The sequence below is a fragment of the Carassius auratus genome, chromosome 2 (genome assembly GCF_003368295.1).
Source record: "Carassius auratus strain Wakin chromosome 2, ASM336829v1, whole genome shotgun sequence".
Taxonomy (NCBI): Eukaryota; Metazoa; Chordata; class Actinopteri; order Cypriniformes; family Cyprinidae; genus Carassius; species Carassius auratus.
The window spans coordinates 4,963,143-5,035,231 of record NC_039244.1 but is presented as its reverse complement, the minus strand read 5'-3'; the positions used below and the strand labels follow the sequence as shown (position 1 = coordinate 5,035,231).

At 36.1% G+C, this 72,089-nt stretch overlaps 3 protein-coding genes and 1 pseudogene across 3 annotated transcripts; all 4 read right to left on the bottom strand.

The window, feature by feature from the left end:
• Positions 1 to 1,680: 1,680 nt before the first annotated feature.
• Positions 1,681 to 4,177, bottom strand: LOC113110462 (macrophage mannose receptor 1-like). The gene is made up of 7 exons (XM_026274646.1): positions 4,141 to 4,177; positions 3,691 to 4,053; positions 3,270 to 3,602; positions 2,679 to 3,029; positions 2,271 to 2,594; positions 2,042 to 2,142; positions 1,681 to 1,941 (listed from the first exon to the last, which is right to left on the bottom strand). Exons 1-7 carry the CDS (start codon positions 4,175 to 4,177, stop codon positions 1,834 to 1,836), a joined length of 1,617 nt encoding a protein of 538 aa, XP_026130431.1. The 3' UTR covers positions 1,681 to 1,833.
• A 5,349-nt stretch (positions 4,178 to 9,526) lies between these two features.
• Positions 9,527 to 10,651, bottom strand: LOC113040219 (C-type mannose receptor 2-like; annotated as a pseudogene).
• Positions 10,652 to 27,808: 17,157 nt separating this feature from the next.
• LOC113040209 (macrophage mannose receptor 1-like) lies at positions 27,809 to 30,010 on the bottom strand. Its single transcript, XM_026198534.1, has 6 exons — positions 29,704 to 30,010; positions 29,283 to 29,615; positions 28,685 to 29,035; positions 28,277 to 28,600; positions 28,069 to 28,169; positions 27,809 to 27,967 (listed from the first exon to the last, which is right to left on the bottom strand). The coding sequence occupies exons 1-6, from the start codon at positions 30,008 to 30,010 to the stop codon at positions 27,836 to 27,838; spliced, it is 1,548 nt and encodes a 515-aa protein (XP_026054319.1). The 3' UTR covers positions 27,809 to 27,835.
• Positions 30,011 to 54,912: 24,902 nt separating this feature from the next.
• Positions 54,913 to 58,426, bottom strand: LOC113040200 (macrophage mannose receptor 1-like). Its single transcript, XM_026198524.1, has 7 exons — positions 58,390 to 58,426; positions 57,940 to 58,302; positions 57,519 to 57,851; positions 56,928 to 57,278; positions 56,520 to 56,843; positions 56,311 to 56,411; positions 54,913 to 55,020 (listed from the first exon to the last, which is right to left on the bottom strand). Exons 1-7 carry the CDS (start codon positions 58,424 to 58,426, stop codon positions 54,913 to 54,915), a joined length of 1,617 nt encoding a protein of 538 aa, XP_026054309.1.
• Positions 58,427 to 72,089: the final 13,663 nt, after the last annotated feature.

Genomic DNA, 72,089 nt, shown 5'->3' with positions numbered 1-72,089 from the left:
TTGTACTTATCTGAGTTCTCTACGAACGTCTGCCTGAGTTCCCTTTTGATGACAGGCTGAGTTTATTTTATGTTTAATTACCTGTATTAATAAACTGCTGCAGATGGATCTAACTGACTCAGCCGTGTCATCACAATCATGTTTTTATTTTTATTTTGGGAATAACATACACAGTATGATTCTAATGAAATATCCATCAAATTTATTATGGAAAGAAATCGTCATACTTTATATTTCAATTTTACATTTTAATATGGTAAATAAAATGTGACCCTGGACCACAAAACCAGTCTTAAGTGTCAGTTTTCCAAAATCTTAAAGCTGAATACATAAGCTTTACATTGATGTATGGTTGATATATGATGTATTTATTAGAATCAGACAATGTGTCTGAGATACAACTATTTTAAAATCTGGATTCTGAGGGTGCAAAAAATTCCAAATAGAAAATTGCCTTTGAAGTTGTCCAAATAAATTCTTAGCAATGCATATTACCAATATTAATAAAAAATGGAACATGATCTTTACTACATATTCCAATGATTTTTGGCATAAACAAAATGTATAATGTTGATCAATAAAGTGTTTTTTTGGCTATTGCTAAAAAATATACCTCAGCGACTTAAGACTTAAGGTTTTGAAGGTCCAGGGTCACAAATGCAGTTATTGATGTAGAACTTCAAAATCAATTGTAATAAATATATTAAACAATGACCATTTATCCATTATTATTTTTTAAACAATGGATACTACTACTACTACAACTACTACTTCCAAGTTCCTCCGAAAAATATAGTTAAAGGGGTCATGATGCGATTTCAAGTTTTCCATTTTCTTAGTAGCGTTACAAGCTCTTGGTGCATAAAGAAGATCTGTAAAGTTGCAAAAACTTAAGTCTCAAACCCAAAGAGATATTTTTTATAAAAGTTAAGACTCATCCACTCCCTCCTAAAATGCCTAGTAAAAACACAACCCCACATGTCGACGTCACTTTGTGGGAAGATTTGCGTAATGGTAATTTGCCACCCAAATGTTTACACAAAGAAAGAAGGCATAACCTTTGATTCTCGCTGTTGGCTCTGGCACCATGTTGTGGAGAAACTGTTTTGTTGTGAAAGCGAAAATACTTTGTATGGTTTTCCAAAAGAGGACACAACTGGAAATCAGTGGTTAAGTTGCATTTACAACACTGTTCCAGAACAGTTCAACCCAAATATTCAGATGTGTGTAGCATTTTATGGAGGACTGTTTCCTGATCCTGGGAGAGAAGACGACAATGCTGGGTGTTATGACTCACAGTCTGTAAGTACGTTTACATATGTAAAGGATTTGCCATTGATGATTCACACGTGAGTTCGAGCACTGCAGAACAGCGGTTCGTAATTTCATATATCAATGAAGGCAGTTGGCTATGAAATAAACTAATAATTTGTATGAAAAAAAAATTTGTACATGTAAAAGTAAAAGCACACCAGTGTTCTGACCGGGACACGCATCATATTATGGTGAGGGCCATAAAAGTTTTGTAACACACTTGAGGCTCTTGGCCAATCACAACGCACTAGACAGCTGGCCAATCTGAGCACACCTTGCTTTTTAGAACGATGGACTTTGTAAAAAACACACTTTTAAATTAGCCAGTGCACAGAGGAGAAACAATAATGTATATTATATGGAAATTAATGTGTTTTTTGAACCTTAAACAGCATAAACACATTGTGTTATTTTTAACAACATCTTATGACCCCTTTAATATTTACATAATATTCTTTGAATCTGTTTCAAAAGTTAAAAGAAGTACATTGATGATTACTGCCTATTACAATGATTATTTTAATAGGCTGTATGTTTGCTCTCCAGACGAAACACCTCTTCATCTTTCCCCTGATTCCAGCTCATTTTGTTACTTTCCAGCCCCATGCTCTTCAACTTATCACTTATCTGGAAAACCAGCAAGAAAAAAAATCAAACAAAACTATGTCCTACTTATAGGCTATACACAAACATACATATATATTTATACACACATAGATGTACATACCCCATTTAGAAAGGCAGTCTGTAGTGAAGGATCATTCAATGTGCATCTTCCATTACAGGACAATTTCAACCGTACAACCTGTTTTCTAATTAATTTTCCATTAATTAGATTTTCAGATAACTTTTCAGAAATGGAGGCTAAAAGAAACATAGAAAATACATAAATTAATAAAAATCATATTATCACAGTTGTTTTTAATCTCTGTTTAAAAATGACCACCAAAACTTACCTCCATAGCAGATAAAAGGCTGCTTTAGATCACAGCTGTATTGAGACCATCTCCCAGAATTGGTTCTTGACATGCCAGCACAGTTAGTAGGCGCTAAACTCTGTAATGGTTGATCTGCTGCCCAGTATCTAAAACTGAGTTTCGTTTGATCTGACCACTGCCAAGAGTCCAGAAACAGACCGATCCAGAGCGATGATTCATTACTGATCAGATTCTGCTGCTCTGGGCTGCTGATACTCACCAAATCAATGTGTTGTTGTCTGCAGTAACTCTGAGCATCTCTCCATGTCATAGCAGTCTTATTAATAATAAAACCAGTGCTATCTGTTCAGAAACACAAGATGAGGACCAGCCCTCAGTAAAGAATCAGCTAAAGTGGAAAAACAAACTCCAACTAAGAGGACTCACCATTGAAACACACAAATGGGAGAGCAGTGCTGCAGCTCTCATCATACCAGCTTCCATTAAAACTCCTCACACACTCCCCATCACCACTCGGTTCTCCTGGATACCACATACTGTACTGGGAGATTGCACCTTCTCCCATAGACCAGACCCAGAGATCTTCTGTCCCAGCACTGAGACCTATCCATACTGAACCACTGTATCCAGGATCCACTGTATTTACTAGCTTGTTCACATTAGACATGTTGTCAGCAGTGGCCAGATCATAGAATCTCGCTCTGCAGTAACTCTGAGCATCTTGCCAGGTCATAATTTCATTCATATACTGGTATACGCGGTAAGGAGACTTGGGCCCTATAACAAATTGAAATGACAAACAGGAATGTAATAATCATAAATACTTTTATGGTGATACAATCATGATTAAATATTTTTTCTTCTCGATGAGTGTTTACATTTTACAGTAAAAAAAAACTTGTTGATTGGTATCAAAATATTATGTGCACATAAACACATTCATAGTTAAATAATGCAAAAAAATTACAGAACATGGAGAAACAACATCTCATCTTATTTGTTTAAAGAAATCCTCACATCCATGGCAGATAAAAGGACACTTTAGATCACAGCTGTGTTGAAACCATTTTCCAGAAACAGTTGTTGACATGCCAACACAGTCACCAGATCCTGAACTCTGGGATGGTTGACCCGCTGCCCAGTATCTGAAGAAGTTGCTCCATTTGTCAGACCATTCCCAAGAGTCCCGGAACAGACCAATCCAAACCCATGCTGACGATGGAACAATACTCTTGAGCTGATTCTGTTCCTGAGAGTTGTGGATGGTGGGCAGATCTGTGTAATTCTGTCTGCAGTAGCTCTGAGCTTCCGTCCAGTTCTTCCACATCTCTACCCAGATGTATCTAGTGCCTTTTATCAAAAGAGGAAAAATAACAATATGGTCACATCTCTTTTTCTCAGCTAAACTGAATATGAGTTACTGAATATAGTAACTTACCACTGTAGCACACAAAGTAATTTGGAAATGAGCACTGGTAAGTACGCCAAACTCCATCGGCAAGACAAGCGCATTCGCTTAAATTGTTCGGTTGTCCTGCCTCCCAGGCACTGTACTGTGCAAGTGTATCTTCTCCCTGAGACCACCCCCAGTGTTTCTGTGTCCCCCTCTTCAGTCCTATCCACACTGATCCACTGTATCCAGCATCCACTATATTTATCAGCTGGCTTGCATCACTCATGCGGTCTATAAAAGCCAGGTCAGTGTGCTTCGCTCTGCAGTAACTCTGAGCCTCTGGCCACGACATTCTGGCATTTATATAGTGGTACTGACGAGAAAGAGCAGAAGTGGTCTTCAAGAGACCTGTGAAAGTATTTATATGGCTGTTTGTTTCTATGAAGCATATGCATTCACATGTACATTAAAACCATTACAAATGACCATACCAACCTGACAGCAGAAGCAGCACAAACAGACTCCCGTCCATGACTGTGGATCCTCTCTGATGTTTTCTAAGAAGAGATAATCAAATATACTGTAGATTTTCTATCAGAAATAAGACTGAATACACATGGTGCACTCCAAATTTATGGCAACTTCACATATTTTGTCTTTTCCTTTTCTTAATATGTTACATTACACTGTGGCTGGATGTTGTTGATATCAAGAGTTAAGCTGTACACATTTTCTATAGTCTCGGCCTCAAACAGCACCACATGCTCACTGTCATATTACAAACAAAACTGCAACTTTCTTAGTCTGGTACGATTTAGAACAAAGCTAGATTACAAAGTGCAGGTGGGGCTTACTACTCCTGTATTTTACATGCACATTTTATTTATTCATTTGCCAGAAAATTAAAAAAAAGAAGCAATTTTTTTATTGTATTCAAGGTATAATATACATTTGATCTTTTCATGCTTTCACTCAAATCAGTGAAATCCATTTTGTTGACATGCTGTTTTTGCTTCAGGAACACAAATGTACTTTTACTAACACACACTTGAATGACACTTGATCAGATCTGCACCATATCATAATATATTATCTGAAAGCATGTCTTAAATGTTAAAATTCTTCCAACATAATAAAACCATATGCTTGTTTTTGTGATGAATCATTTCACATTCAAATACTGTATCTCATTGTCACTGAAGATGTTTTTCCACTGGTCACAACGTCATGCACCAAAAGGGACAATTACTGAAAAAAACTTTTAGAACATCTAAAACACATTTCCAATAATTTGGATATTCTATAGTGGACATGATATTTTCTCGAACTCATTTCTGAGACCGGACTCATTTTCAAATTTCTTGTCCTAAATGAAAATCTCAGAACAACTTTGGTGAGGTTTGAAAGCAGAATATGATTTTCCTTTGTGAGACTTGCATCGGTTTCATACATGTCCACTGTTGAGGACACCAGGACATAGTTCATGCTTATCAGGCATTTCAGTGAGACATAAGTATAGAGATAGAGAGAGAGAGAGAGTGAGAGAAAGAGAAAACATACATTCATATTTCATTTAATTCAAATTATAAAATATGAGATTTTATATGAAAATTTAATTATCATTATTATACTTCTTTTTTCATTATATGTTGCCCAAAGAACAAATGAGAGGCAATAAATAGGTACATTGATTATAATAGGAAAAGCCATTTTTGGGTTAAGTAAAACATTATATCAAATTATGTTGTAACATATTTCATACCGTAGTCGAGAATCTTTATACAAATCTTTGTGCAGAAGAAATCTTTGGTTCAAGTGGAAGTTTCCTGCAGATGTCAAAGTCCTGAAAACTCTTATTTCCATTAGACACCTATTGAATGCAGGTGCTAGTATGCATACAAAATGCAAAATAAAAATATTCTCTGAAAAAATATTCTCATATCTGCATTAAATAGAATGAGATAAGGACAAAAACAGACAGGCAAATTTGTACATTTGCCTGACTGTTTTTTTCCTTAGCTTGTTCTATTTATATATATATATATAAACATTGTTTTGGTATAGAATCTTGTTTTTATTTTCTTATTAACCGAAACCTGGTTTCCTCTACATAGGACATAGAAAAATAAAATAAAATAAAAAATTTGTTTCTAATGCTCTAAACAATGTAATGATGTAAAAAAGACTAAATTTACAAGTCAAATCCATACCAACTACTAACATTAACCAACTACATTGTTGCCAGATCTCATCAAATGTGTTTATAAATAAATTGGTGATATTCAAATAATTGGTGATAATCAAATTTACAGGCTAAAAATTAAAAAATTAAAAAACAACTATCATTACATTCTTAATCTTTGGATTCAGAATGAAATAAACATTTGAATTAAAACAAGTAGGAAACCAATCTAGGCTGACAACTCTATAAATATAAAAGATGGTGTTAACGTGGCAAATATAGTCTTATTCCATGCAATTTTTATAGGTCCAACAGAAGTTACAAAATATACATACACACACACACACACACACACACACACACACACACATATATATATATATATATATATATATATATATATATATATATATATATATATATATATATATATATATATATATATATATATAAAATATAGCTTGCTTGGATGTTAAATAAATTATATGTAAGAACCTGCTCTTTCAGATCTGTCATGTTAATATAAGTACATACAATAATGGACAGACATAAAAAAACATACCTTAATTTTTCCTGCAAATCCTCTGTATTTCTTACACAGAAACTTCTATAGTAGCTTATTCATAGTTGGCTAAAATGATAATGTTATAATTCACTCAATTTGAAACACCATATCCAATTCATTTAAAATAAACCCACCTCTAAACGGCAAGTAAAACCTGGTTGGTCACTACATACTGATAAGTCTAAGTGGGCGGTTCTTGACCAAAACAGAATAAGCTGCAATATATATATATATATATATATATATATATATATATATATATATATATATATATTTAGCAGATAATGTTATATAATATTTAGCAGATAATAGTAATACTTCATATTAGCCTGTAACTGAAAATGAACTATTATAAAGACCTCTGAGGTGAATGACATCAGGTCTGACTTAACTGAAAACCCTAATTTTCACTTCTATTAAAAATTTCAATTAAATTATATTAAGTTTTATTATGTGGTTCAGAATGAGATGGCGAGCTTCATACTGAACCATAACATGTTATATACTCTGAAAACAAATAACTAAAATGTTTACCTGTCACCCTACAGAACACTTAAGAATTTTGCATTTGCCCACTGACATGTAAAGCACAACACAAATATATGTAGATTTTTGTGAAGAAAAAACAAGAAATTTTCATATTCTGATAGCCCATTTTCATTGAAGACGCTTTTGGGCATTGGATTTTGCTTGTCTTTAAGATATCTTTACATCAGACTGAATCAAAACGGAAATGGAAAAATGTAAATAAATCTCAAGGTGTGGAGACAATGAGAATCAACTGCATGAAGAAGCTTCACCATGTTTGCTCAACAGAGCAGAGTCTTAAATATTCTACTCCGGAAAAAAATCTAAGATGATAAAAACACACCACCTCAATTGCGAAGATGAGCCAACAACACTTGCCTTTATTCAGACACCTGTCTGTCTGGTTTGGCTCTCTTCTAGAATCACAACAATTTTAATCCCAGCACCTTAACCTGCACTGTACATCTTTAAAGGGTTTTACTCGTATCCATGAATAAATGCAGGATAAAGATTTTTTGAGAACTATTTAAGCATACTGCAGCAAAGGATTATATCACATTTTAATGTGATGCCAAGCAGGGCATAATTTTCATAATCAAATTGCTCATTTCCATTTAGGATTTAGGATTTAGGATTAGGATTTTTTCACATTATATCACATTACTTCACAGTCACTGGTCACTTGAATAAAAAAAAATAATAATAATAATAAAAAAAGAAGAATTATAGTGCTACTGTATTATCACATTACATAAACATCTTGTCTTGATAATACACAGCATTTACTGTGAATCACTACAAATTCTACATCACTATTCTGAAATATGCTCTCTCTCTCTCTCTCTCTCTCTTTCTAAATATATATATATATATATATATATATATATATATATATATTATGCATTATATTATACTTGTGAATCCTAAATTCACTCACCTGTATAATAAGTGATACCTCTTTTAACATTTTTGAAAAACAAGGCTTAAAAGGTATACTCTACCCCAAAATGCAAATTGTGACATTAAACACATTAAACACTTAACCCCATGTTGTTCAAATACCGTAAAAGCTTTGTTCGTATTCAGAACACAATTTAAGATATTTTGGATGAAAACCAATGATGCGCTGCAAGGATGCACTGTTTTCTTTCAAATCAATGCTAAAATACATGTAGAAAATGTATCCTTGTGGCACGGCTGTCACAGAAGAGCGTAATCTGCCTGTGTTCAGCTCATCATCTCCAAAATGGTTCTACAGTGATGTGCAAAGACGAATTGTGGAAAAGGTATTCTCATCGCTTGATAACATTATGGTTGAACCTTTAATTTGTCTGATTCGGGTCAGATACGCCACAGATGGCTGTAATGTATTTTAGAGGTCCCCTTCTTCGTGATCCCATGTTTTAAACTTTAGTTAGTGTATAATGTTCTTGTTAGAGTATAAATAATATCTGTAAAATGCTAAAGCTAAAGATATGACTACATCCCTCTAGTTCCTGCAGTAATGACGTCACTAAAACAGTGTTTTGACTAACCTCTGCCCACATGAATTCACAAAAAGGGGGGTGTGGTCTTGTTGCGCTCTGTTTGGGCTTCCCAGGGACGCTGTACTTGGAGATTAATGGTTACAATTTATGTTTAACTCGGTTCCTGAAAATTATAATCCACATGTAAAAGTATGTGCAGCACATTTTGCTGAGGACAGCTTGCTGAGGACAACTTCCTCAATCTCAATCAGATTAATGCCGGATTCGCACAAAGATTATTCCTGAAAGATGGAGCAGTTCCCTCTTTGTCTGGAGAAGGCGTTGTTTATGGACCACAACTGGTAAGTGTATTTTATTATTTAAGTTGGTGCGTTTAACAGTTTCTGTAACTTATTACACAAAGGGCAATGCTGTTTAGTTTTGTTAACTAGATGTTAGGGCTGTGCAAAAAAATGAATGCGATTTTCATGAGCATCTCGTCAGTAAAAACGTTCCTGTGATTATAAATACATCTCCAGCACGTGTGTTCTAGCCCAATCGCGTTACCAGGAGGGCAGTGTGCACTCAGCTGCTGTCGAATCACAACACAGGAACCGCTGGCCCAATCAGAACTCATTATGTATTTCTGAAGGAGGGACTTTATAGAACAAGAAAGTCATCAGTTTGTTTTTATGACAGTGAAAACAGCAGTATACAGATAGGTGAATTGTGTGAAAAATACTGTTTTTTTTTACAAGCGAAACATGAACACGTTATATTGTAAACACAATCAAAGCTTCAAAAAAGCGCGAATAATGGGACCTTTAAGACATAGTAGAAAATAAAAGAGCAAAGACATTACCAAAGAGACAATGTATTTTATGACACAGTAGAAAAAGAGCAAAGACATTACCAAAGAGGAAAAGGTTGGAGGAATATTATTGGAACAGGAAAATCAGAGAAGAGCTAGAACCCACGATTATGAGGGATTTCTGCTCGACATGTGTGTAACATTGGTTTTATGTTTCACAGAACAATCTGTTACATGCGTTGCATGGTGTGTTCATGAATTTGTTGGTGGAGCAATAAAGGGAGGGATGTGTTTGTTTGGCTGTCTATTTCAAATATCAATATTGTATCTCAGAAATCCCTTACTACATCTTTAAGGCTGATACAAACCTCATTCAGCATGGCTGTCTGTAGTGAAGGATCATTCAGTGTGCATTCATTACAGGACAATTTCAGTCTGAAAATCTGCTTTCTGTTCAACGTTTCTATATATATACTCGAAGAAATTACACCTGTTTGTTATGGCTGTTTCCTAAGTTGTATTTATTTTAATAATTTTATTCTGTGAACTGGGGAAACTCACCTCCATAGCAGATAAAAGGCTGCTGTAGATCACAGCTGTATTGAGCCCATTTTCCAGAATCAGTTGTTGACATACCAACACAATCATCAGATCCTGAACTCTGTGATGGTGATCTGCTGCCCAATGTCTGAAGAAAAAACTCTGTTTGTCTGACCTTTCCCAAGAGTCCTGGAACAGACCAATCCAGACCCACGATCCTGATGGAATCACACTTGTTATCAGATTCCGTTCCTCAGAGTTGTGGATGGTGGCCAGGTCTGTGTGATGCTGTCTGCAGTAGCGCTGAGCATCTGTCCATTTCTTCCATGTCTTTACCCTGATGTATGCAGCATGTTCTACTGAGATATGGAAAACAAGAATCAGGCTTCGACCCAAGCTAAACTGAATATTAACACAAATCAACTTATAACACACCACTGTAGCACACAGAGTGTAAAAGTGATGAGCACAGAGAACTATACCAAACTCCAAAGGCAAAAGAGCCGCATTCTCCTTCATTGTTTGGATGTCCTGTATTCTATTCACTGTATTGTGCAAGTGCATCAACTCCATTAGACCAACCCCAGCGTTTCTGTGTCCCCCTCTTCAGTCCAATCCACACTGATCCACTGTATCCAGCATCCACTATATTTACCAGCCTGTTCACATCATCCATGCTGTCTACAGTAGCCAGATCAGTGAATCTCTCTCTGCAGTAACTCTGAGCCTCTGGCCACGACATTCTCACATTTATATAGTGATACTGACGAGAAAGAGCAGAACTGCTCCAGAAGAGCCCTGTTATAATCAACATGTTAAAACATTAATATGTGAACACATCATCATAAATACAGATTACAAATGACCACACCAACCTGACAGCAGAAGCAGCACAAACAGACTCCCATCCATGACTGCTCACATAGATCCTCTCTTTTGTACAGTATGTGTGCTACGGTTGTAAAACTAGGAAAATAAATTAAACTGAAAGAAGATTAAACAAATCACAAATAAGGGGGGTGATGAATACAAACAGAACACTGTACATGATGTTGATTACACATTTTCTTATTTAAACATCAGACAGTGTGAACTTTTTTTAAACTTGGAATTTGTAACTAGAAGGCTGCTGGTTTATTCTCCATAAGCTGCATGGCTAAAACAAAGTACAATTAGCGTACTGTAGCACAAGTAACGTGTAAATAAGGTTTAGTATGCCATTTTGACACCACTGTTAATGCACTAGAAAATATATTTAAATTCTATTGTTAGATTTACTAAAAGGAATTATAATCACATGAGCAAAACTTCTAGTTGAGTTTGTGTAAATGCTATTTGTCATGTACTGTCGTGTAATGTACTTTAAGACATAGGTTTTTTTTAACTGCTTCACCCTGCAGTACACACTCTGAAAACTGTTTTCAGTTCTCTTAAGATACAAAATTAAACTCTCTAATCCATAAGTATATATCGTTTTAAGATTTAGGTTATCCCCTACCATCTTTCAAAGTTCATTATTATACTTTTGACAAACACAAATAACATGCTCTACAGATTCACATAATCTTGTAGGATGTTTATTTATTATTTTCAAGGTTTTATTCAGCATAGTATGCCCAACCCTTAATCTTGTTAAAATATTTTCCTCTTTGGTGCTGGATTGAATTGTGGTTTTGCTCCGCTTTTCAGCTGTTTGCTCTCTGATGGGTTCATCGAGGACACCTACTGTTTTTTTCCCTGTCTTGCCACTCAAAAATGGTGCTTCTCAATATCCTTCCTCCTTTCCTCGATCCTCCGTCCTCCATCCTACAACCCGGAAACCGATCAAGCTCAGCCATCTTGAAGGACATCTCAATTCTCTAATTGCACCATGAGGAGGTGAGGATCGAGGAGTGAGGAGTACTCCTGAGGAGCTATGAGCGAGGATTCACATCTGTTGTAATAATTTTTCTTTATATTTTACCTTTTCACTTCAAATAAACCATGCATGTCATATATTTCAAACAAAGCATCTTGCTTTATTAATATTATGAATGTCTTAATTAACAAACTTTAACAACATAAGGGCAGATCCCTTTAATCACAGCTGATGACACTTTGAAGTAACGCTGAAGGGAGCGATGATAAATCATTTCACTTGATTCAAGTCCTCCATCCTCATGTCTTTTCCTTGCATTCTTCCCTTGCATCCTGAAGGTGTGGAGCTAAGACATGAGGAAAGGAAGGGAGGAAAGGAAATGAGGATGCAAAAATAAACACGAGAAGCACCCTATGACACCTGGCCAGGAGGGAGGTGCATTTTGGACTTGCCTTGATTGGGTTCTTTTTAAACCTTGTTTTATTTGATGCAGCCAACAGACATCAGACCACTCTGTCATGTCCCCCACTGTAGTCCTTTATTTTTTCTAATAAAAAAGAAGGAAGATAATTTGAACATTAGCTGTTTCATTATTTTTTTTATTGCATTTTATTAAATTATTTAAATGTAAATTCACAGTAGTTAAGGCAATCTAACATAAAGTGGGACCCTAAATTTATTTCCTTCCTCACTAAATTACATTCCTTAACTCCTATTATAATTTATTGAGCATATTTACATTAAAACATTTGTTTAACATGAAACATTTTTATGCATGTTATTTGTGAATTGAACTCATGACCTTGCTGTGGTTAGTGTCATACTAGACTCTACCAAATAATCTTTAGAAACTCTACATCTGCTATTTTGATTCTCTATTTTACAAGCTGAACTAATAACACTCTGTAGTTCAGTGTAACTAAATATGCAATTAAAAGGATATAGTTTTTTTTATACACTCTTGAAAGTGTTCTCGTATATACAATAGTGTACTTCTGCATTGTTTTCAGAGTTGTACGGTAGCAAAGGTCCAAAAAGTCATGATTTATAGTATGGCTTGATTGGATATTAAATGAAACAAGTAATGTATATTTCAGAAATACTTATAGTAAATATTCAAGTTTCAACCAGAAGTATTTAGTTATGGGTAATATTTTTAATAGGTAAATACCTTTTGCTATTATAGTTTTGTGATACACATACAGAATCATTTCCATGTAATAGTAGTAGTATGTAATATGTAATAGTAATAGTTTTGAAAAAAACATTTTTCATTTAGAAATGAAGTCTAAATGTAAAGAGAAAATGGATACTCCCATGCTAATGAACTCACAGAGGGAGGATTTCAACGTTTTATTTTTACAATTCAAATTGATTTGTCCTCAAATACTTCTGTGCTAAACCTTAATGTTATCATGACAAAATAAATAGACTTAATTAAATAATTAAAATAATTTAGAAATAGATCATAAATTATTTACTTACTAAAAGAAAATCTGGAATACACAATAGAGCAAAATTTTTGCTAGATTCATTTTAGTTATTTACAGAACGTAAAAAGAATATTTTCACAATTTATTTCTATTAAATAAATATATTATGCAGTATCACAATTCATGATCATCTTCAATGATGGTTATTATTACTACCTCCCAGTTCTTTCAAATAATATAGTAAGTAGTTATATTTGTTTACTTTAGAGAGATTACTGCTTATTACATTTGTTATTTGAACTGGCTGTGTGGTTTCTCTCCAGATGAAACACCTCTTCACCTTCTCTCTTTCTCCAGTTTATTTTGCTCTCACTTTCCAGCCCCATGATCTTCAGCTTTTCACTCATCTGGAAAACCAGCAAGAAATTATGAAATTATACTTTAAATATCATCACACTACTGTTGGCTACATATTATTTTTAACCCTAAAAACAACATTGATGACGATATGAGTGGTGCTGGTTGGTTATAGGCTATACTTGATATATTTGCCATTCTTGGCAAATTCTAGTGCAACAACACAATTTGAAAAATGAAACTAAAATGGTTGTTTAAAGCAGATGCAAACCTCATTCAGCATGGCCGTCTGCAGGGACAGATCATTCAATGTGCATTTTCCATAACAGGACAATTTCAGTCTGATGATCTGTTTTTTAATGAACTTGTCATCTAGAGAAATACAGAGCTGAGTCATAGATAAATAAATAAATTAAAACATTTAATAGTTTATAATAATAGTAATAGTAATGTTTGTAAATATTTGTTTCAAATCTTCTTGTTTGAATTATTTGATTCTGTGAACTGGGGAAACTCACCTCCATAGCAGATAAAAGGCTGCTGTAGATCACAGCTGTATTGAGCCCATTTTCCAGAATCAGTTGTTGACATACCAACACAGTCATCAGATCCTGAACTCTGGGATGGTTGACCTGCTGCCCAGTGTCTGAAGAAGAGACTCCATTTATAATGCCATTATCGATAAGTGAAAAGAGAATCTGAAAATAACACTTTACATAATTTTGCAATTAAAATTTTAAACCAAATGTAAAGGTTACATTTTTATCTGTTTTTATACTTCATTTCATTTACACTGTGTTACTTCTATGAAATATTTTTTACATTTTTGTTCTGTATATATTTTAAATTTCTACTGTATCAGTGTCTCATCTGTGCTGCGTTGTGTAGTAAACAGAGTCTCATTACACATAAATCCATTTGCAAATTAACTCACCAAACTAATATGGTTGCCAGATAAACACAGGAAATCCAAATATGGTCATGACGAGTTGAATCACAAAATACTTGTCCTAAATGCACACTTGCTGCCCTCTACAGGAACTACTTCTGCTGTCATCTGATCAGGGTCAATTACAGGGATTTTAAGTGTTTAAACTGACAGTGTTACATCCATTCTCAGCAGGCCTGGTTCTACAGGGATATACAAATCAGATATACAAATACCATCTTAATTTAATTTGACCCATAACAAAAGGATTTGCACACTTCTTACTCTCCTCTCTGCATAAAAAATGGTGATTTCACACACAAAAATATAATCTGCAAACTAGAGCATTAGTTACAAGCTATTGATTATGGTTGCAGTGCAGTGCAGTGCGGTTGCAATAATGTGCAGTGATGGGGCCTTCATAATGCTCTAAAGGATATAGTTCATGATTTTACTTCCATGTTTTGTCTATTTTAAAGTATTAATAGCGAAAGGAAGATTTTTGCATCACCGCTTTCCTCTGAACTGCATCTCAAAACGATTTGGCAATGACAAAACAAAAAAATGCAAATGAGAATTAAATGCACAATTAATAGTTGCATAATATGTGATCTCAACCACGCCACAGTCATTTGACTTACTGTATAGGCAAGGTTGATGTTCAGCTTCATATATGAATTACATAATGATGATAATGATAACAATAAATATATGGATGAATATTTCTGCATCTACAATTATTTTATTATTGTTTCAGATTACACAGGAAGTGAATCTTTCCATGAAAGAGTAACTTATTTTCAAAGAAACAAGCAACTTTTGCATTAAATGTAAATAGAAAGCTGAGTCTGTAGGCTGACTGAATCATCAACTAATGATTTAGAACACTAATCTGTGTTTATTAGCCAGCTCCTTTCAAAACAGTGCAGGGTCTGCAGGCTACTTTGTGGCCATCTGGTGGTCAAATGATGAATTTGTAGCACCTAACAAATAACAGATATGCTCTTTATGAACTCAACTTCAGACCCACTCCATGCTCCAGAGAAACTAAGCAGTATAGAATGTTTTGCTAAATGAAACAAGATAAGCAATGTACATTTGAGGAATACTTAAAGTAAATTTACAATTTAGCACCAAAAGAAATATATATGAGATGCTTTGTCTTGCATAAGATATAAACATATGCAATTGTTACCTCATTATCTACTTATCTAATAATTATTCTATTTTCAAAACACACACACAAAGAGAGGGAGAGAGACAGACATTTTATTTAAGAATTTAAAGGGCTGCTCCAATGATAATAAATATTTTTTTTGATGATCCGAAGTTCTGTTTTATAAAGCAACTTTTATTTTTAACCTATGGCATATTAAAGTTCCCATATTAAACCAGTCATCCATTTCAAAAGAAAAACACTAAAACTAATAAAAAAAATTACACATCTCTATCACCTGAAAATGCAGTGTAATAATATATTCAGTATGATTTCTGCCAATCAAATGTCAATTAATAATGAGAATGTCATCAACATACTTTAATTTAACATATAGCTCATATATATCTCTTCTTTTCCCAAAAAAATCTTTTTTATACTTTCAATGATTTCAATTTAAATATTTCCTTTCGAAACTATAGATATTAACTATAAATACTATAAACTATAAATATTTAGAACAGAAAACGTTAAAGAAAAATAATTTTACAATCAATTAAAAACATATTTTATCACTAATAATGATGTGTAAACAATGGATGATACTACAACTACTTCACAGTTCCTTAAAACAGTCTACTTTTACTATGAATATTTTAGGTTATTTGAACCTATCTGAAAATTGAAATAAATAGAATATTACTGCTTATTACATTCATTATTTGAACTTGCTCTAGGTTTTCTCTCCTGATGAAACACTTCTCCATCTTCCCCCTTTCTCCAGCTTAATTTTCTGTCACTTTCCAGCCCCATGCTCTTCAGCTTTTTGCTTATCTAGACCAGCAAGAAAGAATCAAAACCTAATAACTGCAACAATGTGAAATGAGAGAAAAATCAAAGCTATAGACCCTTTGCAAACACGCGACTACGACCACGTGATGACGCCATGACAGACGGCAGAATCACAGGAAGTTAAAGCTAAATAGTAGTGGACGAGCGGGAAGTTTCAATCAGTTTAAAATAAATAACACTAAACTTTATGGTTTATTCTAATGAACAAGCTGTCGTGCCGCTATCGGTTAAGGTAGGGCATCTAGTAGGTCCTCACAAAGAACAGTATTTGGAGAAGTTGGAGATCGCAGGATTGGATACCGATCCTTATCTTTTTCCACCAGTTTCACAGACCTCATTAAATAAAGTTACCTTTGTTCACTGGGTGTGCCAATGCAACTTTCTAATGCAGTTGATCTATAACTTTTTATACCAAGTACCACCTCAGAAAATATTTGGCTGTCCAAGTACCACCACAATGGCCAATATTAAAATTACAGTAGTGTAGTACGCCAAACTATTCAGCAACGTTACTGCTCTGCACAGTTAAAAATGACGCAGTTTTATTCCTAATAAGAATATTTATTGCTGTCAGCCACTTTAACATTGTAAATAAACAGTTGACACACAGTACACACTGCACTGTGCTTACAAAAAAAAAACACGAAAAAAACACGAACGAACACAAACAGCATGGCTTTTCTGCCGTCCGTCATGGCGTTCACAATTCGCGCAAGTAGAGGGTGACGTCACATGCAAAGGGTCTATAGGGTGTTGTGGATGGTTGCCAGAGAACATTTATTGATTTAGAATTTGACAATGAAACTGAACTGAAGTGTTTAAGGGGGATGCAAACCTCATTCAGAATGGTCGTCTGTAGTGAAGGATCATCTAGTGTGCATTTTCCATTACAGGACAGTTTCACTCTGACAACCTGTTTTTTAATTAACTTGTCATCTAGAGAAAAACAGAGTTAAAATCATCCTCAACACAGAATAAATGAAAACTTATCACAGTTGTTTTAATATCTGTTTCAAGAGTGGCCTGAAAATCTCTTGTTTGAATGGAAACTCACCTCCATAGCAGATAAAAGGCTGCTTTAGATCACAGCTATATTGAGCCCATTTCCTCTCCATAGTTGCTGACATGCCAGCACAGTTACTAGACACTAAACTCTGTAATGGTTGATCTGCTGCCCAGAATCTAAAGAAGTAGCCCCACTGATTCGACCACAGCCAAGAATCCAGAAACAGACCGATCCAGAGTGACGATTCAATAGGGAGCAGATTCTGCTGCTCTGGGCTGCTGATACTCACCAAATCAGTGTGTTGTTGTCTGCAGTAACTCTGAGCATCTCTCCATGTCATAGCTGTCTCAATAATAATAAAACCAGTGCTGCCTGTTCAGAAACACAAGATAAGGACCAGCACTCAGTCAAGAATCAGCTAAGGTGGAAAAACAAACTCAAACTAAGAGGACTCACCATTGAAACACACAAATGGGAGAGCAGTGCTGCAGCTCTCATCATACCAGCTTCCATTAAAACTCCTCACACACTCCCCATCACCACTCGGTTCTCCTGGATACCACATACTGTACTGGGAGATTGCACCATTTCCCATAGACCAGACCCAGCGTTTCACTCCCACAGCACGGAGACCTATCCATACTGAACCACTGTATCCAGGATCCACTGTAGACACCAGCCTTCTCACATCATTCATGTTCATAACAGTGGCCAGATCAGTGAATCTCGCTCTGCAGTAACTCTGAGCGTCAAGCCATGTCATACTTTGGTTCATAAACTGGTACATTGGTATTGAAGGCCTGGGCACTTTAGGAAGAAAATGAAAAGATTTTAAAGCTAATAGAAAGCATAAATATCTTAGAGATATATAGTCATGATTATAGCCTGATCAAAGTCACTATCAAGCCCATTGCATTGCATACTAGTGGCGACTTTGTATTCATGCTTTCATCTACAATATTCCTTCATACTTTTCATATTCTTCTGTGTAATAAATTGGTAAGGATTCATACAAAATCACCAACTCAGAAAATAGTTGCTTTTCTCACGGGATCAGATTGTTTAGAACTCAGTTAAAGCTTAGATGATTATAAAGGGAGCGTTCTTTGCTCACTTTCTCCAAGCTAATTTTTTAGCCTTTTCAGTATATTGTTGTGCTGGAAATCACTATCACTGTTATGAATACAGTGATGCACAAACTAAATGGCAGGACAGAACACTGGAGAAATAATAAGGCATTCTGTCTAACATGATAATTTGTTAGATGCTCACTTCCATGGCAGATAAAAGGACTCTGTAGATCACAGTTGTATTGAGCCCATCTGCCAGAATTGGATCTTGACATGCCAACACAGTCATCATCAGATCCTGAAGTCATGGATGGTTGACCTGCTGCCCAGTGTCTGAAGAAGAGGATCCATTTATCAGACCATTCCCAAGAGTCCAGGAACAAACCAATCCAGACGTGCCATCCAGAATAAAGCATATTAGATATGTAGTCATTTTCTGAAGAGTTGTGGATCGTGAGAAGGTCTGTGTAATACTGTCTGCAGTAGCTTTGAGCATCAGTCCAGTTTTTGTTCATTTTTATTAGATATGAAGTATTTCCTTTTGAGGAAAAAAATAAACAGTTTGAAGCACTTTATTTGCAGGGTAAACTGCACATTCAGCTTTTTACAAAAACTCACCTGTATAGCATGTAAAATAATATGAATAGCTACAAAGCGTATCATGCCAAACCCCGCCATAAGTAATGACACAATCTTCATTGACATTTGGCTGTCCTGAAGCCCAGTTATAGTACTGAGAAGTTGTGTTTTCTCCATTAGACCAACCCCAGCGTTTCTGTGTTCCCCTCTTCAGTCCAATCCACACTGATCCACTGTATCCAGCATCCACTATATTTACCAGCCTGTACACATCATTCATGCTGTCTACAGTAGCCAGATCAGTGTACTTCGATCTGCAGTAACTCTGAGCCTCTGGCCAAGACATTTTCACATTTATATAGTAATATGGACGAGAAAGAGCAGAACTGCTCCAGAAGAGCCCTGTTAAAATCAACATGTTAAACCATTAATATGTGAACACATCATCATAAATACAGATTATATATGACCACACCAACCTGACAGCAGAAGCAGCACAAACAGACTCCAGTCCATGACTGCTCTTACAGATCCTCTCTGCTGGATTCTAATAAAAGATGATCAAACATATGTTCTGCAGGAAGTTAATACATATGGTATACTGAAAATGTTTTGTGACTTCACACACCTCATATCACCTCGCTACAGTATACAGTGCAGTTTATGCATTCTCTGTATGTTTATACTATTAAGATTTTCAAACTTAAAATAAAACAAAGATTACTGGAGTAAATTTGAAAAGAAAATATTATTTTAATCTTTCTATTCAAAAATATAATGTTTATTCCAATGTGCTACATGTAATATTTTCTTTGTACTTTGTACTACAATTTCTTTGTAATTAATTGTGAAATTGCCACAGATTCCTTCATATTAGCCTGAAACTAAAAGTGAACTACTTTATAAACTCTGTGTAACGATGAGTCAGAGACATTCGGATCCATATGTAGAACTTTTATTAAGAATGGTCAGACAGGCAATAATCAGTAACGGCATCAGGTATGTCAGGGATAACCAGAATCAATAACAGAAACGAGCAGAATGTCAGGGCAGGCAGCAGAGAATCAGAGTCGGTAAAATAATCCAAAGGTCCGGTACGGAAGGAACAAACACATGGAAGACCACTCGGAAATGTCTGACAGGCTAAACAAGACTTCGCAATGTGGCTGCGTGTGAGTGCTGCTTATAAGTGTGTGTAAATGAGGTACAGGTGTGGCAAGGAGATTAGCTGATGAATAAGGTGCAGGTGTGGCAAGGTGATAGTGATGCAGTTGGGAGATGTGGTTTGGGTGTGGTGCAACAGATGAGAGGCGCTAGTGTCCAAGTGATAATATGGTGACATCTGGTGGTTGATGGGTGGAATGGTCCTGAGTGGAGTGCCCTCTACTGAAGTTCATGGGCGGTCCATCTAATGATCATGACACTCTGAGTCTGACCCACCAGAACACCCAAAATTATGCTTTTATTAACATTTAAACTTCAGAATGAGATGATAAGGTTCGGTTTGCACTACAATTTGGCTTTATGCCAGTGGAACAAACACACACTCACGCTGACTTTTGCAATTTGAAGATGTGAATAATAAGATATGAATAATTTTCCTATTCAAATAGCTCATATTCATGTCTGCATGTCTCATCTCATCAATGGACAAAACATTAAAAAAAGTAAAACATTAAAAAAAAATTAAAAGTTGTCTTGAAACTCCCTTGATACTTCAAAGACAAAATACTAACATACAAAATAACAGTTCTAACAATCATTTCATTCTCCGTGTCAGTCAATTCCTTGGCACCATTAAGAGAAAGAAATTGTTATCATTATAATTAATACTATTATTACATTATTAATAACTGCGTTGTTGTTTAGGGGAGACCAATAAGTTTAAATGTGGTTTGTTTTAAAAGTCTTTAACATAAATAGGAAACGTGAACATTTTTAATCTCATGAATTAATGTACTCTGGAGATCAAATTTACTTCGACACCCCCCCCACCCTTCTTTTTCTTTTTAAATATTTTAATTCACAATTGTAAACATTACATCTTATAACTGAGCAGCATATTAAAATGATTTTATGAAGGTTTATGTAACACTGAAGACTGGAGTAATGACTGATTTTAAAATGGATTTAAAAAAGGAAAACAATTATTTTAAATTGCACTAATATTTCACAATAGTACTGTTTTTATTGTACATAAACATAAAATCTTAACTATTCCAAACACTTGAATCAATTAAAGAAGACATCATGCTGATTCAGATGCTACCAGATCTGTCATTTAATATCTGTTCACATTCATTTAGTTATTATGGTCAGATATAAAACTCTAATTGCTTACCTCTGATTTTTTTCTTTGTAAATCCTTTATATTTTTACAGAGAGACTTTCAGCAGCTGCTGTCACCTAGGTTATAGACATCTACTTTGCAACTGTCTCTGGTTATTTCAGGTAACCCTGCCCCAAAACGGCAAGTAAAACAAAACAAAATATCTTTGGTCACTTTACATGTTCGTCTCAGCTCTTGGCTACAACAGAATAAGCTGCAATGTGGACCAGAACTTTAACCGTTTAGCCTAAAGAACCCCCAGCCCCTTGCCTATATGTGTACTAGATGTTTCTAGATGTCACACATTAAAACAAGACACATTAACACAATTCTGTTAACAATTGAACTTAAAGAACATTACTGCATTACCTAAAAAGAAAATACTTTTGCTCAAATGCAGATGTAGCAGAATAAGATCATTTGCTTAGTTTTTGACACGACATGAGTAATTTTCATATTCAAATAGCTTATTTTCTTTTTTGATGGCACATCACACTGGTCGAAACTGGCATAAAGCTCATTTTGAAGCTAACTTTTATTTCTTTACATGGAATCATAAGTTTAGGTGAAGTCTTTTTTGTTATTTGTAATTATAAAATAATGTAATGTCATGGTTGATCAAAAGTCAACAAATAAGTTGTGAAGCAAGTGGATTATATTGTAAAAAGATTTGAAAAAAAAAGTAAAACCTTCTTGATTTCGAAGAATAAACAAGGACAAAGGATTTCATTGACTGAGTTGTACTGGAAGTACTTAAGAGGATAAGAAAAAATATATGCAATATAAATATGCTTCCAATGAAGAGACTGTAAAGAAAGAACAAAGTTAGGTCGGATTACAGGTTCAGTTGGTGGAGTTGGAGGAGGGAGTTAACTGCAAGCAGCGATGCGATGGAGATACACTGAAGAATGGGAATTTAAATACCGCATGTGATAGGTGTCAAGACTGGATTGGTACAAGTCAGGAACAGCTGACTGTTGGCTGGAACTAAAGTGGCCTGACTGAACTAATGCAATGCTGAATATCCCTACAGGCAGAGAGCACCGTTGAATCACATTCAAACCGCTGACCTAAAATCACCTGATTTGAAGCAGATCAATCAAACGGGATTAGTTGTTATATTATGTGTAAGTAAATACATTTTTACTTCAGGTGTTATTTGCATTGTTTATGGTCTTTTGGGGCAGGATAGGCAATATATTTAAACCATCTAGGTGGACGACACAAGTAACGATCCAACACAAAATATAGAGTATTTCTTTATGAACATAATTATTCAGGAATTATTAAACATAAATGTATTAGTATCAGAAATGGATTTAAATATATTACAATGAATAATTCAATAGCCTCTGTTAATATTGCTCTATAATGAAATTAAAAGCTTAACTTACCATCTTAGAAATAAAGCTTTATGTCTTTAAATCTGTACTGTATAGTCAGCTTTTCTCTGAATAAATGATGATGTTTTTTTAATCTCCTGATTGAACAATATCTATTTCAGACTGTCCAAGATCACACAAATATGTTTACTAGCATATCTCGTGATCATTCACTAGCATTTCCAAGTTGTTTACTAAATTAATAGTTATTTTAACCGTCGTTTAAACCATTACATGCTTCAAAATTCTTGATTTTAATTAAATCATTGTTAGCTACTGTATGAATAAAAACACTAGAACTAAATTATATAAACAATGAATAACTGTACAAGGCAAATAAAGGTATACAAAGAATAAATCTTTCTGCAGATTTCAGAATGAGTATTTTGTTGTTTGTTATAAAAATGTTGAGGTTGTGACCGCCTGATGTCATGTTCATGATGTTCTCTATACTGTAATTAATTAATGTAGCTTTTTAATAAGTAGGGGTAATTCCCAACATTAAAAAAATTACTGTTTACATGCCTAGGGTGTTTGCATTGTAATAATCTACAGAGATACTTCAGATTTAAAAACTCTGACTTGTGATGTTTTCTCATTAAAATCATACAATTTTCTATTAATTCAATAGATGTTTTCACACACTAGTGATTACCAATATGGTGGCGTGGTGGCTTCACCTTCATGACGTCATGAGCAATCCAGTTCTATATTATATATCAGTGGTTTTTGCTTTAACCCTGACATGGTCTGGGCCAACACTGGAGCAAATTCTGGGGCCTGAGCCAACACTAGAGCGGAAAACTAAAACTTTTTAAACAACGTTACTGTTTCGGTCTGTTGTTCTGTCACATTAGTGGGGGTGAAGAGCAAGGAGACACTGGAAATTTCTTCAACATTGAATTTTAATTTAAAGACATGGAAAACACAGAAACTCACAGAAGACACAGGCACTCAAAACTGGAACACTATAGGCTATATACAGGACTTGAAGAGGACGAGTAACATATGGGACTAATGAAACAACATAGGAAACACCTGGGGCAAATTAACACAATGTGGGGGACAGAAACTGGGCCACAGAAAGAAAAACAAACACAGATCAAAGTCTGACAATATGCATAAAGTACATCTCAAAATCTTCTATGCATGTACTAGAACAGAATTACTATAAAAAATCACAGTGAATTTAAACTACAGTATTAAAACGAAAATTTAGTCAATGGAATTAAAGGAAAATAATTGAATTAAATTGGTAGAAAAATAGCCTATAATCTTTTAAGAATGCAAATATTTATATCTAAAGTTACAGATTCATTAATATTGTATTTTATCATTAATATTGTATTGTACTACTAATACTACTATTTTCCAGTTGGTAAAACAACATTCATTTTTTTTTACAACTGTTTAAGTTTTACAAATATGTCACAGATGCCTTTTACATTTATTATCTAAATTCACCACATGGTTATTTTCCTGACAAAACACCTCTCCACCTTCCCCCTTTCTCCAGCTTATTTTGCTCTCACTTTCCAACCTCATGTTCTTCAGCTTTTCACTTATCTGGAAGACCAGTAAGAAAGAATCAAATCTGAAAAATAACAATAAAACCAGCAATAATAATGATTATGATGATGAAATGATTGGTGCTTGTTGGGTTTAAGGTAATTTAATTTTGATTTAAGTTAATTTAATACATTCTTCTTCAGCCGTTTCACTGATGTGCATAAACTTGGCAAACTGTTGTTGCACCAGAATTTGATACTAAATACTGTTTAAGACAGATACAAACCTCATTCAGAATAGCCTTCTATAGTGAAGGATCACTCAACATGCATTTTCCATCACAGGTCACTTTCAGTCTCACAATTTGTTTTCTCTTGTCATCTAGAGAAATACATTAAGTCATGCTCAAAATGAAGGAAAACATATTTCAGATGTTTGTAATGTCTGTGATCTTCAAACCTCTTGTTTGAATCATTTAATTCTGTTAACTGGGGGAAACTCACCTCCATAGCAGACAAAAGGCTGCTGTAGATCACAGCTCTGTTGAAACCATTTCCCAGAATCGGTTGTTGACATGCCAACACAATTATCAAAACTCATGGATGGCTGGTTTGCTGCCCAGTGTTTGAATCTCAGATCCCACTGATCAGACCATTCCCAAGAGTCCAGGAACAGACCAATCCAGATGTACCATCCAGATAAAATAATCTTATTTATCTGGTTATTTTCCTTAGAGTTGTGGATTGTGGGCAGGTCTGTGTAATGCTGTCTGCAGTAGCTCCGAGCGTCTGTCCAGATTTTAGCAGTTGATATCAAAAAGTAGGAATCATTTTCTATTGAGGGACAAGGCATTAAGTCTCAGCTCTTATTTTTTTTTGTTAAACGGCACAGTTATACATTTAAAAGAACAGGGATCTCACCATAGCACACAAAATATCGCTTATAGCTACATAACATATCATGCCAAACACCAGAAACAGTAGCTACACAATCTCCACCATCTGGCTGTCCCGAAGCCCAGTTATAGTACTGAGAAGATGTGTTTTCTCCATTAGACCAACCCCAATGTTTCTGTGTCCCCCCTGTGTCCCCCTCTTCACAATCCTTATCCGTTTCTAAGGTGTGAAAATGTGTGTAGAGTTTTACAAATCACTGTGTGTAATGTTTAGCAAAAAGGGTGAAGCAGACATTGTGTGTAATGTTGTGCAAATCTTTGGAGGTGTTTTGCTCATTGGAGTAAAATTTTGCTAATTGTGTGGAAATTTTAATTTGACTGTGTAAACAATCGTAAAAAACTGTAAAGTGGCTAGTCATTGTACATATATATATATATATATATATATATATATATATATTAGGGGTGTAACGGTTCACAAAATTCACGGTTCGGTTCGATACGATACACTGATGTCACGGTTCGGTTCGGTTCGGTTCGGTACGTTTTAGATACAGCAAAATGTAAAAACATCTCAACTTTTCAGAATGCCGCAAGCGCACCGCGGGTCATGTGACAAGAACCAACCAATCAGCTTCATCCTTTCCCGTAACAACGTTGAGAGCTCAGCCAAGATGAAGGAACAGCTGATCGTAGTTGTATATGGATTGCAATTTTGAAATAAATTTAGTAGCAGAGCTACTGCAAGCGATTTTTAGAGCTGCAAATCCATTTATCCTTCGCTGAAATTTCCGCGTCTCATGGAGAGAGCACGTCATTGTTGCTTAGCAAAGACAGACGCCTCATGAGCGCTTCTGCCCGAGCGCTTTGGAAAGGAGGAGAACGACATACCGTTGTTTTTTTATCCACCACTCTCTTGCCATCACCATTATAGCTTAAAGGGAATCCAAAGTGCACCCAAACACCAGACCTGTTGGTTATTGGGGGATCTTCTCATTTCTAGTCTGTTAAACGCATTGGCTATTTTGCAACGAGCCTTCAGCGCGTACTGAGTGAGCGAGCGCCTGCTGAGTAGCCTAACATAAACATATAAGATGGTGTTTTTTCCTTCTTCGGGAGTGTCAGGGGCGTTGCCTGTTACGTTGTTTGGGTTATTGGGCTACCTTGTTGAACGCATATCATTATATTTCTATCTCTCTCTTTTTTTTTTTTTTTTCCAAATATAATTAATTACTCCAACGAACCGTTCGGTATACATAATGCGTACCGCGTACCGAACCGAAAGCGTCGTACCGAACGGTTCAATACGAATACGCGTATCGTTACACCCCTAATATATATATATATATATATATATATATATATATATATATATATATATATATGTTGAGTCTACATATTTACCAGTATGAACATTATGATCAATATATCCGATATATCAATGAAGGCAGCACAACAAATCAATGATGGTTCTACCTTTATGGTTATGAAATAAACTAATAATTTGTATGAAAAAAATATTACTACAAGCAAAAGTAAATGGAAGTAAGTTATTGTATTACAGTAGTCATTTCAAAATAAGATCACAATGTTTTATTTTTATTTTGGGAATAACATACACAGTATGACTAATTTATTATGAGAAAGAAATCATCATGGCAAATAAAATGTGACCCTGGACCTGGTCTTAAGTGTCAGTTTTGCAAAATTGAGATTTATACATCATCTGAAAGCTGAATACATAAGCTTTACATTGATATATGGTTGATGTATGATGTATTTATTAGAATCAGACAATATTTGTTAGAGATACAACTTTTTTGAAAATCTGGATTCTGAGAGTGAAAAAAATTCCAAATAGAAAATTGCCTTTGAAGCTGTCCAAATAAATTCTTAGCAATGCATATTACCAATAAATAAAAAAATAAGTTTTAATGTTTTTACAGTAGGAAATTTACAAAATATCTTCATGGAACATGATCTTTACTAAATGTTCTAATGATTTTTGGCATAAACAAAATGTATAATTTTTAACCATACAATATTTTTTTTGGCTATTGCTAAAAAATATACCTCAGTGACTTAAGACTGGTTTTTGAAGGTCCAGGGTCACAAATGTAGTTATTGATGTAGAACATCAAAATCAATTCTAATAAATATATTAAACAATGACCATTTATCCATTATAATTTTTCAAACAATGGGTACTACTACTACTACTACTACTACAACTACTACTTCCAAGTTCCTCCAAACAATATAGTTAAAGGGGTCATGATGTGATTTCAAGTTTTCCATTTTCCTAGTACTGTTACAAGCACTTGGTGCAAAAAGATGATCTGTAAAGTTACAAAAACTTAAGTCTCAAACCCAAAGAGATATTTTTTATAAAAGTTAAGACTCGTCTATGCCCTCCTAAAATGCCTAGTTAAAACACAACCCCACATGTCGACGTCACTTTGTGGAAAGATTTGCGTAATGCCACCCAATCTGAGCACACCTTGCTTTTTAGAACGATGGACTTTGTAAAAAATGACACTTTTCAATTAGCCAGTGCAATAATATATATATTATATATAATATATATAACAAAAATGTATATATTATGGAAATTAATGTGTTTTTTAACCTTAAACAGCATAAACACATTTCAATAAACCAAATACACACAATAGTGTTCTTTTCAGCAACATCACATGACCCCTTTAAATCTGTTTCAAAAGTTAAAATAAGTACATTGACGATTACTGCTTATTACAATGATCATTTGAATAGGCTTTATGTTTGCTCTCCAGATGAAACACCTCTTCATCTTTCCTCTGAATCCAGCTCATTTTGTTACTTTCCAGCCCCATGCTCTTCAACTTGTCACTTATCTGAAAAACCAGCAAGAAAAAAATCAAACAAAACTATGTCCTACTTATAGGCTACACAAATACATATACATATATATGTATACACACATAGATATACATACCACATTTAGAAAGGCAGTCTGTAGTGAAGGATCATTCAATGTGCATTTTCCATTACAGGACAATTTCAACCGTACAACCTGTTTTCTAATTAACTTGTCATCTAGAGAAACGCAGGGTTAAAGAAAACATAGAAAATTAATAAATTAATAAAATCATATAATCACAGTTGTTTTTAATCTCTGTTTAAAAATGACCACCAAAACTTACCCCCATAGCAGATAAAAGGCTGCTTTAGATCACAGCTGTATTGAGACCATCTCCCAGAATTGGTTCTTGACATGCCAGCACAGTTAGTAGGCGCTAAACTATGTAATGGTTGATCTGCTGCCCAGTATCTAAAACTGAGTTTCGTTTGATCAGACCACTGCCAAGAGTCCAGAAACAGACCGATCCAGAGCGATGATTCATTACTGATCAGATTCTGCTGCTCTGGGCTGCTGATACTCGCCAGATCAGTGTGTTGTTGTCTGCAGTAACTCTGAGCATCTCTCCATGTCATAGCAGTCTTATTAATAATAAAACCAGTGCTATCTGTTCAGAAACACAAGATAAGGACCAGCCCTCAGTCAAGAATCAGCTAAAGTGGAAAAACAAACTCAAACTAAGAGGACTCACCATTGAAACACACAAATGGGAGAGCAGTGCTGCAGCTCTCATCATACCAGCTTCCATTAAAACTCCTCACACACTCCCCATCACCACTCGGTTCTCCTGGATACCACATACTGTACTGGGAGATTGCACCTTCTCCCGTAGACCAGACCCAGAGATCTTCTGTCCCAGCACTGAGACCTATCCATACTGAACCACTGTATCCAGGATCCACTGTATTTACTAGCTTGTTCACATTAGTCATGTTGTCAGCAGTGGCCAGATCATAGAATCTCGCTCTGCAGTAACTCTGAGCATCTTGCCAAGTCATAATTTTATTCATATACTGGTATGCGCGGTAAGGAGACTTGGGCCCTATAACAAATTGAGATGACAAACAGGAATGTAAGAATCATAAATACTTTTATGGTGATACAATCATGATTAAATATTTTAGCTTTTTTGCTTTTCAATGAGTGTTTACATTTTACAGTAAAAAAAAAAAAAAAACTTGATTGGTATCAGAGTATAATGTGCACATAAACACATTCATAGTTAAAAGCACAAAAGACAGAAAATGGAGAAACAATATCTCATCTCTTTTGTTTAAAGAAATCCTCACATCCATGGCAGATAAAAGGACGCTTTAGATCACAGCTTGAACGAATCCATTTTCCAGAAACAGTTGTTGACATGCCAACACAGTCACCAGATCCTGAACTCTGGGATGGTTGACCCGCTGCCCAGTGTCTGAAGAAGTTGCTCCATTTGTCAGACCATTCCCAAGAGTCCTGGAACAGACCAATCCAAATCCATGCTGACGATGGAACAATACTTCTGAGCTGATTCTGTTCCTGAGAGTTGTGGATGGTGGCCAGATCTATGTAATGCTGTCTGCAGTAGCTCTGAGCGTCCATCCAGTTCTTCCACATCTCTACCAAGATGTAATTAGTGCCTTTTATCAAAAGAGAAAAAATAAGAATATGGTCACAACTCTTTGTCTCAGCTGAACTGAATATGAGTTACTGAATATAGTAACTTACCATTGTAGCACACAAAGTAAATCGGATATGAGCACTGGTAAGAACGCCAAATTCCATGGGCAAGAAAAGCGCATTCGTTTAGGTTGTTCGGTTGTCCTGCCTCCCAGGCACTGTACTGTGCAAGTGTATCTTCTCCCTGAGACCACCCCCAGCGTTTCTGTGTCCCCCTCTTCAGTCCTATCCACACTGATCCACTGTATCCAGCATCCACTATATTTATCAGCTGGCTTGCATCACTCATGCGGTCTATAAAAGCCAGGTCAGTGTGCTTCGCTCTGCAGTAACTCTGAGCCTCTGGCCACGACATTCTGGCATTTATATAGTAGTACATACGAGAAAGACCAGAAGTGGTCTTCAAGAGACCTGTGAAAGTATTTATATTGCTGTTTGTTTCTATGAAGCATATGCATTCACATGTACATTAAAACCATTACAAATGACCATACCAACCTGACAGCAGAAGCAGCACAAACAGACTCCCGTCCATGACTGTGGATCCTCTCTGATGTTTTCTAAGAAGAGATAATCAAATATACTGTAGATTTTCTATCAGTAATAAGAGTGAATACACATGGTGCACTCCAAATTTATTGCAACTTCACATATTTTTTCGGGTGGGGATAACTATTCCTGTACTTTACATGTACATTTTATTTATTCATTTCCCGGATACTTTTATCCAAAGCATTTTTATTGTATTCAAGGTATAATATACATTTTATCTTTTCACGCTGTCCCTCAAATCAGTGAAATTCATTTTGTTGTAAGTGACATGCTGTTTTTGCTTCAGGAACACAAATGTACTTTTACTAACACGCACTTGAGTATCAGATATAATGAGTATCAGAATGAGATTAGGAGATTCAGTCTGTGTCATAGCATACTGTAATATATTATCTGAAAGCATGTCTTAAATGTTTACTCTTTACCTTAAAAACTATTTTGCACTGAATGCTTTTGCCCTCAGGTCAAACATAATACAATCATACGCTTATTTTTATGTAAGTACATAGTAGTTAAGGCCACTTAATATAAAGTGGGTCCAAAAAAACTATACATATTGTATAACCATCTTCAGAACATCTAAAATACATTTTTTTGTAATTTGGATATTCTGTAGAGGACATTATATTTTTGTGAACTTCTCTGAGACCGGACTCATTTTCAAATTGCTTGTCCTAAATGAACATCTCAGAACAATTTTGGTGGGGTTTGAAACCAGAATATGATTTTCTGTTTCGAGAATTTCATCAGTTTCATACATGTCCACTGTTGAGGACACCAGGACATAGTTCATGCTTATCAGGCATTTCAGTGATTCATAAGTAAATTGAGAAATAAACCATGTATTCATATTTCTATAAAATATAATGAAAATGTAACTATCATTATTATAATTCTTTTTTCATTACATGTTGCCCAAGGAACAAATGAGAGACAATAAATAAATACATTGATTATAATAGGAAAACCCATTTTGGCCATTTATAAAAAACATATTGTGTAAAGTAAAACAGTAAATCAATCATGTTCTAATATCTTTAATACCATAGTTGAGAATATTTATACAAATCTTTGTGCAGAAGAGATCTTTGGTTCAAGTGGAAGTTTCCTGCAGATGTCAAAGTCCTGAAAACTCTTATTTCCATGAGATGCCTATTAAATGCAGGTGCTAGTATGCATACAAAATGCAAAATAAACATATTCTCTAAATTATTATTCGCAACATTATTCTCATATCTGTATTAAATACAATGTTCTAAGGACATAAACATTTAGGCAAATTTTTACATTTGCCTGACTATTTTTTCCTTAGCTTGTTCTATTTATATATATAAATATTGTTTTGGTATAGAATCTTGTTTTTATTTTCTTATTAACCGAAAGCTGTTGCCCTCTACATAGGACATAGAAAAAAAAAAAAAAAACATTTGTTTCTAACGCTCGAAACAATGTAATTATGTAAAAAAGACAAAATTTACCAGTCAAATCCATTCAAAAAATAGTAACAACTATCATTAAATGTTTAACCTTTGGATTCAGAATGAAATAAATTAATCATTTTAATTTACAAAACAAATATAATAGGAAACAAATATAAAAATATGCGAAAGGCTGGTGTTAACGTGGCAAATGTAGTCCTATTCCATGCAATTATTATAGGTCCAACAGGGGTTGCAATATATATATATATATATATATATATATATATATATATATATATATATATATATATATATATTTAGCTTGTTTGGATGTTAAATAAAGTATATGTAAGAACCTGCTCTTTCAGATCTGTCATGTTAATATAAGTACATACAATAATGGACAGACATAAAAATCCGTACCTTAATTTTTCCTGCAAGTCCTCAGTTTTTACACAGAAACTTCTACAGTAGCTTATTCATAGTTGGCTAGAATTATAATGTTATAATTCACTCAAGTTGAAACACTATATCCAATTCATTTATGATAAACCCACCTCTAAACGGCAAGTAAAACCTGGTTGGTCACTACATACTGATAAGTCTAAGTGGGCGGTTCTTGAGCAAAACAGAATAAGCTGCAACTTTGGACCAGGTCTTTAGCCATTTAATCAAACAAATCAATATATATACATTTAGCAGATAATAGTAATACTTCATATTAGCCTGGAACTGAAAATGAACTATTATAAAGACCTCTGAGGTGAATGACATGAGGTCTGACTTAACTGAAAACCCTAATTTTCCCCCTGAAACCCCTAATTTTCACTTCTATTAAAAATTTCAATTAAATTATATTCACTTTTATTATGTAGTTCAGAATGAGATGGCGAGCTTCATACTGAACCATAACATGTTATATACTCTGAAAACAAATAACTAAAATGTTTACCTGTCACCCTAAAGAACACTTACCAATTTTGCATTTGCCCACTGACATGTAAAGCACAACACAAATATATGTAGATTTTTGTGAAGAAAGAACAAGTAATTTTCATATTCAGATGGGCATTGTATTTTGCTTGTCTTTAAGATATGTTAACATCAGAATGAATCAAAACAGAAACGGAAAAATGGAAATAAATCACAAGGTCTGGGGACAATGAAAATCAACTTCATGAAGAAGCCTCACCATGTTTGCTCAACAGAGCAGGGTCTTACATATTCTACTCCGGAAAAAAAAATCTAAGATGATAAAAAAACACCACCTTAATTGCAAAGATGACCCAACAACACTTGCCTTCATTCAGACACCTGTCTGTCTGGTTTGGGTCTTTACTAGAATCACACAAATTTAAATCCCATCACCTTAACCTACACTGTACATCTTTAAAATGTTTTAATCGTATCCATGAATAAATGCAGGATAATAATCATAATTTAAACATACTGCAGCAAAGGATTATATCACATTTTAACGTGATGCCAAGCAGTGCATCATTTTCATAATCAAATTGCTCATTTCCACTTAGGATCTTTGCACGTTGTACCACATTACTTCACACGCACTGGTCACTTGAATAAAAAAAAAAATAATTCTAGTGCTATCATAACATTACATAAAACGTCTTGTCTTAATGATACACAGCATCTCTCTTATTATATATATATATATATATATATTATGCTGTAACTTATTAAATAACAATCCTAAAGTCACATTTAACAAGTGACACCTCTTTTAACCATTTTGAAAAACAAGGCTTAAAGGCATACTCTACCCCAAAATGAAAATTGTAACATTAAACACTTACCCCCATGTTGTTCGAAACCCGTAAAAGCTTTGTTCATCTTTGGAACACAATTTAAAATATTTTGGATGAAACCCAATGATGCGCTGCAAGGATGCACTGTTTTCTTTCAAAAGAAGTGTATTTTTGGTTGCCAGGGCAAGACAACCCTGCACAGATTACCAAAAAAAAAAAAAAAACAGCATTAAGGGACCAGTGGATGGAGTTTATTTTTACAGAGCATCAACGGAGTTGTGCAAGTGTTTTTGTTTGTTCCCTGCGAAGATGCTTGTTTTACAAACAAGGCCCAGTTTGACGCCGGATTTGTATATCATTTATTTCTTAAGGATAATGCAGTCCCAACAAAAAAGGGTCACGATTGTGTGTTGGAACCGCAGGCAGTGAGTAAAACTGCTTCAAATATCTCTGTGTTGTTAGCTTAGCTATCGGCGCGTAAGCACATCAAGTAAACAACATGCAATGTTGTCATCAAACTGCACTTTCCACATGTACAGCTTAAAAAAAAAAAAAAGACGACATAAAGTGGAACTTAGTCATTTTCCAAAACCGCTAAGCAAATATATACAGTTTCAATACATACCACATAGAGATGTCGTTGCTGATGCTGCTCTTGTTAAATTTCAGCCTCTGGATCTGATTCTGGATAATAAATATACGGCTGAATCTGACTGTTAGCCATGGTTTGTTTTGGATGATGTTTTTTTCCTCACGGTAATGTCACAGCTTCCAAACGCTCTTAACGCAAAAGCTTACTCGCGCTCGTGATTCTTTAGCTCCGCCCACACGTCATGCCTCCAGGCGCTCGTGTTTTTACGGGAAAAATCGGTACAGACTATCTTTCTCTTATAAATATAATAAAACTAAACTTGAAGTTATGAAGGATGCAGTACTACTCTATAGGTACTCAAGATTAACAGGATATTGAGTGAAAACGAGCATTTCACCCCCCCTTTAAGTAATATGTTTCATTATGATTAGGGTTTTGATATCCCCACCAAAGTTTGAGGCCTGTGAGAGGTCTGTGTAGCACAGTGTTACAGTAAGGGTGTATGCTTACATAAGAATAAAGCGCTCGAGGAGGATCTTGATCAAATGAGGAGTTTACTGAACATCGAAGCAGAATAACAGACAATATCTTAACTTACAATAACTTACAAATATCAGGTTATCAATCACGGATGAGGAAGAACAGAACAGACAGGGTATTTAAACACACAGGAGGTAATCAGGGAACTGGAGACAGGTGGGGAATAATCAATTAACAAAACAAGAACAGGAAGAAGACCAAATAAGGAAACAGAAAGTTCATAAACGTAACAGTTCGCCCCCTCCCGGAACGGTGGGTCCTTGCACCACAAGAGAAATACCAGTGGAGGGAGGGTGGGGGTTCTGGAGGCAGGCGTGGGGCAGGCAAGGGGCAGGCGAAGAGGGAACAAGGAGCAAGGAACCAGGGTGGAGTGGATGGAGGGAGGAGCCAGGGAGGAGCCCGGAGCAGGAGGAGCCAGATGGTCCTCCAGAGACCAGCCAGTATGGAGATCCACGGTGGAGTCGACGGTGGGAGGAGCCATGGTGGAGGAGGAGCCGATGTCACCAGGGGGACGACAGACGGAGACTGCATGTGGGTGAGGAGCCCAAGATGAATCAGCGCAGCCGCAGAGCCAGGGTGAAGCCGAGGATCTGGAGGGTCAAGGCGGAGCAGAAGTATCAGGCGACCAAGGCGGCCACGGTGGAGACAAGGGAGCTAAGAGCCAAGGCGGAGCCGCTGGGTTGAAGGACCGAGGAGGAGTCCAGGGCTCGGAGGCTGGAGGCGGAGACAGGCAATTCACATGCCAAGGTGGAGCTGGAGACTGGCAGTCCAGATGGCGCGGACTGAGGGTGAGCTGCGGGACTGACTGGCACCAGCAGAGATGAGGTCGAGGAACTGGCTGGTCTAGGAGGAGAAGAGAGAGGGAGGATGGGAGGAAACACAGGAGGAACAGGGCTGGACGGAACCAGCGGAAGTGGAGCAGAGGAACTGGCAGGTCTAGGAGGAGGTGGGAGAGGGAGGCTCAGAGGAAGACAATCGGTAAGACAATACGTCAATACGTCTTGTATTATTATTATTATTTTTATTTTTTCTAAAATCCTGTCAAATGTGCACAAACTACTAGCTACTACTAAATATTGTAGAAACATAATTTTCTGTAAAGTTGCTTTGTAATGATTTGTTTTGTAAAAAGCGCTATACAAATAAACTTGAATTAAAAAATTAATTTGAATTGAAATACAGGAAACACAGGAAATTCAAGGCTGGGCGGAACCAGCGGAGACATAGAAAATTCAGGGCTGGGTGGGACCAACGGAGACACAGAAAACTCAGGGCTGGGCGGAACCAGCTGAGAGACAGAAAATTCATGGCTGGGCGGAACCAGCGGAAATAGAGCAGAGGAACTGACTGGAGGAGGTGGGAGTGGAAGACTGAGAGGGTAAACAGGGGGATCAGGGCTGGACGGAACCAGAAGAGAAACAGGGGATTCAGGAATTACCTCCGCTCACTCAGGCCGGTGTAGAAGAAGTTTGAAAGCGAGCAGTCGGGGAAGTGGGTAAGGCATGCCAGATCTAGAAAGTCCCTGGTATGGTCCTCCAGCGAATGGTCCAGTTGCTCCAGGCATAGGAGTTGGACTGCTGGAATCACCATTCCGGTAGAGAAAGGGAAATAAAAAAATGAAAAGAAAGAAAAACGCCGCTAACTAAATTGTTTTGGTCTGTGATTCTGTTACAGTAAGGGTGTATGCTAACATAAGAATAAAGCGCTCGAGGAGGATCTTGATCAAATGAGGAGTTTACTTTAACATCGAAGGAGAATAACAGACAATATCTTAACTTACAATAACTTACAAATATCAGATTATCAATCACGGACGAGGAAGAACAGAACAGACAGGGTATTTAAACACACAGGAGGTAATCAGGGAACTGGAGACTGGTGGGGAATAATCAATTAACAAAACAAGAACACGAAGAAGACCAAATAAGGAAACAGAAAGTTAATAAACGTAACACACAGTGAATAGTGTCAGATAATATACTACTGCAAATCAATTTATGCTTTACATTGGACATGTTTAATGGAAGTAACAAGCACTTGGAAGGAGTCAAAAATAGAAATGGCCAAAGTTTACTGTTCAGGACTTATTTATAGTGTCATGGCAAAATTTAGTGTAAACAGTACCATCGATTATAATTAGTTTTATTGTCTTTTGACATGTGGTGTAACGCCGCACCACTCAAGTCTGATGTAGACACAGTATTACTGAACTGCAGTGATTGGCTGGGCCGCATGTTCTTAATGTCTTCCTTTGAATTGTAAATCTCAAGGTTCAACCAGGCATATTCCTGTGCCATTTACAACCATGCACTGGATCTCAGTTAATCTTGTACAGTGAAATCTCGGCTGTAGATGGCTGGAAATTAAAATACATGGCTTAGTTCGGATGTCAAAACCAAAATAACACATATTACGTAACAATGAGTTAACAGTCAGGTGCCTCAGCACGTGAAGTTATAACATAATTATGTCTTTGCAAAACATTAACTAATTAAAGTAAATATATATATGTGTGTGTGTGTGTGTGTTAACCTTTATTTAACCAGGATAATCTCTCTAAGATAAAATTCTCTTTCACAGGAGTTCTGGCCAAGTATAGGCAGCAATTACATTAAAATAAAAACAAATAAAAACATCTGCTCTTCTCCAAGTGACTGCATAATAGATTTCAAATGTTTAATTGACACCAAAGTTTGTCTTTAAAATTTTTTTTGGAGTAAATTTCAATCAAATGGAGCTGCGTACACAAAAGCCCTTTTCCCCAGTTCAGTTCTGGCAAATGGAACAGAACTGAGTTATGTGAGGGCTAAATTATAATGTATAATTAACAACAATGGCAAGATATTTATACTTTCTTTCTAACTCTCAATCGCATTTCCTTGATTTAATTTAATTAACAGCAGTTTGTATTTTACATGATCTATTAATCAGATAGACTCTTTATTAGTTGCTGATGTAGTAATCATTAATGAATGGTGTAGTTCTTTATGAGTCATGCATTAACTTATGATTAGCTCTGCATTAGTTAAGAATAAACTAATGCTTATAAGTGCACCGGTATTGTAAAGTGTTAGCCAAAAACTCATGTGAAACATGAGTCATTCTTTCCTGACAACAGAGCAGAGTTATCTAGCAATTTTGGGCATTTTAAGTTGCTGATGGTGTTGATGTGAAAACAAGGATGTGAAATCATCACTGTAAGTGACATTCTGAGACAACAAATGTTGCTTTGAAATTACTGAAATCTTCATGTGAACACTAGGTGGAAACACCATCTCTGCTACTCAAGCCAGGCAACATATTGCACAGTTTACAATTGTATTCGCCATTTCTTACCAGTAGACTTTTAAGAATTAAGGTTATTCATTGGCATCTTTGACTTCATGAGAAACCTTTAACATCCATGGTATATTTCCATTACACAAGAACTGTTCACTGAAACCTATTTAGGGAACCAAAACTGGTTCCTCTGGTATCCCTGTGAACCCCCCTTTTGGAACCTTATAGATTGAAATTACCTATGTTCAACTTTAAGTTTGTATAACTGTTCAGAATTTGGTCATTACTGTGTAACCTGACATCACATTTATATTACCAAAGTAATTCTGAACAAATTATGCATTCTTTGAAAACACTGACAGTGTTGATGTGTCTGAATGAGTTTGAAGCTACTCAATATGAGAAAAGTGCTAAAGGTGGCAAAAAAGAAGACCACAAAACAGGAAGTCATTCATCATACTTGCAGATAAAACACAGAGCTCTCAAGTGCAGATGTATTTTTTTTTAATATGCCAAAAGATTTTATTACAAAAAGACACCTTGACAACATACTATTTAAAATCATTAACACTGTATACAAATATTATATTATTTTTGAGAATTAAAAAGGATAAGAAAATGTGCTATGACTTTGATGTGTATGATTAAGCAATGGCAAATTTGAACATACAGAAAATGAGAACCATAGTGAAAAACAAAGGGTGCGACGTACATTCAAATACAATACACAGCACATTGAGAAAGCAAAACCTCGGGACTGCCCAAGTTCTCTTCTCAAAGGCTACAATTCAGTGTGAATGTTTGATGAATTAAATGGCCTGACTGGTTTACTTTTCCAGTAAACTGATGTTTATCTGGTAAATCTGTTTAATCCACTTTTTCCTCATGTGTACCACTTACTTCCGCATGCACTTTAACAGAAACATCAGAACTGACAAGCTCACATGCTTGTTTCTGTAAAATAATTTCTCTGAATGCCAACAAAACTTTGTTTAATTTTTTTTTTTTTTTTTTTACAATATTAACAAAATATCTAAGGTCCAAAACAAAAGCCTGAAGCAAATTACAATAAAATATTCAAAAGTTACCTGAAAATATATATAATTTTTTTTGTTATAATAATATTTTATGTATATGGCGATGGCGATGGCGGGCTCAAGCCACAAGAGCAAATGCCACCCCTTTTGCATCAGGAAAACTGTGTCCAACAGACACAGTTGCATGCCTTTACAGTAACCCTCTGGCAGTCAGGTTTTAAGGGATACGCCAATTAAAGGGTTAATCCGAATCATCAAGACTTTTAAATCACACACACAGAATAATGTCCCCCCTCACAATTCTAACTTTTTTTCCTGAAATTGTGAAAAGTATATATTTATATATATATATATATATATTAGGGATGCACGATAATATCGGCACAATATCGGTATCGGCCGATAAAAGCTTAAAATGACCATTATCGGTATCGGCCGATATGAATATTTCTGCCGATGAGCCAAACCGATATTCTCCAAGTGAAATAATTGACCTGTTTTTCAGATGTGAATGTCTGTCTACATTTGTAAAATAATAAATTTATGGTAGAATCATTACAGAAGAGATACATGGATTTCTCTTCAGTAAAATTAAAGTTGAAATATATCAGTATATATTTGTATATATATCGATATCGGTATCGGCATCGGCCAAAATTATTTTGAAAATATCGGCATATCGAATATCGGCCAAAATCCAATATCGTGCATCCCTAATATATATATATATATATATATATATATATATATATATGCAGGTGTTCTCCGTTGGTTTCCAGGGCGATGCTGATTCCTCTGAGAGTGCTCGTCACCCCCCAAGCGTCGTTCTGGTCCTGTGTAGACATGTAGAGAGTAGGGGTGAAATTAGGGGAGGGTGGGGAGTGACCCCTGACAGACCTGAATAAGCTGTCCAGATCCGGAAGAGGCCATCGTCGTTCACGTTGGCGGCCCCAGCTCGATGGCGGACTTCGAAGTGGAAGTCCTGGAGAGCTAGGAACCAGCGAGTCACCCTGGCGTTGGTGTCCTTGGCGTGGGCCATCCACTGTAGGGGCGTTTGGTCGGTTACCAGGATGAACTTGCGGCCCAGGAGGTAGTACCAGAGCTCCAGGACTGCCCACCGAAGCCGGGCCAATCCCTTCCAAGCAGTACGGCCACCGGCAGGTCCTTCACCAGGCCTACCTCCACCAGCCAGGTGCCTTGGGGGGACGAAATGACCATCTCATGGGCCGGTACTTGCCGAGTGTCTCCGTGCACACATGTAATCGGTAGGAAGTTTTTTCCGCGACTTGGATGAGGGTGACCGCACTGCCTGAGAACCGTCAGCCTGCTGACTGGTCACGCGGTGCCTTCGAGCGGGCGTCGCTCCTGGACCACCCTCCGGGGGAATGGCGGCAGCCGGTCCCCTGCCCCGCTGGGATGGACAGCATCCGCCAGCTCGATCGCCTCCACTAGTTCCCGGACGTCACGTGGGTTCCTAATGCTGACGGCCTGTCGGTGGGCGCGAGGTAGTGCGCGCAGGAGGCAATCGACCACCACTCTTTCCGCTACCTGTGTTGGTGTGGGGTTTCCTTCCAACAGCCAGTGCTGGGCGATGCGGCTGAGTTCGGCTGCCTGGGCACGGGCTGGCACCCGGGTTTTTTTTAAGGTGAAAGTGGGTGTCCAAACGTGCTCCAAAGTGGCTGGGCTGTCGGTCACTCGCTTCTTTCTGAAAAGTGAAGAGAGAGGGGTTAGATCAGCGTTGCATTCGGTTCAAGAACCTCGTTTGAGTGCAGCGTGTGCTGCTTAAAAGTGTGTGGGCTGATGGGGAGCAGCTGTTCTCCGTTGGTTCTCCGGTGTTCTCTGTTGGTCATGTGACAAGAACTAACCAATCAGCTTCATCCTTTCCCGTAACAAAGTTGAAAGCTCAGCCAAGATGAAGGAACAGCTGATCATAGTTGTATATGGATTGCAATTTTGAAATAAATTTAGTAGCAGAGCTAGCCTACTGCAAGCAATTTTTAGAGCTGCAAATCTATTTATCCTTTGCTGAAATTTCCGCGTCTTCATGGAGAAAGCAGGTCATTGTTGCTTAGCAAAGACAGACGCCTCAGGGGTGCTTCTGCATGAGCGCTTTGGAAAGGAGGAGAAAGACGCGCCTAGCGTTTTCCATGTGTTTTTAGGCGCGATATGTGAACGGCCCCTAAGGCGCTCGCTCACTCAGCACGCGCTGAAGGCTCGTTGCAAAATGTCTAATGGATTTAACAGACCAGAAATAGAAGATCCTCCAATTACCAACAGGTCTGGTGTTTGGGTGCACTTTGGATTCCCTGTAAGCTATAATGGTGATGATAGAATGAATGGTAAATAGTAAAGTCTCATATCCGCGGCTATAATGTAAATGTAGCGTAAATATAGCCTACCAATCGCCGCGGTGATGTCTTTTGCCCTGTTTGAGTGAGTTGGAAATGTCTAAATGCTGCGGGGATAGTTTGTTGCCTTTTTTTAGTCTTTTCCCAGATATTGACACGCTAAGGTGATGTCGGCGTAAATGTGTTGACATGTTTCAAGTATTCCCGCTGGTGTTTTTTTTTTTTTTGTATTCCCGCTGGTGTACCCTATTGTCATGTAGCAGATGCGACATATCGTAGTTTTTTTATCCACCACTCTCTTGCCATTACCATTATAGCTTACAGGGAATCCAAAGTGCACCCAAACACCAGACCTGTTGGTTATTGGAGGATCTTCTATTTCTGGTCTGTTAAATGCATTGGCTATTTTGCAACGAGCCTTCAGCGCGTACTGAGTGAGTGAGCGCCTGACTGAGTAGCCTAACATAAACATATAAGTTGGTGTTTTTTCTTCTTCGGGGGTGTCAGGGGCGTTGCCTGTTACGTCGTTTGGGTTATTGGGCTACCTTGTTGAACGCATATCATTATATTTGATTTTTTTTTTTTTTTTTCAAATATAATTAATTAGTCCAATGAACCGTTCGGTACATAATGCATACCGCGTACCGAACCGAAAGCCTCGTACCGAACGGTTCAATATGAATACGTGTATTGTTACACCCCTAATATATATATATATATATATATATATATATATATATATATATATATATATATATAACTTTAGTAACAGTTTACAATAAGGTTTCATGTATTAACGTTAACTTTGTTCACATAAACAATAACTACATAACATTCATTAATATCAGATAATATTCCAAAGTTAAATATTAAAACATTGTTTTGATGTGATTTTTTTTCCAAGTAGATTTTACCAATTCCAAACCATATCAATCTTAATAACTACCATTATTTTTTCATTTAATCTGTGATTTTTATTTTATGAGTGATATATAATTGTCCATGAAAGCTTGAAGAGAAAAAATCCTTATATTCAGGTGTGCAGAATTATTAGGCATGTTTTCTTTAACAGATGAAATGAGCCAAAAAAGAGTTCTAACTCAGACTGAAAAGTCAAAAAGTATTAAATCCCCATGAGATATATAAAAAACTAATGCAATAAAGAAATTGCAAAGTTGAGACATGACCATTGGACAAAAAAAAAAAAAAAAAAATGCTGACTGTGTCAGCGGGGTCAGAAAATAAAAAAAAACAGCTGGAGAAGAAAAGACAAAAAGAATTGCAAAAGAATTAAGAATTAATGTGAAGATTAATTTTAAGTCAACTCTTTTCAGGATAGGAGATGGAATATTAATGAGCTCCTAAAACTTAATGCCAAATTTGGGAAGATATATATATATATATATATATATATATATATATATATATATATATATATATATATATATATATATATATTTATAGATATATATATTTTTCAAACAGTCGTACAAGAGGAGGTGGTGCTGCTCCTTCAAGAGTCACTCAAAACCGATCTGTCCATAAAGCCTATATATAAAAAAGTCTTAATATATAGTATTTCACAATACTTTATGTTATTCAATTATTTTTTATTTTTTTTACCCAAGCAAAGTAATTTTAATTATCAAGGAACTGTGCTGTTGTAACATGGCCACAGCAGACACAGTGATATTACGCAATCCCTAGAAATAGTTCCCTGTAAATTATTACTCTGAAATTGAAGTATTGTTCCTAATTATATTGGCCTAGAAAATCGCAACTTTTCATTTTCCGCTGGTCTTAGTACACGATATAACTTCAGAAGAGTCAAGTTTTAAATAGGAAAAATATAAAAACTCTTTGGTCATTTTTTAATGCAATGCTACTGGTCTAATAGGAATCAATGATGTATGCTAAGCTATGCTAAAAGTGCTATACCCAGACCAGAGATCAGCTGAATGGATTCGAAAATGGTAAAACTCAATTTATTAACTCTGGGGAAATTGGAGAATGAGCCAAAGAAAGTGGAGTTACTATGTAACCGTTTATACTGAAACCTGTGTTTGCTTTCATTGAAATTGAAAGGTTAATATTTTTTTATTTGCATATTTAGACGTAGCTAAAAAAACATTAATTTGTGAATTTGGTGTAATGCAATTAGGGCTGGGACAACGCGTCGAGGTCATCGATGACGTCCACGCAAAAAATACTTCTACGCAAAATATGCGCATCGATTCGTCGACCTGTTTTTATTTCTCTAAAAAACGTTTGCAAAACGTTTACCTTATGTGCACTGAATATACGCGATGGCCGGATCAACATTCTGTCCAACGTTATATAACCAATCCAGGGGTTTTTCTGGATTGATCTTTTTTTTGGCGGCTGTCAAAGCCTTATTTGATCGGTGAGTTATGTAGAATAGAAAGACTGCTGCGCCTGACAGGGCGCGTACGAGAGAGAGCCCTGGCTGCGCGCGCACACTCACAGTCTTCAAACAACACGAGCGCTTCTTGCTCTCTCTCTCCCTTGTGCATATTAATCAAAATCATTAAACACGATAGAAAAAGGGCAAAACAAAGTTTCACGCGCGCTCTACTTGGGCGCTTGCGCACTCAGTCTTCAAACTACACGCTGTCTTGCTCTCTCTCGCTCTCTCTCTCTCTCCCTCGTGCGTATTAACCAAAATCATTAGACACGAAAGAAAAAGGGCGGTACGCAGAGGTGGGCACAAATACATCAAAAATACATATTTTGTTACAAACTACAAATACTGTCTCATGAAATGTAACAAAATAAAATACAAAATACTGATGTGAAAAAGGTATTTAAATAAAATACAAGTAATTAGTATTTTGAAAATACAAAAATACTCTCACAATAATCTTAATATGTCTTTTTTTATTACTGAAAGGTCAATACCACAAATAGTAGCAATAGCACAAATATAAGAAATGTGTAAATTCAAAAAAAAAAAAAAAAAAAAAGCATCTCCATCTTGCCCCTTTCTCCAGCTTAATTTTCTGTCTCTTTCCAGCCCCATGCTCTTCATCTTTTTGCTTATCTAGAGCAAGAGAGAATCAAAACCTAATAACTGCAACAATGTGAAATGAGAGAAAACTCAAAGCTATAGACCCTTTGCAAACACGTGACTACGACCACGTGATGACGCCATGACAGACGGCAGAATCACAGGAAGCACAAGCTAAATAGTAGTGGACGAGCGGGAAGTTTCAATCAGTTTAAAATAAATAACACTAAACTTTATGGTTTATTCTAATGAACAAGCTGTCATGCCGTTATCGGTCGAGGTAGGGCATCTGGTAGGTGCTCACAAAGAACAGTATTTGGAGAAGTTGAAGATCGCAGGATTGGATACCGATCCTTATCTTTTTCCTCCATTTTCACAGACTTCATTAAATCGCAGAGTCTACCTGTCTTCATTCCACACGATCTGTACCACTGTATGGTAAATGGGGTATCCCCATACACTGGTGTGTCATGATCCTGCCCTCGTGTCCTTGATTTTTCCTAGTCTTGAGGCAGGATCATGACAGACCCTTGTTTTGTGTACAAGCGCATGGCCTTGTCTTTGGGCCATGTGCTTGTGTTGTCTCGTTCCCTTGCCCCGCCCCCCTTGTTAACCTAGTCGTGTCTTGATTGTCCCATCTGTGCCACCTGTCATGTCTTGATTGTTTCCCCTATTTAGGTCTCCAAGTGTGCTCTGTCTTGCGTCGGTTCATTGTCATTGTACCTCAACTGTGTCCTACAATTGTGATTGTGTGTGAGATTGTGCTGTACCCGCTGAAGTCCTTGTATTACCGTGAGTGTTCATAGTTAGTATTTAGAGTCCTTGTTTATCTTGTCAGTCCAGTCCTGTTTTAGTTATTTAGTCTTTACCTTGCTCCGTGTTTTCCCCCTCGTGGGTTTTGTTTTCCCCTTTTTGTAATAAACCCTTTGTTTGAGAATCCCTGTCTGCACCTGAGTCTGTCAAGGTTTTGGTAAGGGAGGAACTCAGGTGCAGACAGGGATTCTCAAACAAAGGGTTTATTACAAAAAGGGGAAAACAAAACCCACGAGGGGGAAAACACGGAGCAAGGTAAAGACTAAATAACTAAAACAGGACTGGACTGACAAGATAAACAAGGACTCTAAATACTAACTATGAACACTCACGGTAATACAAGGACTTCAGCGGGTACAGCACAATCTCACACACAATCACAATTGTAGGACACAGTTGAGGTACAATGACAATGAACCGACGCAAGACAGAGCACACTTGGAGACCTAAATAGGGGAAACAATCAAGACATGACAGGTGGCACAGATGGGACAATCAAGACACGACTAGGTTAACAAGGGGGGCGGGGCAAGGGAACGAGACAACACAAGCACATGGCCCAAAGACAAGGCCATGCGCTTGTACACAAAACAAGGGTCTGTCATGATCCTGCCTCAAGACTAGGAAAAATCAAGGACACGAGGGCAGGATCATGACATGGTGCTGATGTTAAAGCTTTTAAAAGTCTGGACACTTACCAGCATCGGCACGGGGAGGTACCTCATAATGGCAAAGGTAAGACATCAGTCTAGGGTTTATTTTGTATTAATATCTATTCTTTACTTAAGTAAAGATTTATATAACACGTAACCTGGTTTTAGAGGACCTGTACATGGAGATTGCACCATCTCCCATAGACCAGACCCAGTTTCTCACTCCCACAGCACGGAGACCTATCCATACTGAACCACTGTATCCAGGATCCACTGTAGACACCAGCCTTCTCACGTCATTCATGGTCATAACAGTGGCCAGATCAGTGAATCTCGCTCTGCAGTAACTCTGAGCGTCAAGTCATGTCATATATTGGTTCATAAATTGGTAAATTGGTATTGAAGGCCTAGGCTCTTAGAAAGAAAATGAAAAGATTATAAAGCTCATAGAAGGCATAAATATCTAAGAGATATAGTCATGATTATAGTCTGATCAAAGTCAGTATCAAGCCCATTTACTTTTTTGCATACGACTTTGTATTGATGCTTTCATTTACAATATTCCTTCATACTTTTCATATTGTTCTGTGTAATACATTGGTAAGGATTCATACAAAATCACCAACTCAGAAAATAGTTGCTTTTCTCACGGGATCAGATTGTTTAGAACTCAGTTAAAGCTTAGATGATTATAAAGGGAGCGTTCTTTGCTCACTTTCTACAAGCTAATTTTGTAGCCTTTTCAGTATATTGTTGTGCTGGAAATCACAGTCACTGTTATGAATGCATTGATGCACAAACTAAATGGCAGGACAGAACACTGGAGAAATAATAAGGCATTCTGTCTAACATGATAATTTGTTAGATTCTCACTTCCATGGCAGATAAAATGACTCCGTATATCACAGTTGTATTGAGCCCATCTGCCAGAATTGGTTTTTGACATGCCAACACAGTCATCAGATCCTGAACTCATGGATGGTTGACCTGCTGCCCAGTGTCTGAAGAAGAGGATCCATTTATCAGACCATTCCCAAGAGTCCAGGAACAAACCAATCCAGACGTGCCATACAGAATAAAGCATATTAGATATGTAGTCATTTTCTGAAGAGTTGTGGATCGTGGGAAGGTCTGTGTAATACTTTCTGCAGTAGCTTTGAGCATCAATCCAGTTTTTGTTCATTTTTTTAGATATGAAGTATTTCCTTCTGAGGAAAAAAATAAACAGTTTGAAGCTCTTTATTTGCAGGTAAACTGCACATACAGCTTTTTACAAAAACTCACCTGTATTGCATGTAAAATAATATGAATAGCTACAAAGCGTATCATGCCAAGCCCCGCCATAAGTAATGACACAATCTTCATTGACATTTGGCTGTCCTGAAGCCCAGTTATAGTACTGAGAAGTTGTGTTTTCTCCATTAGACCAACCCCAGCGTTTCTGTGTTCCCCTCTTCAGTCCAATCCACACTGATCCACTGTATCCAGCATCCACTATATTTACCAGCCTGTAGACATCATTCATGCTGTCTACAGTAGCCAGATCAGTGTACTTCGATCTGCAGTAACTCTGAGCCTCTGGCCACGACATTTTCACATTTATATAGTAATATGGACGAGAAAGAGCAGAACTGCTCCAGAAGAGCCCTGTTAAAATCAACATGTTAAACCATTAATATGTGAACACATCATCATAAATACAGATTATATATGACCACACCAACCTGACAGCAGAAGCAGGACAAACAGACTCCCATCCATGACTGCTCTCACAGATCCTCTCTGCTGGATTCTAATAAAAGATGATCAAACATATGTTCTGCAGGAAGTTAATACATCTGGTATACTGAAAATGTTTTGTGACTTCACACACCTCATATCATGAAATGCACCCTTAATATGGTAAACTTTTAAAAATTTAATCATTTTATTTATTGTAAATTTTCCATTTTTAATTATTGTTCCAGTTACATTATATTTTGTAAAGGTATTATTTAAAAAATATTTGTAGTCTAAAACTGGCCATACAGTCTTTTAAAGATAACAATGAGTGTAATCTACCTAGACCTGCACATAATGTACTGTTGCAAACTCTACAGCTTCCAATTACAGAATTGTACACATCGGGCAGCATGAGACACTCACAGTTTGGAAGTTTCTTGGTCTAGTGAGATCTAATCTGCTGGAACCAAAGATAGATACTTTTACCCAGAGTGACTTACATGTTATTCACACTACAGTATACAGTACAGTTTATGCATTCCCTGTATGTTTATACTATTAAGATTTTCAAACTTAAAATAAAACAAAGATTACTACTAGTACATTTGACAGGAAAATACTATTTTAATCGTTCTATTCAAAAATATAATGTTTATGTCAATGTGCTACTTGCTGTTTCTTTGTAATTAATTGTGAAATTGCCACAGATTCCTTCATATTAGCCTGGAACTAAAAGTGAACTACTTTATAAACTCTGTGTAACGATGAGTCAGAGACATTCGGATCCATATGCAGAACTTTTATTAAGAATGGTCAGACAGGCAATAATCAGTAACGGCATCAGGTATGTCAGGGATAACCAGAATCAATAACAGAAACGAGCAGAATGTCGGGGCAGGCAGCAGAGAATCAGAGTCGGTAAAATAATCCAAAGGTCCGGTACAGAAGTAACAAACACATGGAAGACCACTCGGAAATGTCAGACAGGCTAAACAAGACTTTGCAATGTAGCTGTGTGTGAGTGCTGCTTATAAGTGTGTGTAAATAAGGTGCAGGTGTGGCAAGGAGATTAGCTGATGAATAAGGTGCAGGTGTGGCAAGGTGATAGTGATGCAGGGGCTGCGTCCGAAATCGAATACTTCTCTACTATATAGTATGGAAAAAGCAGTATGCGACAAATTAGTATGTTTGAATCTTTTGCGTTCATAAAAGAGTAGGCGAGAATTGCAATAACTGTTGTGAGATTGAGTTGTACGTCTACTTAATTTGCGTTCTAATATGCCTACTCACCTACTATATAGTAGGGAAAAACAGTATGTGAAGAGAGAAGTACGTTCGAAACCTTGAACCATAAAACAGTAGGCGAGAAGTCCCCGGATGTCCTACTGCTTCAGCCAAGATTCTGAAGGGTTCGTCGATGGATACTTTTCAATCCCAGAATGCCACGTGAAAGGGATAAATCGTCATCGAACCATATACATCCTAAAGACGATTAATTGTCTGTTTAATATGAGACAGAGAAATGTTCTAAGAGAATTGCAAAAGAGCAAATCACATGAACAGACATTTGAGTGAGAGATGTGTATTATGTAGAATCAACTGTCTACATTGCTTTAGATGAATGTAAGTAATGTAAATAAATAAATCTACATTAAGTAAACATAAGTTATCTATTTCATTTGACCATTAGTATTGTTGATAAATTGTGGAGCTCTTGTGTTGGATAAAGTGAGTGAACACATCAGCATCTAGCTCAACATGTAAATCCAGTATATCACAGATAATGACAGAGGAGACTGACTCTTGTCTGGATGTTACAGGGACAGATGAGACATGTGTTTATCTGCTGCAGAGAGACTGATGAAGCAATCCTGCCATCAAAGACTCTCAGTGAGTACACTACAGTCATCAAAACATATTTTAGATCTTAAGTTGTAGTTTATTAATAAACAGTTATTACAGCACTTTTCTGATTCTTGTTTGCTGTACATTTGATGCAGATCTTTTGTGGTGGAGCAGGTGAAAGCAGCATCTGTGGAAAAAATCTCTAACCAAAGTCTAAAGTAAGATAATTCTGTTACTTCTAATACAGAAATGAAGTGACACTGTGCTGTTAAAATGACTGCTTTTGTTTTGTGTTTGTGCATCTTTAGAGGATCTGAAATGTCTGCAGACTGCTGTGTGCACTGAGGATGGAGAAGATGGAGTGCCATAGGTGAAATGCTCCATCACTGCATGTCCTCTTGTTTTCTCATCAGGACCAGATGCTGCTGTGGTCTCTTCATCTTCAGTGACCCCAGAGCCAGCGAGAGCATCTAGAGAAAGACCAAAAGACACTGAGGTTGTGATTTTGGTCAGGTTTGTTCTGCTGGTTTCTGTTCATACATCATCAGTCAATAAAGCCTGAGTTTCAGAAGTTTCTAAAGTATCATCAAATAATGTCACGAAGAATCTGAAAGTCAGTCTCCATTGACTGATACTGTATGAACACAAACCAGCAGGAGAAACTTGACAAAAATCACCTTTTATGTTCAGGCAAAGAATTGAACAGAATGGAGGCAAGTCAGTAATGACTGAATTTATATGTTTAGATGACCTGACCCTTTAAAACCTCAAATAGAAACTGTATTATATGTATGCATGCATTAATATTATAGTAGAACATTGAAGAAAAAGCGCTTTAAGAAATAAGCAGCTTTATTAAGCATTTTTCTGCCCAAGACACAAAAAAAGCATTCACAAAATTCACATTTACATGTATTAATTGGCCAGACACTTTTATCTGAAGTGACTTACAGTGCTCTTATTACAGGACCTCAATCCCTCTGGAGACCCTGGAGTAAAGACACACCGGTGGAGATTGATCCAGCAGCCTTCTGCTGACCAGTCCAGCTCGCTACACCACAGAAGTAATGAAGCTATATCAAATTAACATGCAATTGTAAAAATATACAATTAAATTCAGCAATAAATAGAATGCTGACAACATGATATAAAGTGTTTTACTCTGTGTAAATGTTTTCAGGGAGTAGTGCTCATGGTGAGCAGACACAGATGTTTGGAGCAGACACAGCAGCAGTCAGATCGTCCCGCACATGTTTTCCTGCTCTTGTTCAGGGTTGTGTGGTCCAGGGTCTTCATCATGGTGTTCCTGATCCTCTCTGTGCACTCAGACAAGGACTCGATGTCCCTCTCTCATCATGATCAGATTCAGTCTGACTGCAGCAGTGAGGGATGTGATGGACGGATGTGGGTTCACCGTCTGTACTCTTTCAAAAACAGAACAATGTCTGAATAAAGTTTTGTTTCATGTGTTGTTGACTTGTATTTTATTTATTGTGACGGTTAATTTTATTTATTATTTTACTTGTTTATTCATGTCTCCTGCTGTTGTCAGTAAATAAAAAATAGCCTAATTGTTTCATGAACACATGCATTCATTCATTACTTGACTTGAATATTTAGATGTATTCATCTTGGCTGCATTTGTCTAGTGTGCAGTCATGCATAGATATGAAAAAAGAAAATGAATTACAATTTGTTAGTCCCCATTTATCATTATTATTGTTGATAATTGTTGGGGTGGGCTAGAAATGCTTTCTGAGGTAATCTTAATTTCTAAGTAGTAGTTACATTTTTCAAGTGTAAAATCAACAATCTTCTCCAAAGGCAAGATCTTCAAGCAGTTGATCAACGTCTTATTTGTGCAGATATTACAAATACCGCAAAAGCTGAGGAAAACCTTATGAGGTAGAGTTGTGGAGTTATTGATGCTATGAAGGGTTTAATCTTCAAGGATTAAACTCTGGGTCTTTAATAGAGTTAAAACATAAAAACAACACAAATATATTGATTAAACTACAATAACAATAAAAGGGCATTTGTGTATTCAAAAAGGAGCAAATTGCATCAACCTCAAAATATTTACATCGTAAATATTAAACCTGTAGCAGTCAGTCATATATTTGAAGTTGTTGCGCTTGTTATAACGTCATAGGTCACATGATAACGTAAACATGGCGGAATTCATTCATACTCGACGAGATTTGGCTGTAGAGTACGTACTCTTTTAGCGCTCGTTAAGTAAGTACTTATTGAAATGTAGTACCTACTCGTTAAGTATGCGATTTCGGACGCAGCCAGTGACTCATGGGAGATGTGGTTTGGGTGTGGTGCAACAGATGAGAGGCGCTAGTGTCCAAGTGATAATATGGTGACATCTGGTGGTTGATGGGTGGAATGGTCCTGAGTGGAGTGCCCTCTAATGAAATTCATGGGCACTCCAGCTAATGATCGTGACACTCTGAGTCTGATCCACCAGAACACCCAAAATTATGTTTTTATTAACATTTAAACTTCAGAATGAGATGATAAGGTTCAGTTTGCACTACAATTTGGCTTTACGCCAGTGTAAGAAACACACTCATGCTGACTTTTGCAATTAGAAGATGTGAATAATAAAGATATGAATAATTTCCTATTCAAATAGCTAATTTTCATGTCTGCATGTCTCATCTCATCAATGGACAAAACATTAAAAAAGTAAAACATTAAAAAAAAAGTTGTCTTGAAGCTGCCTTGACACTTCAAAGACAAAATACTAACATGCAAAATAATCATTTCATGCTCCGTTTCAGTAAATTCCTTGGCACCATTAAGAGAAATAAATTGTTATCATTATAATTAATACTATTATTACATTATTAGTAACTGCATTGTTATTTTAGGAGAGACCAATAAGTGTTGAAATGTGGTTTGTTTTAAAAGTCTTTAACATAAAGAGGAAACGTGAACATTTTTAATATTATGTATGATGATTGAAAAATTTACTTCAACACCACCCCACCCTTCTTTTTCTTTTTAAATATTTTAATTCACAATTGTAAACATCACAGCTAATAACTGAGTAGTATATTAAAATGATTTCATGAAGGTTTATGTAACACTGAAGACTGGAGTAATGACTCATTTTAAAATGCATTTAAAAAAGGAAAACAATTATTTTAAATTGCACTCATATTTCACAATAGTACTGTTTTTATTGTATTTTGTATTGAATAAATGCAGTCTTCATGAGCATTAGAGATTTATTTTGAAATACATAAAATCTTAATTATTCCAAACACTTGAATCAATTAGAGAAGACATCATGCTGATTCAGATGCTACCAGATCTGTCATTTAATATCCATTCATTTAGTTTAAATTATGGTCAGATATGAAACTCTACCTCTGATTTTTTTCTTAGTAAATCCTTTATATTTTTACAGAGAGACTTTCAGCAGCTGCTTGTCACCTAGGTTATAGACATCTACTATGCAACTGTCTCTGGTTATTTCAGGTAACCCTGCCCCAAAACGGCAAGTAAAACAAAACAAAATATCTTTGGTCACTTTACATGTTCGTCTCAGCTCTTGGCTACAACAGAATAAGCTACAATGTGGATCAGAACTTTAACCATTTAGCCCAAAGAACCCCCAGCCCCTTGCCTATATGTTTACTAGATGTTTCTAGATGTCACACATTAAAACAAGACACATTTATTTCACAGATTCCTTCATAACAGCCTGGAACAGAAAGTGAACCATTACAGAAACGTGTGTCACAGAATTTGACCCACCTGAACAGATTAACACAATTCTGTTAACAATTAAACTTAAAGAACATTACTGCATTACCTAAAAAGAAAATACTTTTGCTCAAATGCAGATGTAGCAGAATAAGATCATTTGCTTAGTTTTTGAAACGACATGAGTAATTTTCATATTCAAATAGCTTATTTTCTTTTTTGATGGCATATCACACTGGTCGAAACTGGCATAAAGCTCATTTTGAAGCTAACTTTTATTTCTTAACATGGAAAATAAAATGTGACCCTGGACCACAAAACCAGTCTTAAGTGTCAGTTTTCCAAAATTGAGATTCATACATCATCTGAAAGCTGAATACATAAGCTTTACATTGATGTATGGTTAATGTATGATGTATTTATTAGAATCAGACAATATTTGTCCTAGATACAACTGTTTTAAAATCTGGATTCTGAGGGAATAAATGTCAAATAGAAAATTGCCTTTGAAGCTGTCCAAATAAATTCTTAGCAATGCATATTACTAATTTAAAATTTTTTTTTTAAATATTTTTACAGTAGGAAATTTACAAAATATCTTCATGGAACATGACATGATCTAAATGTTCTAATGATTTTGGCATAAAAAAAAAAATTATAATTTTGAACTATACAATATTTTTTGGCTATTGCTAAAAAATATACCTCAATACTGGTTTTGAAGGTCCAGGGTCACAAATGTAGTTATTGATTTAGAACTTCAAAATCAATTGTAATAAATATATTAAACAATGACCATTTATCATTATTAATTTTTAAACAATGGATACTACTACTACTACTACTCCTACTTCCAAGTTCCTCCAAAAAATATAGTTAAAGGGGTCATGATGCGATTTCAAGTTTTCAATTTTCTTAGTAGCGTTACAAGCTCTTGGTGCATAAAGAAGATCTGTAAAGTTACAAAAACTTAAGTCTCAAACCCAAAGAGATATTTTTTATAAAAGTTAAGACTCGTCCACTCCCTCTTAAAATGCCTAGTAAAAACACAACCCCACATGTCGATGTCACTTTGTGGGAAGATTTGCGTAATGGTAATTTGCCACCCAAATGTTTACACAAAGAAAGAAGGCATAGCCTTTGATTCTCGCTGTTGGCTCTGGCACCATGTTGTGGAGAAACTGTTTTGTTGTGAAAGTGAAAATACTTTGTATGGTCTTCCAAAAGATGACACAGCTAGAAATCAGTGGTTAAGTTGCATTTACAACACTGTTCCAGAACAGTTCAACCCAAATATTCAGATGTGTGTAGCACATTTTATGGAGGACTGTTTCCTGATCCTGGGAGAGAAGACAACAATGCTGGGTGTTATGACTCACAGTCTGTAAGTACTTTTACATATGTAAAGGATTTGCCATTGATGATTCACACGTGAGTTAGAGCACTGCAGAACAGCGGTTCGTAATTTCATATATCAATGAAGGCAGTTGGCTATGAAATAAACTAATAATTTGTATGAAAAAAAATTAGTACACGTAAAAGTAAAAGCACACCAGTGTTCTGACCGGGACACGCATCATATTATGGTGAGGGTCGTAAAAGTTCTGTCACACACTTGAGGCTCTTGGCCAATCACAACGCACTGGAAAGCTGGCCAATCTGAGCACACCTTGCTTTTTAGAACGATGGACTTTGTAAAAAATTACACTTTTCAATGAGCCAGTGCACAGAGGAGAAACAATAATGTATATTATATGGAAATTAATGTGTCTTTTAACCTTAAACAGCATAAACACATTTCAATAAACCAAATACACAAAATAGTGTTCTTTTTAACAACATCATCTGACCCCTTTAAGATTTACATAATATTCTTTGAATCTGTTTCAAAAGTTAAAATAAGTACATTGATTATTAATGCCTATTACAATGATTATTTTAATAGGCTGTGTGTTTGCTCTCCAGATGAAACACCTCTTCATCTTTCCCCTGATTCCAGCTCATTTTGTTACTTTCCAGCCCCATGCTCTTCAACTTATCACTTATCTGGAAAACCAGCAAGAAAAAAATCAAACAAAAGTATGTCCTACTTATAGGCTATACACAAACATACATATACAGGTCTTTCTCAAAAAATTAGCATATTGGATAAAAGTTCATTATTTTCCATAATGTAATGATAAAAATTTAACTTTCGTATATTTTAGATTCATTGCACACCAACTGAAATATTTCAGGTCTTTTATTGTTTTAATACTGATGATTTTGGCATACAGCTCATGAAAACCCAAAATTCCTATCTCAAAAAATTTGCATATTTCATCCGACCAATAAAAGAAAAGTGTTTTTAATACAAAAAAAGTCAACCTTCAAATAGTTATGTTCAGTTATGCACAAAAATACTTGGTCGGGAATCCTTTTGCAGAAATGACTGCTTCAATGTGGCGTGGGATGGAGGCAATCAGCCTGTGGCACTGCTGAGGTGTTATGGAGGCCCAGGATGCTTCGATAGTGGCCTTAAGCTCATCCAGAGTGTTGGGTCTTGCGTCTCTCAACTTTCTCTTCACAATATCCCACAGATTCTCTATGGGGTTCAGGTCAGGAGAGTTGGCAGGCCAATTGAGCACAGTAATACCATGGTCAGTAAATCATTTACCAGTGGTTTTGGCACTGTGAGCAGGTGCCAGGACGTGCTGAAAAACGAAATCTTCATCTTCATAAAGCTTTTCAGCAGATGGAAGCATGAAGTGCTCCAAAATCTCCATAAAGCTTTTCAGCAAATGGAAGCATGAAGTGCTCCAAAATCTCCTGATAGCTAGCTGCACATTTTTTCCTTCCCACAGACTTCCCACTGAGGTGCCTTGATACAGCACTCTGGGAACAGCCTATTCGTTCAGAAATTTCTTTCTGTGTCTTACCCTCTCGCTTGAGGGTGTCAATGATGGCCTTCTGGACAGCAGTCAGGTCGGCAGTCTTACCCATGATTGCGGTTTTGAGTAATGAACCAGGCTGGGAGTTTTTAAAAGCCTCAGGAATCTTTTGCAGATGTTTAGAGTTAATTAGTTGATTCAGATGATTAGGTTAATAGCTCGTTTAGAGAACCTTTTCATGATATGCTAATTTTTTGAGATAGGAATTTTGGGTTTTCATGAGCTGTATGCCAAAATCATCAGTATTAAAACAATAAAAGACCTGAATATTTCAGTTGGTGTGCAATGAATCTAAAATATATGAAAGTTTAATTTTTATCATGATGGAAAATAATGAACTTTTATCCAATATGCTAATTTTTTGAGAAGGACCCGTATATATGTATACACACATAGATGTACATACCACATTTAGAAAGGAAGTCTGTTGTGAAGGATCATTCAATGTGCATTTTCCATTACAGGACAATTTCAACCGTACAACCTGTTTTCTAATTAACTTGTCAGCTAGAGAAATGCAGGGTTAAAGAAAACATAGAAAATAAATCAATTAATAAAATCATATAATCACAGTTGTTTTTAATCTCTGTTTAAAAAATGACCACCAAAACTTACCTCCATAGCAGATAAAAGGCTGCTTTAGATCACAGCTGTATTGAGACCATCTCCCAGAATTGGTTCTTGACATGCCAGCACAGTTAGTAGGAACTAAACTCTGTAATGGTTGATCTGCTGCCCAGTATCTAAAACTGAGTTTCGTTTGATCAGACCACTGCCAAGAGTCCAGAAACAGACCGATCCAGAGCGATGATTCATTACTGATCAGATTCTGCTGCTCTGGGCTGCTGATACTCACCAAATCAATGTGTTGTTGTCTGCAGTAACTCTGAGCATCTCTCCATGTCATAGCAGTCTCATTAATAATAAAACCAGTGCTATCTGTTCAGAAACACAAGATAAGGATCAGCCCTCAGTAAAGAATCAGCTAAAGTGGAAAAACAAACCCAAACTAAGAGGACTCACCATTGAAACACACAAATGGGAGAGCAGTGCTGCAGCTCTCATCATACCAGCTTCCATTAAAACTCCTCACACACTCCCCATCACCACTCGGTTCTCCTGGATACCACATACTGTACTGGGAGATTGCACCATTTCCCATAGACCAGACCCAGAGATCTTCTGTCCCAGCACTGAGACCTATCCATACTGAACCACTGTATCCAGGATCCACTGTATTTACTAGCTTGTTCACATTAGTCATGTTGTCAGCAGTGGCCAGATCATAGAATCTCGCTCTGCAGTAACTCTGAGCATCTTGCCAAGTCATAATTTCATTCATATACTGGTATGCGCGGTAAGGAGACTTGGGCCCTATGACAAATTGAGATGACAAACAGGAATGTAAGAATCATAAATACTTTTATGGTGATACAATCATGATTAAATATTTTAGCTTTTTTGCTTTTCAATGAGTGTTTACATTTTACAGTAAAAAAAAACTTGATTGGTATCAGAGTATAATGTGCACATAAACACATTCATAGTTAAAAGCACAAAAGACAGAAAATGGAGAAACAACATCTCATTTCTTTCGATTAAAGAAATCCTCACATCCATGGCAGATAAAAGGACGCTTTAGATCACAGCTTGAACGAATCCATTTCCCAGAAACAGTTGTTGACATGCCAACACAGTCACCAGATCCTGAACTTTGGGATGGTTGACCCGCTGCCCAGTATCTGAAGAAGTTGCTCCATTTGTCAGACCATTCCCAAGAGTCCCGGAACAGACCAATCCAAACCCATGCTGACGATGGAACAATACTCTTGAGCTGATTCTGTTCCTGAGAGTTGTGGATGGTGGGCAGATCTATATAATGCTGTCTGCAGTAGCTCTGAGCGTCCATCCAGTTCTTCCACATCTCTACCCAGATGTAACTAGTGCCTTTTATCAAAAGAGAAAAAATAAGAATATGGTCTCATCTCTTTTTCTCAGCTGAACTGAATATGAGTTACTGAATATAGTAACTTACCATTGTAGCACACAAAGTAAATCGGATTTGAGCACTGGTAAGTATGCCAAACTCCATAGGCAAGAAAAGCGCATTCGTTTAGATTGTTTGGTTCTCCTGCATCCCAGGCACTGTACTGTGCAAGTGTATCTTCTCCCTGAGACCACCCCCAGCGTTTCTGTGTCCCCCTCTTCAGTCCTATCCACACTGATCCACTGTATCCAGCATCCACTATATTTATCAGCTGGCTTGCATCACTCATGCGGTCTATAAAAGCCAGGTCAGTGTGCTTCGCTCTGCAGTAACTCTGAGCCTCTGGCCACGACATTCTGGCATTTATATAGTAGTACATACGAGAAAGACCGGAAGTGGTCTTAAAGAGACCTGTGAAAGTATTTATATTGCTGTTTGTTTCTATGAAGCATATGCATTCACATGTACATTAAAACCATTACAAATGACCATACCAACCTGACAGCAGAAGCAGCACAAACAGACTCCCGTCCATGACTGTGGATCCTCTCTGATGTTTTCTAACAAGAGATAATCCAATATAGATTTTCTATCAGAAATAAGAGTGAATACACATGGTTCACTCCAAATTTATTGCAACTTCAAATATTTTGTCTTTTCATTTTCTTAATATGTTACATTACACTGTGGCTGGATGTTGTTGATATCAAGAATTAAGCTGTACACATTTTCTATAGTCTCGGCCTCAAACAGCACCACACGCTCACTGTCATATTACAAACAAAACTGCAACTTTCTTAGTCTTGTAAGATTTAGAACAAAGCTAGATTACAAAGTACAGATGGGGATAAATATTCCTGTATTTTACATGTACATTTTATTTATTCATTTCCCAGATACTTTTATCCAATGCATTTTTTATTGTATCCAAGGTATAATATACATTTGATCTTTTCATGCTTTCACTCAAATCAGTGAAATCCATTTTGTTGTAAGTGACATGCTGTTTTTGCTTCAGGAACACAAATGCACTTTTACTAACACACACTTGAGTATCAGATATAATGAGTATCAGAATGAGATTAGGAGATTCAGTCTGCACCATAACATACTGGAATATATTATCTGAAAGCATGTCTTAAATGTTTCAGTTCTTTACCTTAAAAACTATTTTGCACTGAATGCTTTTGCCCTCAGGTCAAACAAAATACAATCATATGCTTATTTTTGTGATGAGCCATTTCACATTCAAATACTGTAGCTCATCGTCACTGAAGATGTTTTTTCCACTGGTCACAAAGTCATGCACAAAAAAGAAAAAAAAAAAAAAAAACTATACATATTGTATAACCATCTTCAGAACATCTAAAACACATTTTTTTTTTAATAATTCGGATATTCTGTAGAGGACATTATATTTTTGTGAACTTCTCTGAGACTGGACTCATTTTCAAATTGCTTGTCCTAAATGAACATCTCAGAACAACTTTGGTGGGGTTTGAAAGCAGAATATGATTTTCTGTTTCGAGAATTGCATCAGTTTCATACATGTCCACTGTTGAGGACACCAGGACATAGTTCATGCTTATCAGGCATTTCAGTGATTCATAAGTAAATTGAGAAATAAACCATGTATTCATATTTCTATAAAATATAATGAAAATGTAATTATCATTATTATACTTCCTTTTTCATTACATGTTGCCCAAGGAACAAATGAGAGACAATAAATAGACACATTGATTATAAAAGGAAAACCCATTTTGGACATTTATCAAAAAACATATTGTGTAAAGTAAAACAGTATATCAATCATGTTCTAATATCTTTAATACCATAGTTGAGAATCTTTGTACAAATCTTTGTGCAGAAAAGAGTTCAAGTGGAAGTTTCATGCAAATGTCAAAGTCCTGAAAACTCTTATTTCCATTAGATGCCTATTAAATGCAGGTGCTAGTATGCATACAAAATGCAAAATAAACATATTCTCTAAATTATTTTTCGCAATATTATTCTCATATCTGTATTAAATAGAATGAGCTAAGGACAAAAACACTCAGGAAAATTTGTACATTTGCCTGACTGTCTTTTCCTTAGCTTGTTCTATTTAAATATATAAACATTGTTTTGATAAAGAATCTTGTTTTTATTTTCTTATTTACCAAAACCTGGACTCCTCTACATAGGACATAGAAAAAAAAGAAAATAAATGTAAAAAAGATTAAAAGATTAAAAAAGATTAAATTTACCAGTCAAATCCATACCAACTACTAACATTAACCAACTACATTGTTGCCAGATCTCACCAAATGTGTTTATAAATAAATTGGTCATATTCAAATAATTGGTGATAATCAAATTTACACGCTAAAAATACAAAAATTAGTAACAACTATCATAACATTTTTAACCTTTGGATTCAGAATGAAATAAATTAATCATTTTAATTTACAAATTAAATAGGAAACAAATACAGAAATATGTGAAAGTCTGACAACTCTATAAATATAACAGATGGTGTTAATGTGGCAAATGTAGTCCTATTCCATGCAATTTTTATAGGTCCAACAGAGGTTACAATATATATATATATATATATATATATATATATATATATATATATATATATATATATATATATAGCTTGTTTGGATGTTAAATAAATTATATGTAAGAACCTGCTCTTTCAGATGTCATGTTAATATAAGTACATACAATAATGGACAGACATAAAAATCCGTACCTTAATTTTTCCTGCAAGTCCTCTGTATTTCTTACACAGCAACTTCTACAGTAGCTTATTCATAGTTGGCTAGAATTATAATGTTATAATTCACTCAAGTTGAAACACTATATCCAATTCATTTATGATAAACCCACCCCTAAACGGCAAGTAAAACCTGGTTGGTCACTACATACTGATAAGTCTAAGTGGGTGGTTCTTGAGCAAAACAGAATAAGCTGCAATTTTGGACCAGGTCTTTAGCCATTTAATCGAACAAATCAATATATATATATATATATATAAATAGATAGATAGATAGATAGATAGATAGACTGATAGATATAGATATAGATATAGATATAGATATATATATACATTTAGCAGATAATAGTAATACTTCATATTAGCCTGCAACTGAAAATGAAATATTATAAAGACCTCTGAGGTGAATGACATGAGGTCTGACTTAACTGAAAACCCTAATTTTCACTTCTATTAAAAATTTCAATTAAATTATATTCACTTTTATTATGTAGTTCAGAATGAGATGGCGAGTTTCATACTGAACCATAACATGTTATATACTCTGAAAACAAATAACTAAAATGTTTACCTGTCACCCTGAAGAACACTTACCAATTTTGCATTTGCCCACTGACATGTAAAGCACAACACAAATATATGTAGATTTTTGTGAAGAAAGAACAAGTAATTTTCATATTCAGATGGGCATTGTATTTTGCTTGTCTTTAAGATATGTTAACATCAGAATGAATCAAAACAGAAATGGAAAAATGGAAATAAATCACAAGGTCTGGGGACAATGATAATCAACTTCATGAAGAAGCCTCACCATGTTTGCTCAACAGAGCAGGGTCTTAAATATTTTTTTAACCTCCGGAAAAAAATGTAAGATGATAAAAACACACCACCTCAATTGCGAAGATGACCCAACAACACTTGCCTTTATTCAGAAACCTGTCTGTCTGGTTTGGCTCTTTACTAGAATCACAAAAATGTAAATGCCAGCACCTTAACCTACACTGTACATCTTTAAAAGGTTTTACTTGTATCCATAAATAAATGCAGGATAAATAATTTGTGAGAACTATTTAAGCATACTGCAGCAAAGGATTATATCACATTTTAACGTGATGCCAAGCAGTACGTAATTTTCATAATCAAATTGCTCATTTCCACTTAGGATCATGCACGTTGTACCACATTACTTCACACGCACTGGTCACTGGAATTAAAAAAGAAAAATAATCTAGTGCTATTATCACATTACATAAACATCTTGTCTTGAAGATACACAGCATCTCTCTTATTTTATATATATTATCCAAAGCGACTTACAGATGAAGACAGTGGAAGCAATCAAAAACAACAAAAAGAGCAATGATATATAAGTGCATTTATTGAATGAGCACTGTGCAATGTCCGAACTGATTGCACTATATTTTCACTGTTTTTTATTTTTTTATTTTATTTAATGTAAAGTTTTAAAATTGCTTGTTTTATTCTTGTTATTATTTTTCTTCATTATTATTTTACTTTCTTTTATGTAAAGCACTTTGAATTACCATTGTGTACGAAATGTGCTATATAAATAAACTTGCCTTGCCTATAACAAGTCTCAGGTTAACACAATACACGTAGCATGGGATTTTAAATAATAATATAGCTGCAATCAGCGATGGCGGGCTCAAGCCATCAGTGCAACGCCACCCCTGTGGCATCAGGTAAATTGTGCCCAGCGAGCACATGCATTCACAATAGCCCTCTGGCAGTCAGGTTTTAAGGTATACGGCAGTTAAAGGGTTAGTCCGATCTAGACTTTGAAATCACATTCACAGAACAATCTATATAACTGTAGTAACACATTACAATAATATTGAATTCATAAACATTAACTATGTTAACATGAACAATAATTATTTTAAGATAATTAACAACAATTAGGTTAAGACTTGACCATTGGACAAAAAATGGTGACTGGGTCACAAAAAAAAAAAAAAAAAAACGGTGAAGAAATGACAAAAAGAATTGCAAAAGAATTAAGAATTAATGTGAAGATTATTTTTTTGTCAATTCTGCAAGACAGACTTTTCAGGATAGGAGATGGAATAAAAATAAGATCCTAAATCTAATGCCAGATTCTGGAAGATATATTCCTCAAAGTGTTGTACAAGAGTCACTCAGAACCCATCTCTTCATAAAGCCAATATATAAAGTCTTAATAAATAGTATTTCACAATACTTCATGCTATTCTAATTAAGTCATTTTGGGGATCTTTCAAGTCTCTCAGAACCTGACACCTTGTAATTCTGGAGACTCCAGGAAAGTTGCAGCTCTGAAAAATTGTGGTACTGTAGACTAAATGCTCCCTGATAGTTTAACACCTAATTCTTCACTTTAATTCTTAATTATTTTCCAGTTAATGTGTTTCTGTTCTTCTACACTTGTTTTTTTCTGACCCCTCTGACCCAGTAAGCATTTTGCTGTCCAGTGGTCATGTCTTAACTTTGCAATTACTGTACTGTACTTTTTTTGAATATTTCTCATGGGGATCTAATAATTTTGGATTTTCAGTCTGAGTTAAACCTTTGTTTGTGGCTCTATCAGTAAAGGAAAAATGTCTAATAATTATTCACACCTGAATATGAGTTTTTTTCTTTTCCAGTCTTCATGGTCAACTACGTATATATATCACACTCATTGCCTTCTCTAGTGCAGCTCAACCAATTTACATCCCATTCGTCAATATTTGTGATATCACAAATCCCAGAAAATATTTGTTGTAGTCCAAATAAGTTGTTCGGTGTAGTTTTAATGTGCTTTTTGTTAAATAAAATATCTCCTTTTGAATTGGACTTTGAGCTTTGTAACTTTGCAGAACTTTTTTATGCTGAAACAGCAACATTACAGACTAACTAAAGTTTAAAGTGTGAAACTGTACTGGCTTTCCAATGCCGTTGCCATTGATAATAGGAGTAAGCAAGTTTAGAACACCTACAAACAAGAGTCCATGCAGACGGATGTAGATGCATAACTCTTAAATTCAATTAAATGTCATGTCATGTCACAGGATGTCATAGGTCAGTATCAAATGAGTTAGAAATTATTATTTACAGCACAAATAAGGATTCTTAGGATGTTTTTAAATTCCTAAAACTGTCAGAAAAGGATAAGGCCTAAGATATTTCTTAAGCTGTAATAAGACAGGGTGCAGGTGAGGGAGAAAACGTTAACAGGGATAACAAGAGGGGTGGAGAAAACATAGTGGGAATAGTGAAACACCTGGCGAGCCAGCAAAACCTAAATCATGTGCTCCAGGAAAGAAAAAGCCTCAGACCCCACTGAGATCATGACAGTACCCCCTCTCCCAGGGATGCCACCAGGCGACTTAAGGGAGGGGCTTACCATGTTAACGGCAGAAGTCATCGATCAGCGACCGATCCAGAATATCCTGAGCCGGGACCCAACTCCTCTCCTCCGGACCGTAACCCTCCCACTCCACCAGGTATTGAAAACCCCTGCCACGACGACGAATCTAGTAATCTCCTAACAGAATAGACAGGAGAACCATCCACTAGACGAGGGGGAGGGGGGCAGGGGAAGAAATGTTGGTATTAAGGGGGGACCTTAAAACTGATTTAACCCTGGATACATGGAAAACAGGGTGAACCCGACCAAGAGAGGAGGGCAACTTGAGCCGTATCGCAGCCAGATTAAGGACCTTGGTGATCTGGTATGGGCCAATGAACCTGGGTGCCAATTTGCGAGAGACAGCCCTGAGAGGCAGGTCCTTGGTAGACAGCCAAACCTTCTGACCACAGACATAACGGGGCGCTGGAATCCAGTGGCCATCAGCCACTGCCTTGGTCCGTCTAGAGGCCTGGACCAGGACCTTCCTAGCCTTCCTCCAGATGCTACAACATCTTCGAACAAAGACTAGGGCAGACGGAACTGCAGCATCGGGGTTCCTGAGAGGGAAATAAGGGAGGAGAGTAACCAACAGAACATTCAAAGGGTGACATACCTATGGATGCTACTGGAAGAGTATTATGGGAGTACTCAGTCCAAGTGAGCTGTTGGCTCCAGGAGGCAGGGTTACGGAATGCCAGGCAGCGGAGGACTCGCTCGAGATCCTGATTGGCTGCCATCCATACTGACCGTTGGTCTGGGGATGAAACCCTTGCCTTACTTGTTGAGCCACATGTCTTTTAGCTCATTGTTAAGTAATATGTTTCATTATGATTAGGGTGTTGATATCCCCACCAAAGTTTGAGGCCTGTGAGAGGTCTGTGTAGCACAGTGAAAAGTGTCAGACAATATACTACTGCAAATCAATTTGTGCTTTACATTGGACATGTTTAATGGAAGTAACAAGCACTTGGAAGGAGTCAAAAATAGAACTGGCCAAAGTTTACTGTTTGGGATTTATTTATAGTGTCATGCCAAAATTCAGTGTAAACAGTGCCATCAATTATTATTCATTTTATTGTCTTTTGGCATAGTGTCACGCCGCACCACTCAAGTCTGATGTAGACACAGTATTACTGAACTGCAGTGGTTGGCCAGGCCGCATATTCTTAATGTCCTGCCTTTGAATTGTAAATCACAAGATTCAACCAGGCATATTCCTGTGCCATTTACAACCATGCACTGGATCTCAGTTAATCTTGTACAGTGAAATCTCGGCTGTAGATGGCTGGAAATTGAAATACGTGGCTTAGTTCGGATGTCAAAACCAAAATAACACATATTACGTAACAATGAGTTAAAAGTCAGGTGCCTCAGTAAGTGAAGTTATAACATAATTATGTATTTGCAAATCATTAACTAATTAAAGAATATATATATATATGTGTGTGTGTGTGTGTGTGTGTGTGTGTGTGTGTGTGTGTGTGTGTGTGTGTGTGTGTGTGTGTGTGTGTGTGTGTGTGCGTGTGTGTGTTAACCTTTATTTAACCAGGATAGTCTCTTTAAGATAAAAATCTCTTGCAGGAGTTCTGGCCAAGTATAGGCAGCAATTACAACAAAATAAAAACAAATAAAAACAACTGCTCTTCTCCAAGTGACTGCATAATAGATTTAAAATGTTTCATTGACACCAAAGTTTGTTTATTTTGGAGTAAATTCCAATCAAATTGAGCTGCGTACACAAAAGCCCTTTTCCCCAGTTCAGTTCTGGCAAATAGAACAGAACTGAGTTATGTGAGAGCTAAATTATAATGTACCATTAACAATAATGGCAAGATATTTATACTTTCTTTCTAACTCTGAATCGCATTTCCTTGATTTAATTTAATTAACAGCAGTTTGTATTTTACATTATCTTTTAATCAGATAGACTCTTTATTAGTTGCTGATGTAGTAATCATTAATGAATGGTGTAGTTCTTTATGAATCATGCATTAACTTATGATTAGCTCTGCATTAGTTAAGAATGCTTATAAGTGCACCGTTATTGTAAAGTGTTAGTCAAAAACTCATGTGAAACATGAGTCATTCTTTCCTGACAACAGAGCAGAGTTATCTAGCAGTTTTGGGCATTTTAAGTTGCTGATGGTGTTGATGTGAAAACAAGAATGTGAAATCATCACTGTAAGTGACATTCTGAGACAACAAATGTTGCTTTGAAATGACTGAAATCTTCATGTGAACACTAGGTGGAGACACCACCTCTGCTACTCAAGCCAGGCAACATATTGCACAGTTTACAATTGTATTCGCCATTTCTTACCAGTAGACTTTTAAGAATTAAGGTTATTCATTGGCATCTTTGACTTCATGAGAAACCTTTAACATTCATGGGATATTTCCATTACACAAGAACTGTTCACTGAAACCTATTTAGGGGAACCAAAACTGGTTCCTCTGGTATCATTGTGAACCCCGCTTTTGGAACCTTATAGTTTGAAATTACCTATGTTCAACTTTAAGTTTGTATAACTGTTCAGAATTGGTAATTACTGTGTAACCTGACATCACATTTATATTACCAAAGTAATTCTGAACAAATTATGCATTCTTTGAAAACACTGACAGTGTTGATGTGTCTGAATGAGTTTGAAGCTACTCAATATGAGAAAAGTGCTACAGGGTGCAAAAAAGAAGACCACAAAACAGGAAGTCATTCATCATACTTGCAGATAAAACAAAGAGCTCTCAAGTGCAGTTGTTCTTTTTTAATATGTCAAAATATTTTTTTTACAAAAAGACACCTTGACAACATACTATTTAAAATCACTAACACTGTATAAAAATATTATATTATTTTTGAGAATTAAAAAGGAGAAGAAAATGTGCTATGACTTTGAAGTGTATGATTAAGCAATAGAAAATTTGAACATACAGAAAATGAGAACCATAGTGAAAAACAAAGGGTGTGACATGTACATTTGAATACAATACACAGCACATTGAGAAAGCAAAACCTCGGGACTGCCCAAGTTCTCTTCTCAAAGGCTACAATTCAGTGTGAATGTTTGATGAATTAAGTGTTGTGGCCTGACTGGTTTACTTTTCCAGTAAACTGATGTTTATCTGGTAAATCTGTTTCATCCACTTTTTCCTCATGTGTGCCACTTACTTCCGCATGCACTTTAACAGAAACATCAGAACTGACAAGCTCACATGCTTGTTTCTGTAAAATAATTTCTCTGAATGCTAACAAAACTTTATTTATTTATTATTATTATTATTTTTACAATATTAACAAAATATCTAAGGTCCAAAACAAAAGTCTGAAGCAAATTACAATAAAATAATCAAAGCTTATCTGAAAATATATTCATTATTTACACATATTTGAAAATAATAATAACATATCAACTACTGTTTTGGCTGCTCTTTGCTAATTTTTTTGTTATAATAATATTTTATGTATGTGCTTTTATATTTATATTTTATGTGATGGCGATGGCGGGCTCAAGCCATAAGAGCAAATGCCACCCCTTTGGCATCAGAAAAACTGTGGCCAACAGTCACAGTTGCATGCCTTTACAGTAACTCTCTCATCAAGACTTTTAAATCACACACACAGAATGATGTCCCCCCTCACAATTCTAACTTTTTTCCTGCTATTGTGAAAAAAAAAGAAAAAAAAAGAAAGAAAAAAATTATATATAACTTTAGTAACAGTTTACAATAAGGTTTCATTTATTAACATTAACTATGTTCACACAAACAATAAAAAATGACCAAAGAGTTTTTATATTTTTCCTATTTAAAACTTGACTCTTCTGAAGTTATATCGTGTACTAAGACCAGCGGAAAATGAAAAGTTGCGATTTTCTAGGCCGATATAATTAGGAACAATACTTCAATTTGAGAATAATAATTTTCAGGGAACTATTTCTAGGGATTGCGTAATATCACTGCGTCTGCTGTGACCATGTTACAACAGCACAGTTCCATGATAATTAATTATTTTGCTTGGGTAAAAAAAAAAAAAAAAGGAATAACATAAAGTATTGTGAAATACTATATATTAAGACTTTTTTATATATAGGCTTTATGGACAGATAGGTTTTGAGTGACTCTTGAAGGACCAGCACCACCTCCTCTTGTACGACTGTTTGAAAAATATATATCTTCCCAAATTTGGCATTAAGTTTTAGGAGCTCATTAATATTCCATCTCCTATCCTGAAAAGAGTTGACTTAAAATTAATCTTCACATTAATTCTTAATTCTTTTGCAATTCTTTTTGTCTTTTCTTCTCCAGCTGTTTTTTTATTTTCTGACCCAGCATTCAGCATTTTTTTTTTTTTGTCCAATGGTCATGTCTCAACTTTGCAATTTCTGTATTGCATTAGTTTTTTATATATCTCATGGGGATTTGATACTTTTTGACTTTTCAGTCTGAGTTAGAACTCTTTTTTGGCTCATTTCATCTGTTAAAGAAAACATGCCTAATAATTCTGCACACCTGAATATAAGGATTTTTTCTCCTCAGTTTTCATGGACAATTATATATCACTCATAAAATAAAAATCACAGATTAAATGAAAAAATAATGGTAGTTATTAAGATTTATATGGTTTGGAATTGGTAAAATCTACTTGGAAAAAAATCATATTAAAACAATGTTTTAATATTTAACTTTGGAATATTATCTGATATTAATGAATGCTATGTAGTTAATGCAATGCTACTGGTCTAATAGGAATCATTGATGTATGCTAAGCTATGCTAAATGTGCTATACCCAGACTCGGAAATCGGCTGAATGGATTCGAAAATGAATTAATTAACTCAATTTATTAACTCTGGGGGAATTGGAGAATGAGCCAAAAAAAGTGGAGTGTTCCTTTAAGAAACAGCAGACCAGTTACTATGTAACCGTTTATACTGAAACCTGTGTTTGCTTTCATTGAAGTTGAAAGGTTCATATTTTTTATTTGCATATTTAGACGTAGCTAAAAAAACATTATTTTGTGAATTTGGTGTAATGCAATTAGGGCTGGGACAACGCGTCGAGGTCATCGATAAATATGCGCATCGATTCGTCGACCTGTTTTTATTTCTCTAAAAAACATTTGCAAAACGTTTACCTTATGTGTACTGAATATACGCGATGGCCGGATAAACATTCTGTCCAACGTTATATAAAAAATAATAATTTATCCCAGCCCTAAATGCAATGTGCAATTTAAGGTAAAAAAAACCCCAAAAACATTATTTTCCACATAATGTACATTATTGTGGCCTCTCTACGCCCTGCCTTCTGAATAGTGTTGTGCCATGTAAACATAAAACCATGTCTACATCTGTAATCTGAGAAACGAAAAACAATCATTAATTTACACTGCTTTAAACTCACGTTTTAATCGCCAGAGGCAAATTATTTAAATATAAAAACGTACTTACAGACTGTGAGTCAGAAGCGCCAGACTGTCCTTACAAAGTTGAAATTGCCCCACTTTATAGATACAGAGACCGTATTAGAGCTGAAACAACGAATCGATTTAATCGATTAAAATCGATTATTAAAATAGTTGTCAACTAATTTAGTAATCGATTCGTCGCTAAATAAATTTTATTTGCCATAAGCGGCTCATTTCGTGCATATTTCAAATCTGCGGTGACCAAAGGTTGGCAGTAATGAGCCACCGGAGGTTTTACTCAGCCAGTACAGCAGGTGAAGTAGCGAATAGCCAATAGCTGGCCTCGTTTTATGTCACGTGCTTCCCGAACAGCGTCTCTGCCAGGGGGCAAAGAACACGACCGGAAGTTGAAGTCGGGTGGGGGCTGCCATCTTTTAGCAGAACTTCACTTGCGTTAGCATTCCCATTGACTCCCATTCATTTTGGCGTCACTTTGACAGCGAATAACTTTACATCTGAGGCGTTTAAAGACTCCGTTTGTCCATTATTTATTTCTGAAGATACACGACAATGAATAAAGGGCTCCATTACCTTCTATGTTACATTATGGCCCCCTATAAACAGATTTTGTAAAAAATAGGGTAACGATTGCGTCATAACCACTTGTCTCTCTGTCGCATTACCGTACAGACAGGAGGAGAAGCTCGCAGGCAATTAACTTAATATGGAGTACTGGCGTTACATTTTAAAATACTATACAAAATAATTAATCAGAATACTTACTCCTGCTCACTGACTACAAAGAACTCCCCGCTCAAGCTCGCCGTCACTGCAAGATTAACGATGGCAGTTTGCACGCATAGCCACTTAGAAGATTTACATCTGGGCAGACAGGTTGCTGACGTCGTCAAGCTTCGTTTGAGTCTGCGCGTCAGAAACGGAAGTGCTAAAAAACGCTAAAAATGGGCTTCACTTGTCTCAATTGAGTTCCAATGGGGTCGCTGTGTCCATTTCTTTTACTGTCTATGGTCTCTGCAGCATTCAGCGGGAAGTGGGAGTACTTTACTTTGAGCCTTCAAAATGAAGAGTAACCTGTAAACTCTGCACTACTGAACTGTTTAAGGGGCCGTTCACATATCGTGTCTTTTGCGTGCTCAAGTTCGTTATTTCCTATGTAGGCGCGCAGTATGCACTCTCATAATGGAAGCGACGCGGTCGCGACACGCACGCGGTGCGATGCGCCCGTTTTTCCAGGCGCGTCCACACCGCATCCATTTATCCTTTGCTGAAATTTCCGGGTCTTCATGGAGAGGGCACGTCATGGAGAGAGCACGTCATGGTTGCTTAGCAAAGGCAGACGCCTCAGGGGCGCTTCTGCCCGAGCGCTTTGGAAAGAAGGAGAAAGCGGCGCGACTAGCGTTTTCCACGCGTTTTTAGGTGCGATATGTGAACGGCCCCTAAGAATTTTATTTGTGCAGATTCTCCAGTACAAGGTTGTTTGTAAATGTTTAGTCGTAAAAGCTGATAACATTGCTTTTTAACAGTTAACATTTAAAGCTTTACAAACATGTTATGTGATCAGTTGTCGTTTACCAGTTCATAATTCAGACTTGCAGCCTAATTATGACTGAATGAGAGAGGTAAATGTTTGAGTATATTTAAAATGCACTTCTTTTCTAAGTATTCACTGCTCTTTTTCACACAGCAGGTTTTTTGTGTGTGTCCCAATTTTTTTTTTCTGGACAACCTTCTGATGGATTTTACTTTAAATTGTGAGTTCCATTCAGGTTTCATGCCATTGGCGCTTTTTTTTCGAAGGATTGTTTACAATTTCACAGCATAAGCTATAAAGCTTTTTCCCAGTAAATAATAAAATACAATGCACTGCAATTTTATTCTGTTTTATCCTTATACTTCGTGAAAATATGTTCTCAAAGATTCCTTAAGCTTTGTTTGGGATTTTAAACTACTTTAGGAGCTCTAAGGACTGCCATGGTGAAAACAATATTTGAAATCTCCTTGTGAATTTTGCTAGAGTATGGGTCAGTGTTTTGATTGCAGAAGAGTTCGACAAAGGATTACTAACATAATAAAACAACTCCAGGTATATTTTTGATGAGGATATGACAATGCAAAATGGTTAAAATCTCTTAAAAATCTATGCTGAATGATAAAGACCCTTTATTAATAATTTACTAAAATTTACTTAATAATTTATTAAAAATGGAAAAAACTAAAATATAAGTACATAAACCGATTAATCGATTAATCGTAAAAATAATTGACAGATTAATCGATTATCAAAATAATCGTTAGTTGCAGCCCTAGACCGTATTGTAGGCTATTCTGCCAGAAACAGTCCTCCGTAAAATGCTGAAATCTGAATATTTGGGTTGAATAAAACAGTGTTGTAAATAAAACTTAACCTGCTCTGTAAAAATAAACTCCATCCACTGGTCCCTTAATGCTGTTTCGCTTTAGGTGCAGGGTTGTCTTGCCCTGGCAACCAAAAACACACTTCTTTTGTGACTTTTCGCGACGCTCTTGCTCTGATCAGGCTGTGCTCAGCCTCTCTCAGTGCTCTGCTATAAGGGAGCCTGCGCTCTTTCGGCAGAAGAGCGCTCACTTAGGACC

What these genes read in the sequence shown, in the direction of transcription:
- LOC113040209 (XM_026198534.1), bottom strand. Translation starts at nt 30,010, where the DNA reads ATGTCGTGGCCAGAGGCTCAGAGTTACTGCAGAGCGAAGCACACTGAC. An exon ending in TTACTTTGTGTGCTACAATG is followed by an intron (nt 29,616 to 29,703) that starts GTAAGTTACTAT and finishes TTTTGATAAAAG; the next exon opens with GCACTAATTACATCTTGGTA. An exon ending in AGACTGCCTTTCTAAATGTG is followed by an intron (nt 27,968 to 28,068) that starts GTATGTATATCT and finishes CTGGTTTTTCAG; the next exon opens with ATAAGTGACAAGTTGAAGAG.
- LOC113040200 (XM_026198524.1), bottom strand. Translation starts at nt 58,426, where the DNA reads ATGGACGGGAGTCTGTTTGTGCTGCTTCTGCTGTCAG. An exon ending in TCCTTTTATCTGCCATGGAT is followed by an intron (nt 57,279 to 57,518) that starts GTGAGGATTTCT and finishes AATTTGTCATAG; the next exon opens with GGCCCAAGTCTCCTTACCGC. An exon ending in CCCATTTGTGTGTTTCAATG is followed by an intron (nt 56,844 to 56,927) that starts GTGAGTCCTCTT and finishes GTTTCTGAACAG; the next exon opens with ATAGCACTGGTTTTATTATT.
- LOC113110462 (XM_026274646.1), bottom strand. Translation starts at nt 4,177, where the DNA reads ATGGACGGGAGTCTGTTTGTGCTGCTTCTGCTGTCAG. An exon ending in TGTGCTGCTTCTGCTGTCAG is followed by an intron (nt 4,054 to 4,140) that starts GTTGGTATGGTC and finishes ATACTTTCACAG; the next exon opens with GTCTCTTGAAGACCACTTCT. An exon ending in TTACTTTGTGTGCTACAGTG is followed by an intron (nt 3,603 to 3,690) that starts GTAAGTTACTAT and finishes TTTTGATAAAAG; the next exon opens with GCACTAGATACATCTGGGTA.